Raw genomic sequence first — 60,948 nt, 5'->3', positions numbered from 1 at the left:
AAATATCATAAGAAAATCTTAATTTATGTTTCTTTTATTTAGATAATATTTTTATTTTATTTTAAAATAATTAAATATTTTAACGTAAATGTTTAACATTATATTATATTCTACTTATAAAATAATATTATGATATAATTGTTTAATTTTAATATTGTTGTCATGACCATAGAAAAAGGTATTAAAATTTGAGTTTTGTGAGAACAAATTAAACTACTCAAGGTATCAAATCTTTAAATAACCTACGCCACTGGTTTAATTAAATTATAGTAACAAGTAAAACTAATTTGTGAAATTTTAAAATGTGAAAAAAGTCGAGTGTATTATGTGGACACTAAACCAAAAATAAAAAAGAAGGAAATTAAAGATCAATGGATAAATGTCTATAAAAAAATTAATTATTTAAATAATAATATATAATTCAAAATTTTCGGTAGGTATGTATAATTTGAATGACAAGTCATTGGGAGAATTTAGGAAGAGTATGTAATACAATTTTGAAATATTATATAATGATAATTTTTGATTTTGACATTATTTTTAATTATAATAAAAAGTAGGTATAATGTAATAATAGATACTTAATCAGTAAATATAAAATAATGAAAATCTTTCTTTGTAATTTTTGTCTCTAATCTGTATTCAATAGAAAACTGAAAAAATATCGGCTCTTAATCGTTTCCATATTAAACAAGTTTTACTGTAATTATTTAAGTTAAAAAAATTAATAATTTTGAAGTGTTTTATTTTTAACTAATATTAACATATATTAAACGAGAAAGGAGTTTAATATTAATGTAATATAATAATAAAATAATGATGTCAGTGCACTGATTTTTAAATATGGAGAATATTCTGTTGTGAAAATGTAATATCTTTATCCTGTTAATTATTAGTAGATAATTAGGATAATAAAAAATGTATAATGTGAAGAATTAAATGAAATGTAAAAATAGTATTATGGGATTGAGTATATTATTATGTAATGCTTGTACGCTAATGAATCAAGTATAATTTGTAAATGCAGAATTTGGATAATATGCTTTTAAATAGTGCGATTTTTTATTAGTTTAATTTAAATTTCTTTCATAATTTTGGAATATTACTTTCATTAGTTTATGATATTATTATTATTATATATTCTAAAGCTTTTATAATAATAACGTCTAACATGTATCTATGATTCTGATAAAGAAAAGCGAGGTATTGTTGGTGTTCTACAAGAGCACATAAACAAATAACGACGTACACTAAGACGTTAAAATACCAAAATATGATGCAGTTGTTGATTAAATTATAGATTACTTACCTTTACGATGTTGTTTTTATCATTATGTAAAAATGTCAAATCTGCATGTTTCATTCTATTTAATAGGTTGAATACACATACCTACACTACAGGGATTGGCGCTAATCATTCACGAGGATTTTCATAAATTTGTTAAGTTCATTAAAAATACATACGAGTATACCTTGTGTTTTTAGTTCGTCCATATTTAAGATATATTCAAAGCTATAGTACCGTCAAAGTATAATAAATAGGATTTAGGTGATGTGATATTTTTGGTAAATAGGGTTAAACAAACTCGGGTAGAACAGGCACATGCAATGTCTGGGTAAATAAATACAAAATATGATAATAATAGACGCAGAAGTGTTGAAAGGTTAGTTTTTTTTTTCTCATAAAAAGTCGTGTATAATTTTAATAAACTGTCAAGTATAATTTTAATAAAAATGAATATTTTGTATCTTTTTTAAAAAAAACTCGTCTTAGTGTATTATTATCTAAAAAAGGCTGTGGGAACAATAAAAACACATGCGGAAGCATAGGTTGAACAATAAAATTTAGTAATAAATATAATAGAATTAATATTATAATAAAAATAGTAGTAATAATAATAATAATAATAATAATAATAATAATAGTAGTAGTAATAATAATATTTACAGATTCTATTATTCACGATTTAAATTAACACACAATAATTTATTGCGATCTCATTCACAGATCTGATTGATCAGTGACCACAGATAGAGTTAAAAAAAAAAATCAATAAATTAATATACAACCCGTACGAAAATATATCAACATGACACATGCTTGGTAACAACAACTATTGTAGGAACTCGGTAGTATTAAATGAAATTATAATGTTATGAGCACTTAAAAGAGGAAAACGTGGTTAATAAAATTTAATAGACTTTTGAAATGTTTACCGGTGTAACATCAGTAGTAGTAGTACCTACGCCAAAAAGCGTTTTATATTCCAGGCCTCCATTTTATCTTGTAAATTATTTTTGTCGTTTGTTTGCACGCGAATTATTGAAAAAATTTTATGAGTAACTTCAATAAGTTTCTGGGGAAAAAAATATTTTTCAATCAAACCTATAGAAGAAAAGTTATTTTGTCGAATGAAATTATTGTTTCTGATTAAAATTGTCGTAGCTATTTTATCAAGATATTATTTTAAATTAAATTTTGGATTAGCGTCCTCTTGCCCATCGTAGAAGAGCGTCTGCTAGTATGTCCAGATGAGCTTTAGTCTGAAAAAATGTTAATTTTAAAAAGTTTAAAATATTTTATACTAATAATATTTTATGTAGTTATAATTTTTTCGATTCAATATCCTTGATTAATTTTCAATGTAGGCAATAGAAATAGTTTTTCAGAAAATAAAAGTTTGTGAAAATAGTATGGGTATGAAATATTTAATATATTATTTAATTTACAAACTTTACCTTACTTTGAAACTTAATTCTTAATATTTTTTTAACGAATATTTTCAATGTATGTTTTGTACTGTATTTTTCTTTAAATAACCAATTATTTAATTTATTTATAAAAAAATAAAATGAAATGTATAGGTACAAATTACCATTTTTATTTGTAATTCTATATTTAAATGAAGTTGGCAACCTGTAAAATCTTAAATAAAAATATACTTAATTTATTTTTTGTGTGTTAAAATTTAAAGGCTTTATCAAAAACTCTTTTATTTAAGCAATTCTTTGTATTTTTTTCTTGTAGTATCTTTAAAATGTATAACTCAAGTAATGGGGTAGGAAATCAAATTATTTTAGCATTAAAATGGAATTTTCTTAAATTGATTAATGTGATAGTGTTTTTCCTTTCCTTTCCAAAACGAATTGCATTCGATTAAGCTTGTAATTATTATTTTTGTTCTTACTGTTTTGAAAAAGAAACAATTTTTTCTATCTTCATCGTCACCGTTTGGACAGTCAATGTATCCGTCACACAAAACGTGATCATCTATGCACCTGAATCGTCCTTCCTTGTCTGGAGAGGGACAAGCGAACCGTTCAAATCCATCTTCGGTGGGTGGACACTCTGTAATAATGAAATATTTTCATTTTTGTTATTACATTCCAATATTAGAATTGTTAAAAACTATTTCATACTAGTACATTATTAGAATTTTTAAACGGCGAGAACTTCTATAATAACTATTAAAACGTAATATAATAATAATTATCGACATTTATTTTAAATTAAATTTGTTAAACTCTAAAGTATGTTTATTAAATTACTATATAATGTAGTAATATACGCGATACATATCAAAATATCTTACACATAATAATATTTCTAAACTATAAATTGTTCAGTGTTAAAAGGTCAATTTATATTCATTTTAGTTTGGTCTTATGTTTTAATTTAGTCTCTAGGGTAATGTTGTTTGTGGATAATTTTTTACTCTTTAAGGTCAAATCCTGGTTGTCACAGAAGTGTTAAATTGTGCATTGTAGGTACATATATATAAATATGGTTAATTTCAAGATATTTTCATAATTTAAAATAACAAAATATTTCTATTTAGGAAATTATATTATTATAAGACACGAATAATAATTTTTTAACTCAATATTTTTTTTTGTTATGTGCAAAATATCAATTATAGATTAAGTATTTTTAATTTTTAATAATTTTGAAAGATTTATTTTATGTAAATCACATCAAATAAAAATAGGTGATGGATTTAAATTTATATTTTAAATTTCATTGAATTAAGCTTTTGAAGTTGTTAGATGACGTATTCATGTAGATCGATGGTAGTTATAGGTAGGTACCTAACTACCTACGTATTAGTATAAGTTCATCATAGTTGTTTAGTAAATACAACTGTTTTCGGGATATATTCGGATTCTATTCAAATGACGCACGTATTCAACCACAATGTTTTAGTCAAGAACACTTTTTTGTTTTAAAGTAAAGCTGTCGTATGCATAATAATTAGGAAAATGTTTTAAAATTTGCAACACAAACAAGTCAAACCAACAATAAATAATGTATATATTATAGGTTAGGTATAAAAATGTACTAGCAATTAGCATATAAAGACAATAATATAATCAATAATTAGTTACTATTTCGAAGATAGAAGATACTCATCATAGCAAGAGAAATAATTTTAATTGGTTTCGTATATATAAATGATATATGTATTTTGCAGTTTACGCGTACCTACAATATCCGATCGATTACGGAAAAGAAAGCAAACAATGGATTCCTATTTAGAGCGGAATGCGAACGCTGCGAGGCGATTTCGATCACGATTGGATGGGCAAAATTCGCTAACATCTGCATCATCTTGTGACGGCGATAACAGTGTTGGTGGGGCGTCAACATCGAGAGAAGCGAAGATCAACTAATACCTGCCAAAAAGGTTCGAGTGGGCTGGCAATGATTTATGTCCGAAGTCTTGTAAAATAAACTATCATCCATTAACGCTTGATTCACACCAGACGTTTAGTAACGGTTTAGTGGCAATTTTATTAATATAATGTAATTACAGATTTACGGTTATTTACGCATTGTGTTCACTTAAACGTTTAGCTGTAATATGGTGTAATGAGAAGTTTTGTTTGTTTTTTATGCAACACTTATTATATTTGATTCAATTTAAGGGTATTAAAAAAAAACACAAAAACAATTATTTTATTTATTATCTCATTGACAGTCGTAATTAAAAAAATATACTGGAACAAGTTATTTTTTTGTACTGTGATCTTGAATTTTGCATAATATACTGATGTATTTTTATTATATAGTTAGTTACATACGTAAAAAAATTAAATAGTAGGTACCCTGAATGGTGGCCACCTTTGTTACAACGAATAGTCAATTAAACGCTATACGATATTTTATATTTTTTTCCTGGTTTGTTATTTTTATCATACCAATTTGAAGTTATAATAAGATAGGTTATCCTGAAATCCACTCACACAAGTCGAATCATTATACATAATATAATTTAAAATATAATTAAATTAATGATTAATGTAAAATATAAAAAACTTTCAAACTATAATTGGATATTTTTGCTTACAGTACTTATTACTTGATAGTCAATGACCCATGTGCAAAAAAATATTGAAGATTTTTGTTTCTTTAAGGAGTTATTATTTATAAATAATATTAACTTAACGATTTATTATCAAAAATGAAACAAACCACACTAACAGTTTGGAAAAAAAAGAAAAATCTCTGCGTAATACGTATAGTAATTTTTGATAGTAGTACAAATGTATACATATATAATTATTTAGGGTAGAAAATAAATACATATATGGTATACAACTTAGAGGCTAGGATGATTATACTACAGAGCTAGAAATCAGGAAACATGCAGATATTTTAAATTAAGTACTCATTTTAATGAATACATTTTCATAATTTTAGTGAATTAAATGCATATTAATTTATGTTTCTAAAATTACAATTAAATTATACTACATGGCTATTATACTGTATCATATAATAATAAGTTGTATAATTTATTAAATTGAATTGGAATATCTCATTCTATATAATTTCAGAAAATGAGAATTATACTAAAATTATGTATTTTGTTAGGATAATGTTTTGTAAAAAAAAACAACATACTCTCGATCTGAGCATAGAATATATTAGAATAAGAAAATACACTGTTCTGATAACATTCAATGTTTGTATTAGTATAATATTAAAAATAATGTGTGACTAAATTAAAATAATTAATTTTGATCGATATTATTTTTGTTTAATCTTAAGATAATAAATTATAATGTATCATTTTCTTTTTGTATTTAATGAAGTTTAATTTTTTTAAATTAATTTTTATATTTGAAGCTTTATTAAAGTAGTTTTTATTTCTATCAGATAAACACAATTATAATCAAGATTCTGTTTTTATATAGTTTTATTTTTAAACGTAGAGATCAATCCTAAATATATTATGTAAGAGAAGTATTAACGCAATGGATTTGAGTACATTATAATTCTAAGGATTGTCTTTCATTTTAAAAAGAGTATAATATGTTGAGACTCGAGTGCGCTAAGGCCCTTTATACTTTTCATACTAAAGGTAGGATAATACGTACATTTCTTCAAAGCTTAAAGTCCCATGAAATGTGGTGGATTTTCTCTTGGGATTTATCTTACTATAATACCAGGGATTCGGTATTTTTTTATTTTTTTCTTTTCCAAATAATAAATACCATTATGTTAATCGTAAGCAAATGTGTTTATCCCATACTCTATAACTTTTACCTGTAAGAATATAATTCATGTGGTGGACGATAAACACTCGAAAATTGCGCTTACATTGAACAGGTAGTAAAAATAGTATAGTTATATAGTGTTGCACCCATAGTATCTAAGTGACATTGAATTCATTGATATTATTTATTTTAAATACTGTTGTTTATTAGTTTATTTATTGGTGGAAAAGCCGAAAGTATATCGCTATTATCGTTATTATATTAGCGATATTAATGACTATATATCTACAACGAATTTACGAAGGTAACATTTTAGTAAGTCATTTGCGTGCATTAGTTCCTTAAACATACAATATATGTACTGAATTTAGCTATAAATAAAATATAGTTATAATCTATGAAAATTATAAATTTTAAAAATTAAAATTTGAATTATTTTCAAGTGAAACAAAGTCACTGATACAGTATAAAACAGTATAGAGTATTTTTGAATACGATGGGAGAAAACAATAATATTACTGAAAAAAATGTAAATCATAATATTATGACATAGATTTTTAAAAATTACAACGAAAAACTGTGTTTGCTAATGAAAAGCAGAAAGCAACCCAAAATATCTGTGAAAAACCAGCAAAAACACTTAATAGGATAACAACCATTCGAGATACGAGTTTAATTAAGGTTATTGATGTCAAATGTATCAAAAAAAAAAAAAAATAAAAATAATATGTTTAATGCAAACCTCAATTACCAAGTACAACTCAATCTATTCAGAAGGCTTTAAACTTAATGCAGTATAAAAGCTTGAAAGAAGAGAATATGCTTCTCTATATTAACTTAAATAGTGAACTCGTAATCATAAAAAGTAGATAACATTTAGAAATATTATTTGTAGATAATACATTGAAATGTTTTGCTAAGTACTTCCTTCAACTATTTAATGTTTATGGATATTTTAACGAACGCTATATACCATTGGTGTTTGGTTTATTAAAAAATAAATTTACTAAAATATATATACATTTTTTCGAATATTGAAAGAAATATGTACTGAAAACCGGTATAATATGATGAAACCTAAATCAATGGTTATTGACTTTGAAAAATCTGTTAATTTTGCTTGGTTAAATTTTTGGCCAACAATATCCTGGCGGAGACGAATTAAAAAAGTTAGTAAGGTTTAGAGTATAAATCAAACTAATATTTTATTAAATATTGATTATTACTTGTGTTTGAAATAGTATTTTTATAGCCAGAAAATGTTTGCTATTATTTTAACTGTGAATTAATGCCTACAATGACTGAAGATCGATGCAAACAATTTTCTTGTTATGTTTTGAACAAAAATTTTTTTGTTAACTTTCTTTCGAATATTTGGGTATCAGCTTTTGCGACAAAAACTCTGACAACTAAATTTTTTTATGGACATTTTAATAAAAGCTTTTGTACTCTTCGTCCTCATATTTATAATTTTACGTATAAAATAATAGAGTTACAATCTGAAACTTATATAAAAATTAATATATTAAAAGAGATTTATAAATTTCAAAATATGAAATCAACAAAATAAATTGAAAAAATTGTTTAGTAATATAATAAAAATAACATCACGAGGACTGAATATGTAAAAATGATACCTCGCCATAATTATGCTGATGTAATAAAATAACTTATAATATTATTATTTACTCTATGTATAATAAACGAATTAAATATTTTTAACAACTTTATAAACTTAATATACCCACCCATATTATTTAATTAAAAAAATATAATAAATATCTACTGGTGCAGTTCACTACATAGAAATGGATACCTGAAATATATCAAGCGCAATTAATAATTTTGTCCCTTCTTCGAGCGTAATATTTACGTTTGTCCAAACACACATCACACAACACATCAATATATAATTACAGAGTGATTTACTAAGCGTAATCATCCTTATTTTTCCTTTTTTTTTTTTTTAATTAATTTATTCAAATTCTTGTTTTTTATTTTTAAATACACACACTTAAATAAAGACCATAATTTCATTAAGATTTTTTTTATTACTTAAGTGATGTTCTGTGCTAATAAAAATTTCTATTATTCAAAATAGAATTTCTTTTTTAATATAAGTTGTTTGGTGAATAATTGTTATGCATTAAAATACAGATTTTAAACGAGTAATTTTTTGATTATTACAATATTTATATTGATCATAATAGTCTTTAAAAATATTTTTTTATAAAATTAAAGTTGAGCTATTATTTTAAATTATTGATATTATAGATTAATATTAATCAATAAAATTTTAAAATCATCATAGCTACCATATCTTTCATGCCTATTATCACAGATCTATAATCTTCAATACACAAAATTATATAAATCAAAAACTACTGGTTTAATTTTTAATTTTGAAATGTTTTAATTTACAGTAAAAAAGGACTGTTCTTATTCAATAAAATATAAAAGTTTGTACTTTTACAAAATACGTTTAAGTAGCTGAAAAAATCTCAAACATTTAAAAATATGCTATTTTAGTATATTCAAAAATTTCAAAAATTAGATTTTAAATGGCTGCTTCATTGCTTTCTTTTATGAAAAAAGATTATGATAATTGCCGCTTTATGAATCACACTATACATAATATATTACATGATATTTCTAAGCAATAACGTAAGTGAATGATTAAATTATGAATAAAGTATTACAATTTTGAAAATCCTCTTTTTCACGATGAAAAAAAAAAAATAATGAAAAAATATTACATTATACGCAGAAAAAAAATAATGAAAAAAATAACAATCAATTGTTTATAAAAAATACCTGTTGCGGCAATGTTGCTTACCTGCATACACATGTTTATTTGATTTCAATTCCAATCATAAAATTTATAATCTTTCAGCAGTCAGCACGTGACTATGAAGAATAACGATGGATGTATTAGTTGTTAAATGAATATACTCACTACCTACCAATCAGTAAATAATAATAAAAAAAAAAACTATTTATTTTCTGTGAAGTATATTGTACGTGCACACGTGTTCATACTAAAAATATATTATTAATGTACTCGTTGTTATCGATGCTCTCATATCAACATAATAATATATTATTATAGTTTCTGGTTCGTCATTCCTACCAAATAGCATGATCACAATATAATAATTAATTTTTGTTTTGTTTAAATTACTAGTATTATTAACATTACAGGTAAACACATTACATGTAACCTAACCTTAAATACACATACATATAATTATTATTATAATAACTAGATACTTTATGTTTGGAGACGACCCTTTAGGCTATAATAAGTATCCATAGATACTATCGACTAACCTTTAGTGTTTATTGATCACACGTCGATGTTGTCATTTTTCAACAAATCGCAATTAATTATTAACTATTATGCAAATGAATTATTTATTTGAACGTACGTGCGTAAGCTAAAAGCTTACATTATTTTACTAATTTTCTTTTCTTTTGTTTACAATACAATTTATTGTAATGAAACAATTAAAATATACATAGTATCTATATTTAGTATAAATTGCATTATATTTCATCTAATATTTCGTATATATGAAAGTTACTAATTAACGTAGAGATTTTAATTAAATTTATTTTTACTTATAACATGTAAAAAACCCATCCGAATTAAGGTAGATTTACCACTATAGTAATCGTGTTAATTTTTTAAATTTAAATGTGTGGGTGGGAGTTGACTTGAAACATATACGTAAATATTTTCATAAGGAATCTATTTTTGTGTATCAATATTAAAGAAATCCATTAATCGATTTTATCACAAATATCGTAAAAAAATAAAATGAATATTAGTTTTAGATATTAAAAGTAAAATATCCATTGAGTTTAAAGTGTTTATAGTAATAAAATGTTTTTTTCAAGTGCTTCGTGCAATATAACAACAATGTTGGTCATTGTAAAAAATATAAATATCTAATGTTTACGTGTGTTCTTAACAGTTATTTTACTGTTTAGTTTTTAATATTAGTAAGAGGTACCTATTATAATTATTTATAATCATTTATTTATCTCAACAGCAACAGTAAGTAAAATATCTGCAGTGGTACTGTAGATAATATAAGAATCGACATGACATTTATCACAAGAAAATTTAGTGATAACTTTTTAAGGTTATATCACAGAATAAATTTGTTCTGTGATTATATAAGGCCAATATTAATATAATAAATGATAAAAAATAATAATACTATATTATTATGTTAAATAATAGGCAATAATGATAATTAGGTAGGTATGTATATTTGATGGATTAAAATATAAAATACAACGATAGACCATGATTTCATGTTATACTGAGTACAAATTATAATTAATTAGGTACCTTAAGTTAAGTGTAACTTGAGTGTTCCAATTTCCAGACAAAAATTAAAAATTATAAACATTGTAAATTTGTAATGTAGCATTTTAGTATTCACTAATTTGATAATTAATCAATAACTATAATGTTATTGTTAATATTTAATAAAACAGTTTTTGTTCGCTACCTTAAAAAAAGGCTTCATGTCATCTTTCTATCTTTACATTCTATCTACCCCTAAAAGTACTCATTTATTTAGGCGTGTCCTATTTATTCATGTATTATCTATGAATAGTACTCCAAGGAAATGCGCCTAACCGGCTATATCATGATACAACAATTTAATGTTATGTCAGAAATATCCGCGTTAATGCATTTATTCTTTGTTATTATTTACAATTATACATTTTAAAATTTTATATGAAAATGTTACAGTAACTATCAATACCACAAAACTAATGCGCAAAATAAAACGTTTGTTGTTCAGCAAAACTCCAGTGGGCTTTTGAAAGTGTTTTACAAACCCTGCGAAGAAAACTCGGGACATTCATGGATTTCATGCAGTCTCATTGTTGTATAATAATATTATATACGCGTGAGTGCCACAGGTGTTGTTGCGTATGATGGTTTAATGTGAGGGAAGAGGAAATATAGATCCCGTTAGTGTTGGATAATATAATAATATAATAATATAACAATACGAGAAACGTGAATGGGTTCGGCGGAAGATAGATGCTACATGTCACGACTACTATACTATATAATAAAATACCAGCTAGGTACTATTATTATATTAAATATTATATATATATATATATATGTGTGTGTGTGTGTGTGTGTGTGTATATAGTAGTAGGATATATTTGGTTGTTCAGGTAAATGTGTTTGTTCATTGGATTCGTCAAAGTATGTAAAATATCCGTGCCCATTTACCGATATACCCACTTATACGTCGTGTCTTCTACCTTTTACTTTTTGTCAACACGTTCACGTGATGCTTACATCACGTGAACGTGTTGCAGCATGTGTTACGATTGTTGTAAAATGTATACATATTATTTATCGTTATTCATTATACCTATACGTTGTACTCATATATGTTAAAATCGCACTACTCATTATTATTACTCGTCGCGGTTTAGGTACTATTATTCCATGTTTCTTGAATGACTTTTTTGCTGATCGTATAAAGTGCACAAAATTGTTATAATACACATGGCAATAGTGCTCACGATCGTTGAAAAAGTGTATTGCGAGGGGTGAGGGTAATTTTATATATAGAACAGATTGATGTGTGTTTGCGTCGGTTAGTTTATATGCGTTATACTTGCGTGTGGGGTGTGCGTGGCAGAGGGTTACGTGCAAAAGTATTGTTTTACAAGTAATCATTATAAAATATGTATTATGTGTTATTGATGAATGATGACTGTCGGTTTTTAGATTTTTAGTTTTACTGTTTTACAGTTTCTTTTGTGTAAATTAATAAAGTATATGAGTTGTCCAGGAGTTTTAAAAATATAACCATAAACTGGAGCAATGTAATAATTTTTTTATTCTCAAATAATATTTTGCGGCAGTTGAGGATAAATTATGGAAAATATGACGAAACTATTTTAATTAAATATGCCGTATTTAATTTGATTTAGTAGTATAGAATTATTACGCGTTAATGAAATCGCTTTACATTGTATGTGTGTATTTAACTTCATCATTATTAAATCATTATAGATTTACAGTTATATTGTAAATTTTGAATGGAAACAAAACAAACAAAAATTAAATAATAATTATGAGCCAACAAAATTTAGCACTTCATAGAATTATATAATATTTTAAAATATAGTAAATTGTTAAACAAAATAAAAGATGTAATAATGTGGATGTATTTTAATATATTTTGTAAAAGTCCGATTTTTGGATAAACTCTGTTATATTGTGTATCGTGTTTATGCATACAGTGTACATTTTTTATAATGTATAATGTATATTATTATATACGATAGCTGGCGCGATGTAATGGCAATTTTGGTTCATCAACATGTCAAAATGTATCTCACTATATTATCGGGTCAAATTGGTGAACGTGAAAGTATGGCTAAGCTATCGTTTAATAGTGAAGCCAAGTTTGCAATAGCATGATAAGATGATACAACAGAGTGATTTTTTTAGTTTTATTACAGTTAATTTTTCATAATTAATATATTTTAGAGTTATAGTTATTATAGATCTATTTCAAAATTAAATCAATTCTAATAAAAACTTTAGACTTATTAATGAGAATGTAATTAAATGTTTATTTTATTGGTTTGATATGTCGATAAAAAACAAAATAAAATATTTTGTTTGTTTTGAATGATTAATTTTTTTTACGAGAGAGAGTTAATCAAAGTACAAGTAATCCATAAAACAATATCAACAGAACTGTTATTAGATTTTTCTTTACTATAACTACGTATTTATATAGTTGCCATGAATGAAAAATAAAAATAAAAAAACAAATTTAATATGTTAGATATAATTACGTATGATTTAAAATATTTTTGAATTACAATTTTTGTTTTACAAATTTAGTTAATAAGAATATAATTATGTACTTATTATGTGTAAGTATCATATATATAAAATATAAGATAACACATTTTTCTAGTTACGACACACAATGAGTAGTTTTAACTATGTTAATTAAAATTTCAAAATTTTATAAAAAATTTAGTAATTTTAGAGACATAAAAAAGATACCACATGATATCTTAAACACTGCAAATAAAGTACAAAAATAAAAAAGTTATATTTTTTACTATTGTTTAGGGTTAAAACCTAAATTATTTAATATAAAAAAACAGGCTAGGTTTTCTATACTCCTGTGCTAAATACATACTCACGATTGTTCTATAAGTTAACTTATATTTAAAATGAAATTGATAAGTATAGAATTCAAAAAGTAAAAACACGTGACAACTTGATTGTTTGATATTTAAGTAAATAGATATACTAATGATGATATTATGATTGTTATGATTATTGTAGTATATATATTTATAAAAATTATAAATACAAGATTTAAAATAATTAAAATATTTGTAATGAATTAACATTAAAGAATTTATAGGCATGATATTCTTTATATAGCGTCGTATATTGTATTATTTCACTATATATTATGTATATTTTTTAAAATTAATTTAATATTTATATTCATGCAACTAAAGATATAATTTAAAATGTATTAAAAATCAAAAGAGCAATCTTTTTAATGTGTTTGTTTTATTATCCTTTCATTTCATTTTTATGTCTATTTAAAAATATTTTAAATTTGAAAAGTGAAAAATCTAAAAAGGTCAAATCACTACAGTTTTTTATTGTGTGTGTATATGTGTGTATATATATATATATATGTGTGTGTGTGTGTGTATATGAATAAAAAATAATAAAATCTAAATATTTTTTTAAGTACAATAGTAATTAAATAAACGGTTGATAGGTACACAAAATATTGTTTTATTAAAAAAATATTTTAATTTATAAGACATGAAGATTAAAATGTAAAGTTTTTGATCATTGTGAATAATAAAAATAATTTTGTTGTTGTACCTATGTATTATTTTAAATATACATTTATAACTAATAAACGCTAGATGTATGTAAATTAACTTTAAAAAAATGAGAAACGTTGCTCTAAATTGGAAGTGAATTTCATCATTGAATAAATCACTGAAATGGATGTGTTAAATTTTAATTTTATGATGACCATTGTATTTGTAAGTATTAAAAACAATACAGAGCAGAGATAGAATGTATATATCTATTTCTATAATGTAGAATATTTTTTATAATTAATTTAAATTACTATTAATTATATGGGTGGATACACTAATTTTTGATGAAAACCTTGCAAAATTATTGTTACATAAAATATTTACGTAACCTAATAATACAATAATTGTGATGATATTACATTGTGTGATTAATTTTTAAATTAATATTGACGTAACGTAGAATGGTGTGAATAATTAAATGGTATAAATAACTTAAAGTTAGGTATTAAAATTAAAAATATTAAGAATTTCAAGTAAAAAATAATTTGCACATTTTCATGACTTTGAAGAAATAGTATCTTAAATATTTCTTTCCCTGTTTTTCTTAATTATTATTATTACACAAAGAATTATCTAATTTTTACTCCTAAAGTACAGTTTTGTTACTCAGAATTAAAAAAATTAAATAAAATATAATGAAAAAATCATTTAATATTTATTTTATTACAATTCTATTGGTCGAATTTAATTAGGTAATATAAACAAGTATATACAATCCAAAGAGTTAATTTAGTTCAGCTTGTTTTATACCTCAGTATGATGGTCAAAGAAGTACTAATTTTTTGTACTTTTTGTGTACTTCTTATCACTTAACAATGAAAGAAAATAAAGTACGTTGTTAAGACATCTAAGGTATCTTAATAATTCTAAATCTAGCAACATTTGATACGAATTCACTTGTCAGCGTTTTAATGGTATAACCACTACCACTATGTCAACCTTAATGGAATTATATTCACTGCGAGTAAATGTCGTTTTGTTTTAAATTGCCATAGTGAAAAACATCAAGCTATAGAGCATCTCAGAGTAAAAATTCTGTAGGTATCATTGATTTAATGACGCATAATTATGATGAATGAATTTAAACTCTAGATTATATTTTAGAAAATAAATTATTATTTAATTTGATTAAATTAAATAAAGAAAAATTTTATTATTGTAATTGTTGTTGATTAAATTTAGTAGTAATTTTATGATATATAATTTATAGTTTACTATACAACAAACAAAAATACATAGAAAGATACCGACATAATATAGAAAAGCTTCTTTTTTATTATAACATATTTAAAACGATTGTTTGATAAATATGGTAGCAAAGTTTATGTGCAATTATTATTATAAATAAATGATATGTTGGCAAAGTTTTTGCTTGAGTGTCTAGACATTTTCAATTTAGATTTTTTTTGCACTGTTATTTTATTCAAAATGTTCTTAAATCGATCATTTAAAGCCATTAAATATATTTCATTCATAAATTTTTTTTATTTTTTTTTATTATTATCATTTTAAAAACAGTTAATTTAAACTAAAAGTTATGGTACATTTATGTGTAATTTGATATTTGTTTTGTTCTTTCGATAATATTTTTAATTTTCTTCGAATAAAAAAAAAAAAAAATTATAATCGATGGGATAAAAATAATGATAAATATTGAAAAATATAACAGTTTTAAAGAGTAATAATGTTTCATCAAAAACAATTTAACAAGTTAGTTTAAAAATCGAAAAACTTTTACCACATACCTTAAACAGCACAATTTAACTTATATTCTTAATAAAAATAAGGATATTTCATTTATCTGTTTACTCTTTTATATTTGTGTACTTTTTGTTAAACATTTTTAATTAGAAAGGTAAGATAAAAAAATATTTATATAGATTTCTTTTAAATATTATTCATTATAAACAACTTAATTAAATGTTATTATTAAATAATGTTTTTCACTTGAATTATTTAAATTAATTATTCGTAGTATTTTAATACACATTAAATTATTTAAAAATCGTGTGAGTAAAATACGAAAAGTTTATTCAATTCATTATAAATAATATATCCTTTAGGGATTAGTGTAACTAAATATTGGCTGCTTTACATTGTTCTTTGAAAATTGATATGAAACTTGCTATATTTTTTCGTGCGGTATGTCAAAATAATTGAAAAATATTGTGTTTTTTTATAATAGACATCTAGTTTTTCTAATCGAGTCAACACTTCTTCAACAAATCAAGATCATATGGTAATGTATTTAAATTTAATTTTAACAAAATTAATGGTCTATTTTTTACCTTATAAAATAATTGCTATTTATTTACTTAAATAATGTATAACAAATATCGAGAAAATTAAATAATCAACCAGAACTTCTCACATAAATCAATCTGTGAAAACTTTTAAATGACTCCGATACTTTTGACAAAAAGTTTTCTAAGGTCGTTTCTTTTAAAAAACTTTTAAAGATCAAACTCTGGATTATTTCAAAATTCAGAATCACATAAAAATGGTAAACAATTTTATCTATTAAAAATAATAATTTTGAAGGTATACTGATGCTGAAAATATTATTATCGAAAAACAATCCTTTCTAATATGAATTAAATAAAAATTCAAATTTTTCGAATAAAAAAATAATAATAGATTCAATTGATACATTTATCAAAAATCTTCTATTGGTACATTTAAACTAAGTATAATTTTATTTAAACTAGTTTAGATTTATTATCAAATATTTAAATGAATCAAATTTACATAGAAGCTAAAAACGTAGGTAAATAGTTACTGCTTGTTTAACTTTAGGTATCGATTGAGTCATAATTATATTTGTGTTAAATTTAAATTCAATAATAATATATCATTGTAAATGAAAAGTGATTTTAAGCGAAGACGAACTGTCAGCTTTATTAACCTATTATTTATGATAAATATATATTTTAGAACTATTAAAATCATTTATTTTACTTTTAATATTACGATAAGTTGATATAAACTTTTCTAAAAATATTGAATTTATTATATTATTAGTATTATTATAATTAAATTAAATTTTTACTACATTATATCAACTTATAAACATTTTAATAACATCTTTTTATAAATACTATAAAACAGTAAAAATATATTCATAAAGTAAACAGATAATATCTTAAAATAAATTAAAAATGACATTACTAGTAAAATTCATAATAATTAAATACCTAAACGAAAAAGTTTTAAGTTACTGCGAATAATGTATTTAAATTACAATAAAAAATTAACATTGTTATTTATCGTTTAAATTTTTCCCAAATTTAAAGTTAAAATGTCTGTAAAAATTAATTTTCTTTATATATTTTTTAGATTTTTTGGTTTCAGTATTAACTAACCACGAAGAACCTTGTATTAAGTTTTCAACATTTTGGTATAAAATGAAAAGTTCTTATGCACTTTTAATTATAAATTTTTGAGATTTTGACGAATTTTCTCCATCGAAGTTTTAATTTTAAATGCTTATACTTTTCAATACCAGAAAAATACAAGCTTCCCAATCCATCCATCTCTGCCTACTTTCTTTTATGCCTTAGTACATACAAAATAATAACCTTCACAAAGATTTCAAAGTTCAAACTTTGAATAAAATCTCCAAAATGTATTACTTTAGATTTTCAGTAAAGTTCAATCAGACACTAATCCCCTAAACACTAAACTACCAACGATCATATTACAAGATAACGCTCTACGAAGATTAAAAATAAAATTATGTAAAAACGTTTTGCTTTAACATCTCTTAATGTTTAATATGCATATTGGGTAATTTACTAATTTATATTATACTCACCGTTAGTCTAACTTATATATTGTACAAAAATGTTATAAATATTATAGATTTAAAAAAAAAAAAAATTAATTAAAGAAGAATTGCTTATAAAAAATATTGTAACTGTAAATTTTTAATATTTTTAATTGGAAAATAAATCACATTTATAAATTTGTTATTGATATTTATAGAAAAAAAAAAAAATTAAAAGTCTCAATTTTATATAAATAGCTTAAATAAATATTTAAAAATTAAAAATAAAGAGAAAATGAGTATTTAAACGCTTGGTTAAAATTTAAAGTTATTGTGACTATTTATTTTTGAATTATAACAAAATAAAGAAATTAATTAAGATAAAAATTTATTTAACATGAAAATTCTTGTTTTTTTTTAAAATTTTTGTCTATTTTTCACGATTATAAATACAATTTTGACTAAATACAAGCTTGATCTAACCTGCTTTTTAAAATCAAAAGTTGAAAATTGAAGCATTTTATCGACTACTTATGGTGTATACACTATAAAAACAAAAAATAATAATAATAATTAATAAAACACTCATTGTAAAATCAATGCATTCATTGCTCCGTTTAATATCTAAATGCAATTCTATACTTAGTAGTTAACTAAAACTTATATCCTTCAAAATTAATCAAAATTATAAATATGAGCTTAAACTAAGCAAGTTAATAATGACAAATATTATAAATGTACTTCAAAATCAGTGAAAAATACATTTGCCTTTATTTATGTAGGACTTGAACCTTCATTAAACAACAAAGATAATTTTAAACTTAAATGTCTATGTTTTAATGAAAGGAAATTTAAAGTTGTTAGAGAAAGAAAATAAGTATTATGTAGTTTAAATTTTTAAAGCTACAACCAGGATACATCTTATCGTAACAATCATCCCAGATACATAATTGATGTGGCAAAAACCACAGTTTTGTAGCCCATTAGTGTTTTAAAATTAATGAGAATTTTTATTTTGTTAACATCACTTAAAACTATTTATGAAAACAAAAATATATATTTTTTTGAAAATGTTCCAACAAATTATATCTTACAGTTAATAATAAATTATATCCACTAATGAAAATATTTAATTAATCAATTTCTTGTTGTTGTAAAATGAATTAAAATAAACAAGTATTAACTAATTGTATGAAGAAATAATTGTTTATATCAACACCTTGTTTAAAAAAAAAGAATATGCATTATACTCGTATAAATATATATTTAATACAATATTAAATGTTTTGCATGAATAGTGTACTAGATACAAAGAAAATATTTATATTCCTAAATTTAATAAACATTTTGGTGTAAAAAGATTTATCCTTAATTTAATTTAATTTGATTTATACACAGTAAGCTATGTTATCTATGTATAAAACGGAAATTATTTACAACTAAATATATTAATATAATATTGTAGTTAACTGTTAATGATCTAATTTTTATCATTGATGATGTATAATATTGATTAAAATAATATTAGTGAGAGAGCGAAATATATATTTTATTTTCTAACTCTGAGCTACGTGTAATGTAAGTATATAATTTGTATTCAGGAGAATAAATGATGTGTAGTTTGATTTAATATGAGGACGAATATAGACCTTAGACCTATTATCGACCTATTATCAAACTTAAATTAATAACATTATTTGTGTTATACGTTGGATTTTTTAAGATATTTTATTTTTTATAAAAATTACATGTGTGTAAAACATTACGATTTAATATATTTATTATATTGAAGAAACATCAAAATATCATATAATGTTAAAGGTATAAGTACAGATAATGTAGATAATATTTATATCATTAAGCTCTTTAAGTTTTATAATGGTCAATTTACTCTCAGATTAAAGCTAACAATACAAGCTTGATTCAACTAAACGAAAACTTGCTATGTTGCAAGTATGCCAATAAGAAAAAAAAAACAAAATAAAGTGTATTGATATCTTTTTAAAATAATAGTGTCTTAGTTTGTTCTATTAATGGTTATTTAATTTTGATTGAACTGGAATTATCTTTTTCGTTTGTTATTTGAAATTATAATTTGTTGTGTATAGGTTTCTCCCTTCTCGGTGTTTTTTAGTATACAATTGTTCAGTCTTGTTACCTCAAAGAAAAAAAATAAAATTACGCTTATTATTCAACCAAGCAAATCCCCAAAATAACGTAAAATAAATTTTATACGTCGAAACGATAATTGAATTGTTCAATTTACTTTTTTCTTAAACAAATTAAAAACCTATCATTGAAAATTTTATTTAAAAAAATATAAGCTAGAGTAAATCTATCTTTTATTAATATTATTATAATAAGCTAATTGATTACTCAAACCAAAAATTAATTTTAATGCTTACTAAGCAATCAAAAAAAAAAAAAATAAATAAATAAATATTTTTGCGTTAAATACAGAAATCCCATTCAACATCAAATTTTAAAATACTTAAAATGTATTAAAAATAAAATTAAGGTACTACTAGTGAAAAGTTTTCATACTCAAATGTTCAGTTTTATATTTAAATTTCATTCTTTTTTTATAAAGACTAAATATTTTTGGTAAATTTTTTATTGAATAATAGTATTTAAAATATATTTTCAGTAATTTAATAAATAACTAAAAACTTATTTATTTTTTCTTATGAAGTTAACATATTATAATGAAAATATATAAAAAGCGTGTTTTTGTACTTTATTACTTACTAAAATTATGTTATTTAAAACTGAACATTTTTTAAGTTTTTTTTTTAATTTTTAAAAATAAATATAAAATTTTCTTATTTATTTCAAATTTTAAACTTGTTATTTTATTTGAAAAAAAAAAATAGTATTTTAATGATAATTTTCAAAATATCTTTACTTGAAAATTATAATATTTCATGTTGCCATACCTTAACATTTCATTCCATTATAGCTTACCTATAGTTTTTAACATAAAATAAATAAATGAATAATTAGATATAATTAAATAAAAATTAAGAACCGTATCAATTTAAATATGTCATGTTAGTTTTAATTTAAATTTAATATTTTAATGAAAAATATTAATCAATAAATAATATTTTGTGAAAATGATCACAAATTATTTATAACTTTAGTTTGTCAATACATAATTTAGGAGAAAAACTTAAAATTATGAATCTATTTAATATTGGAAGGTTACACATAATTTTTTGTTAAGAACCAAAATTATATAAATTATAATTTTTTTTATTTTTTTTTTTTAGATCTGAGATAATATTACAATTATTAACATATATTTTGCATGTGATTTATTTATTGTGTTTTATACATATTTTATTTTTATATGATTAATTAAACTTTTGAAAATTTTATAGATACCTTTCTATGAACTAAATATTTTAAGTAGTATTATTTTATAATCTAAATTTTATTTATTAGGTACTTTAATGTCTTTTGGAAAAATCTTTGCTGAAATTAATATACTTTTTAAATAGCTTTTATAATATAATAAACTAATTTTACTTAAAATAGATACTTAATATTTAATTAGATTTAGTTTATCTAAAATTATAATTATTATTGGTGTGAGAAAAGTTGATTATTCTGTTAATTACTTATTCATTCTTATAATTGTACTTGTACGTTACTAAAATAAAATTACCATATATTTAAATATAGTAATGAATAAGATCGAATCTAACCATTCTAATTAAATTACAAACATTCTAATAAAAAATGTATGAGTTTTTTTTGTAACAATTAAATTAGTAGTTAGGCACTAATTTTTACCATTTTTGACTAGCACAACTTATTTCAACGTTAATTAATTTAAAAGAATGAGTCATAATTTAAGGCACGATAAAATTTTTTAAAAATTATAGAATATGATATAATAATGACTATAAAGATTATTATTATGTGAGGGTAGTACCGAGGTTAACAACAATGTAGTAAATGTTATATTATTTTACGTAATGATACAATTCGTATATAAGGTGCGATTTTCCTTACTTACTAAATTTAATGGTTGCTAGAGAATAAATATTCTTGGATTTTAATAATAATTACAATAAATTTATAATTAAAAAATTAATAATAATAAATATTATGAATATTTATGTTTAATGTTCGTCATACTTTATACGTCAACTCTAATCCTAAAATTTTGGTTTTAAAAATTATAAATATTATTTAATGGTTGCATACGAGTTGAATCCGAAAATAATAACAGTTTTTATGTTATGTTGATTGAGTTTAGGTAAATAAAATTATTTATTTTATCTTAGTGATATGAAGTACGAATATAACATAGATTTCGTACATCCCATATCTAAACGATTAAAATACTATTCTGTTTATAAATATGTAATACAATAATATTAGGTATACTTTAAATAAAAAACTATAGAATATCTAAGGAATATTTCTTAACTGTTACGAATTTGTTAAATATGTATCTTTATGTATCTTATAAATTTCAGCCAACTTTTAGCAACTAGACGTTATTAATAATTAAACAAAATATTAAATATCATATTAAATTTATGAAAAATCATACAAAAGAAAACATTATTTTCAACTATATCTGTAACAACTAGATGATAAGTTACATATTGTTTAATAATTTTTTTTTTAGTTGTAGAAAGTAGGTACATTGTAAAATATTTGAGGTTATTTCTATATTTTACAACCAGAGGTTCTATATTTTATTAAATTATAAATTTGACAATATAATTTTTGACTTGAAACACAAATAATAATTTTTACATTATTTTCTTAATTATTCATTATACAATTTCAATTATCAAAGTGTATGGATTGACATAGTTGATAATAAATGTTAAGTTTATAACGGCAATAGTAATTATGTCATTTCAAAAAGGTCGCGTTGTTATATTTTATAAAAAACTAGTTTTAAGGGTTAAAAATATAATAAGAAAAAGAATTAAAAGGCTTCGCATGAATAACTTATGAGTGTTACTACTACCTGTTCAAGGGTTAAATAGCAGGTTATAAATAGTTTGTCGAAAATTAGTTTATATAACATCTATTATAAGGGTATATTATTGGAAATATACTGTTATTGTGCAACATTTTTGGGCCTTTTCCCACCACCTTCATGATATTTTTGTCGTTGAATTTTCGTGATTTATTAGCTTATATTTTGAATTAAAGAAAGATATTATTAGAATAGGTCAATATGAGTAGGATATACAGCTATAAGCTCTCGAGGGAATATAAAAATAATTCCATAAATATTTTGTTTTATGTTGTATTTATAAGCTGTGTACGTAGAAAATTTTAGTTGCTTATATTATTTAATAATGCAACCCATAAGTGGATAACTTTATAGGTTTTACGTAGTAAAAATGACTTTAGTTTTGATTATATTTTCATCATATCATGTGAAACAAAATCCTAATGGATATTCATTCTGTTTCTGTACATAATATAGCTATTATTGACTAACGTACCTATTTTTGTTGACATATTAAATTGGTTAAATCACAAGCAACAATCATAAACATATGATAAACAAAATTATGTTTATATTTGTTTAGAATGGAAGGAAAAACCAAAACATTTTAATTGTTTGTTTGTTTGTTTGTTATTTAACGGTTTGTGAACAAGTAGAAACATAAATATTTGAATGGTCTTTATTTGTTACGGTGAATTTAATGTTTTTTTCGTAATTTTTTCAAATATTATTTTTGGAACTCATTCATCTCTAAAAACTCTTTAAGCTATTAATTGTTATTATTATTATTTTATTGTATGGCGCATTAGCGCTAGTCAAGTTTTTCTCGCATTTTTAATTTCTAATTCTCCAAATAGATTGTCACAGGCGATTGTAAAATTAAGTGCATTACATATAAAAGTCGACATTTATTATTTTGAGAAAAATAAACCAAAAAATCTTACTAGATATAGTTGATTAAAGAAATGGCTATTTAAAAAATAAAATGTAATTGAAATAATTATTATCACTAGGTAGGTATAAATCATTGACACGCTATTAAACATAAATTATAATTATATTACAATGTTTAATATAATAATTATTGATATATTATATACCTTGAAAAGCATTAACTTGTAAGATTGAGAAATATAAAACCCAATAAACATTGTTATATGCATTTTTTGCAAAATAAAAATTTATTTACTATAAATACTTTGTGATCTCATAAAGGAAATATATTAAAGTTCTTCTCTTTGGAGATAATTTTAATTTATTTTGGATATAACTTGGTAAACTTACTTTAAACCATACATTTTAATAGTTAACAAATGAATAAAACCTAAGATAATATTTGCTATGCGTCTACAATTTTAACTTAATATATGTTTAAATTGATATATTAATATTTTAATTATGTTTTGGGGAATTTCATAATATAGTGCAAAAAGATAAAATATACCTAGACATATTTAAATATTGAATAGCTAATATGTAATGAACTATTTAAATGGTTCAAATATTATTATAAAATCAAGACAAAACATGAGTTAAAAATCAATTTTAAATTGTATTAAAGTGAGATTTAAATTAGGTCCAAGTATATTCAACAAGTGTTTGTTTACATAGTTCATTAATAAAATAAAATAATAAGTTTGATGTTATTTGAATAGTATATTAACTTTAAATAAGAACATTTTAATATAGGAAAAATTACTATGACTATTTATAAATATAAAGTTTAAAAAAGACGCTGTTTTAACATTTTAATTACGATAAATTATAAAAACGTATACGTACATATTTAATCCACTATATTTTAGAGTTAAAAATGTTCACTAACTTAAAATTTTTATTTTTATATCTCATAATTTTAACTAAATAATAACCCATAACTAATTTATAATGCTTTATAAGCTTTCTTATATTTTTTTCATAAAATTATTATGAATTATTAGTATTAATACAATCTCATTATGCATTGTAAATATAAATTACTTGTTTTTTAAATAAAAAATTCAATTTCAATAATAAAATTTACTAAAATCAAGTTAATAATTGAATTTTAAAAATTATAAATACTCTTCATTATTTTATAATAAAACTAAAATATAAATTTTCATTTGGTACAATTTTGTCTAAATTTTTTACATTATAATTTTAAATGCAGTGACATTTTTCTCATATTTTACTGAAAACAGTTAACATTTAAAACATATTAAAAGTTTAACATTTATTATCTTAAAAGCATTTTAGTTTATGGAAATATTATTCTAATATTATTTGAAGTCATTATAAAAAAAAAATATATTATTATATATTTATATTAATTTTTTGAACTATACTTATAACTGAAATAAACTATTGTTTCAAAATTTGATAATTATATCTCGTATTTTTGTGAAGATTTAATATTTATTATTAAAAGTATCAAATGTACACATTCGTTTAATGTAGATTTTCAACTTAAGACAATACATTTGGCGTTTTGATTGCAACGATGATTTTTATTTATTTATGTACCTAACCAATCATTATTTAAACATTTAATATTTCCGCCAATATTATTTTGTATCTTAACCTGTAAATATATACTAGAATTAAATCATAAAAATATATTGTAATCATAGACCCTTAATATATATATATATATACATATACATATAAAAACCAAAATACATGTTTCTTTTAAATATGCAAGTTGAAATGTGAAAAATCGGCATGCTGAACTTTGTCATTCTAAAGAGCATAGGTTGCTCTAATAACATAAACAAATCATTTAAAACCAGAACTAAGTTTAAAAACGGTTCTTATCTAGTGTATTTTTACAAGGATTATGTACAAGGTTATATTTTTACATTACTAGTTAGCCTAAACATTCAAACCGATTACCTGGGAGCATATCTTGATTCAATTTTACGTCGACGTTTTGATAACTACCTAGAAACATTATATAGTACAATTAAAATCACTAAATCTTTTAGTATATTTACTAGATTTTTATTTTTAGTTTAAAACCAAATAAATATTTAATTTCATTATTAATTTGATACACACATAAGATAGTCTTATGTTTAACAACATTCTATTAATAAAATATTTTATACTTTATTTTATGTTTTATCTTGTAGGTATGATAGGAGTATGTAATTTCATATTATGAAAATGAGTTTATTTTTTAATTAAAAGTTAGTTTCTATCTAATTAGTCAAGATGCGTTAAAAACTATTTATCAACTTCTTGTTTAAAATATAAATGTTCTCCAAATTTATGTAAGGGGGGATCCACTCAGCTAATTTTAGAGACTGCCAAATTCACAAGGACTTTCAACATTGTCGTTAACCTTAAAACAAAAAACTACCTTCCTAAATATGAATCCCCGGTTACATAAAACTGCTGTAAAATCTATAACCAAGTCCATGACTCATACTCATAAGTTTTTGTTAATAACCATTAACCATTTATCTATACAACATCAATATCGCCATTAAAACTTTTCCAGATCTTAATTTAATTCTAAACAGTAACATAAAAATATCTAAATAAATTATGATGCCATTGATTTCTCTTTTAAATACAGTTATTACACACCTTGTCGAAAAATGTTTTAAAACTACTCACTTCTAATTATATTATTTTTTTGTCCTCTATTGATATTTAATACCATTTATATTAATTAACTGCAATCATATATGAAAAATAAATTCCCGTAAATGTCATCGGCGGTGAGCTGGTTTATTTTAAAATCAATCGAGCTAAAAAATTCTAATATCATATTATATTTTATGCTTTTAATACTTAATTATATTAGGTATATAAAATGTATTTCTTAGTAGATGTTAGACGAAATAAAAGTTTCTATTTATATTAAATGTTATATGTAATTAGAGTGGACTTATTGAATTTACATGAATTTATTGGTGGATATTTTTTGGTAGACGTTGATATTAGCGTGTAAACCACTCATAATAAATTTTGTGTATAATAATTATCATTGAATTTAAATTTAATACTTTAATAATGTAACCTATTCAATAGCGAAGTACATTTGAGTATTCGACACATAATCAACAATAGAATAATTTCCCAAATTTTTATTTTTACATAATATGAACTATATTTTCACATTCTTCGTAAAATTATCATTAATTTTGTATATTTTGTTTTTAAATTGTAAAAATATATTTACAACATGGAAAACGTTTTAAGAAACATATAATTTTATATTATAAATATTTTATAAATATTTTTTTAAGCATTTTGAAATTGTTATGTTTATGATTACAAATTGACATTCACAAGATATATGAATATAACTATCATATTTTTGAAAATATTATTTGTAGTTATATTTTTTTTAAGGATGTCTTATAATTTTAAAAATAGATATCATTTTCGATTAAATTATTATTATTTTTTTTTGTAAAATATAGAAGATTAATAAGCTTTTGATGAATATAAACATGGTAAAAACTTTGTGTCTAAATAAAATAAATGTTTATTTTTAATGTGTTGTGTTATAACTATAACTTACGTATAACTTATTACAACTTAGTAATAACATTTACTGATCTACTTGTATACAGAAAATGAGACATTTCTGTAATAAAAATCAATGAAAGCGTGCGCGGCGTCTCGGTTATGCAATATTGTTACGTTTGTGTTATGGAATTTGTTATGTATTATACATCGTGGTTACCCATAGCACTAATAGATTTTAATTATTTTTTAAATGTTATTCATGGGCATTCATGAATTATACCTACAAAATAGTTTGCAAATATTCATGGTTTTGATGAATTTTTGTCAATATTTGAACTTCAAATGCTAAAAAAAAAAAAAAATTGTGCCTATGTATTCTTAAAAATTTTTGATCACTATAAGAATAATTTATGAGGAACTTTGTATTAAATGTTCAAGTATTTTAACTGGGCTAAAAAAATTTTATCGACACTTCAAAAACAAATTTTCAGAAAAATTGAAAATTTCAATTGTCTATAAATAGTTAAAAAAAAAAGTCAAAATATTTTGAAAATTAAATCATGTAAAGAAAATTCCAATCTAAATAACTGGTAAAATTTTCAAGTATCTACGACTTATACTTTTAGAATATTAACAAATATTTAAAATCTTTTGAGGATAAATCGTTATTGTTACGTTATTTCGTAAAAATTTAAAATTCAAACGCACTTAAAATGTTTCCTATAACGATGCTTTGAATTTTTACTATAGCTACTTGAAGGAAAACTTAGGGAAAACATAGTGTAGTATTTTTAATCCTTAGTTATAAGCACAAAACATTTTATGATTTTTCAACTTCAAAATTACTTACAAATTTTCGCGTTTTTGATAGATTTCGTAAATATTTGAACTATAAACGTTTATAAAAAAAAATTGTGACTAACGATTTTTAATTTTTTTTTGGCTATAATAAGAACACATCATAAGGAACCTTGTATTACATTTTCATAATTTTTTAGTCATCCAAAATTTTTTTATCGACACTTCAAAAAAAAATTCTCATAAAAATTGATAATTTTAGTGATCTATAAATAACTTAAAAAAGTCAAAATTTTTTGAAAATTTAACTGTATATAGATAACACTAATATAAACATTTGGTGAAAATTTCAAATATTTACAGTGGTCAGTGATTAGTTTTTGAATTACAACCATATAAAAATATCGATTTTGTCAAAAACTGGTTTTGCGTAAAAATTCCCGTTTTTCCATCATTTTTTTTTTTTTTGTTGGAAAATATTTACTTTTTACCTCTATAATACACCAAGGATATTTACTTTGCCATCGAAAACCACCCCCGAAGAGTGAAATTGAAGTATTATTTCGACTACTTATGCTGTACACAGACACATACAAAAAAAAAAACAAACATCATTGTAAAATCAATACATTCATCACTCCGTTCAGAATCTAAAATGTTGAATACATACAAATTTATATTACCGTGAATAAAAATATGTCTTATAATTTTTAACTTAATTAAGTACTTAAATAATATTATATGAACTGCTAAATTTAATATTATGGTAAATTTTGTTTCATTTAATCTTCAAAAAGGATTATTTAAAAGTGTTATAAGAAAGCCGAGTAAGAAAGGATTATAAGAAAAAAGTTTTTTGTAGGAATTATTTTAAAGTATTTACATTAATATTTTTTCAAGTTTCTTTAGTATCAGGCTTAAGAGTAGAGTAATATTTTCTGTGTGGTATCATGGTTTACTGATCTGTGGATTAATGATGACAAGAAGTTAAATTATATCCAATTTTAACACACTGGTTTGATATAAAAGATATTAAAATATTTCAATTTCTTATAAACTATCTTAATTCCACTTAAAACTTTTTTTGGGTATGCATATAATATTTTTCTTTGTAAATATCTAGAAAATTGTGATAGTATAGGTTGTTATGAAATATTTATTCTTAATTATATTTGAATTCTTCGACAAATGTGTAAAAATCCATACATAATTATGCACGTGATAGAATTAACAAAACAAGCATGCCAAGCTGAATAATATAACGTGACGTATGTATAGAAACGCATGTGGAACACACGTGTATCTGTAATATTTAGGTTTTACGAAATATAGGTCAAAATAATGTAACGACTCAGTGTGAAAAATAATATTTTGAAAGATGAACACCAAAAGTATATTATCCGAATTTATGAACGATTTTAATATATTTATTTTAATTAAAAAATTTGTATTATATACTTATATAAGCTGATAGATTACGAAAATATTATAACTATCGTATGGCGAGGTTTTATATTTATTCCATCTAATTTAAAATTCACGTGAATATACGCAAAAATCTTATATAATAATATATACATGTATGTGTAATATACGTATAAGGTGTTATCGTTGTTTCTATGAGATTTGGTTGTCCAACATCGCATTTGTATTTGAAACGCATTACATTTTACGTGTTTGATAACGTTATATATTTGCCGGAAAATCATAAAACAACAAAAAAATAATAACATTCCAAACGGAATCAAAAGGAACAATAGAAAAAAATTATTTCCGCGCCGTGAACAACGGGTTTTTCGTATTTTTTTTTTTATTGCATTTATGTCATCGTGTTTTGAAATATGTTTATGTATTATATTATACATATACACAACACCATGTAGTATTCCTCTATCTACGATTGGCTGTCGTCGTATTCGATCGTTTTATTATTATATCAATTGCTGAGTCTCCACAACCGTTCATTTGAAAACCGACGGCAACGGCGATGACGACGCATAGCAGAACTGTGTGTGGCGTCGCAAGAGTACTCTAGCTAACCGCCACCGACGCCGCCGTCGTACTTGCTGGGAACGAACTGAAAGCAAAGTCTTTTCCGCACGCCCAAGACCAAAGTCTGCTCACTCCTCCCCGCGACTATCGATCCACCGCTCTGACTCAAAGTCGTTTTATATTACAAACTACCGCCACCATTTGGAAATATGCGTATAAGTATTTGTGTTTATGAATATAATAATAAACATGTTATGTGTATGTCTGTATAGTATAAATGCATTATATTTTATTGCTACGTATTCATTTCATAAATAAAATGACGGCGGTGGATTACGAGCCGTGATGACGAGAGGTTAGGTCTAGTGTTCTTTTTTTCCACACGCGTTTGTGTGACATTTATTATTTAGTGATTTAAAAATAAAAAAAATTAAAAATATTAAATAAATCTTTAAGCGTTGTTGTCTTATATAAAATTAATAATATTACATACCTATACAGCTTACAATTTCATTTAATATATATATATATATATATATATATATATATATATATATATATATCATAGGTGTTTCATAAAATAAAAATTTAATAAAATATCATTGAGACATCCTCGTTGTTATGATATAGTAGGGAGAGTTGATTAAATTCTCTTCTTGAGCTCGTTAGGTTCGTATTTTTTATATTAGGTTAAGGTTTATATTATTTTAGGTTTTATATCATCTTAACTGTGATCGTTAAATCATCATCATTATTATTGTTATTATTAATATTGTTCTACATCGATGCCAAGTATATAGTCATCCCGGGCTATTGATATTACATTTTTCTAAATAAATTAAATTTTATTTTAATGTTATAGAAAAATTAAACACGGTTGGTGGTAGTGTTAAGTATTTGAATGAAGTTCGACGCGATGTTACGGCCTGCGTAATATCTATGTGATTGTGTGAGCGTCACCCGGATCAAAGCAACAAGTGAGATAAAACCGTTACATACAGTTGAAAAATTAAACTTGTGACTCATAAGTTATGAGGAGAGATAAACATTTTTAAAAACCTGTAAAAAAATTAAATATAATATTTGATTTTTGTTTCACAATTAAACTGGTGCTAATAATATTTTACTCTATGATGAATATTGTCAATGATAAAATTTATCTATTCAGTCCATTACAATATATCGATTAAAAGATTAATATAATTTATTGATACATTTTAAACTAATATAGTATATTATACAATGTATAACACACGTTAATATCAATATAATTTCATATAAATTTTACAATATGTAACTACACGATAATAATTTATTAAATTGTATTTTAATAAAATATTATTTTATTGTAATAAAGTATGCACATACTATAGAATAATAAAATATTTTAGCTTTTAAAAATAATTTAAAATCATATTTAATTTTTAGAAACTATTTTTAAGATTTTTGATCGCATACTATTTAATTACCAAATATTTTATTAAATAACCATGGAATAATTATAATATGTTTGTTTATAAAATCCATGACAACAATTAATTAATTATTATTTTTTAATTAAATATATTACAATTATTAAATAAATGTTTAGTTTATTTTATTAATGCTTATAGGCAATTAATTGTAAATTATTATATTTTTTATTTTTATTTTTAAGATAAATAATAACGAATTTAGTTAAAAGGAAGTAAAATCCATATTATACGATGTTATCATGCATTTTATATGCTTACTTAGGACTGGAAAATGTATTTAAAATATAAATATAATTTCAATGTAATTATTAATGCGAAAATGTATTTATTTGAACATTTTATGATTTAATTATTAATTTATATACAGTTAAAATAGCGTAATATGTAACGAATTCATACGTAATATTTTATGTTATATATATCTAACTAATATTAGGTCTATTTATAATAGAAGTTAAAATTAAATTTTTTTTTAGCATGTTCAAAAATGAATACGTGTGTGCATTGATGATAATTTAATCTAAATTTTTTAAAATAAAGTACCTACTTGTACACCATAATCTGTGAATGTGCTGATTTATTAGAAAAAATAACTTTAATTTTGAAAAATTATGATTTTATTGCTTTAATAACGATCAAATTATTCTGATAAAATGTGTAAAAATTACTTTTAATTATTAATTTCATTCAAACCGACACTCTGTGATTATAAATACATAGGAAAGTAACTTAAGGTAACACATTTTATATCAATCACGGTGATTATTATACTTAATCAAATATAGGTCGAAATTTTGTAACTTACTTTATTAAAATGTTCGTTAAACATTACAGTTACAAACTAAGCACTATAATATTGATTACTTTGAAAACCGTTAATAGGTATATTTTATGTATATTTATAAAATGTTCAATTGTAAATGTTATATTGCATTATTAGTATACATAATATAATTATATTATAAATTATTAAAAAATTTAATAAAATTAATTTAATAATATAAGTATAATTGTGTAAACCTATTATAATTAGTGCCGCGCAAAACAAAATAATTTATAAATTAAGTAGTTGCAAATAATTATACTTTTTACTCAGTGACAACAATATTTTTAACAGTCATTATTATTAAATAAATATGTAATTAGGTTTTTTAAATACAGTGTATCTTTTATTAATATCAGTGAAGATTCTAACCTCAAAGTTATATTATAGTTATGTATAACATCTTTTATTGAAAAATGTGATGATATATATTTTATTATTACTTATTAATGATGTTCAATATATTATGCAGTAAATTAAAATTTAATCAATTAAATTTGATTTATAAAAGAAATTAACATCACTTTACTTTGTCCCAGTTAAAAAAAATATAATATATTATCTACCTATATTTTCAATAAATGTAATATTCTGTTAAAATAATGAATGTTTAAATTGTCTGTATACAAATAAACACACAGTATTTTCTTATGAAATAAATGTTAAAATTAAGAAATGGAGAAATATAAAAATATATTTAACACAACACAAATTAATAATTACTGTTTTCTACGTGTCGAGTAGTATTATACACGTTTGCATTTATTAATTAATTCATTTTTTTTTTTTTTTTTTTGATGACGTCTGCCATATTTTTTTGTTTCCTTAGGTATTGAATAAAGAAAGAGAAAAAATTTCATTATACTAGTTTCATTAGTTGATATACTTATATAAAATAAGCTTTTTAAATCAAATTTAGAATAAATAATATAAAATATTTGATATAAAAAAATATTTAAATGTTTTAATTTAAAAAAAGAATCTAGATGGACAATTTTATATTAATTATGTAATTATTTAAAGAAAATGTTCAAATAGGTACCGAAAATACGTTTGCGTGAACTTTATTGTTATTTTTGATGATATCTAAATATGTGTTTGAGTTTAATAGAAATAGAGAATGAATAAATAAGTTTAGAATTTATATAAGTTCAATTGTAAAAAGTCATTTTGATAAAATATCATATTTTTATTATAAATATTTAAAAAATCATTATATCTAATCGAAAATTGTGTGTTAATATCTAATTATTACTAATTTAAATACAAATTTAATTATAAGGGATGGAATAATCTTTAAAAATAAATTAGTCTAATAATAATTTATTTTATGTGTACGAGTAAAAAACTCAAAAATAATAAAAGTTGGTACTTTAAGTACTATTCTGCGCTAAGGTGGCCTTTTAATATATATTTAATTGTTGTGTTCAATAAATAAACTGTACATACATATTTTATATATTATTGCAGTTATGCAGTTAAAAAATGAATAATAAATGTTTTCAATAAATTCATATCAAATAATTACCTACTTCACTCTTCTTGCTTCTTTTCATGTATTTTTATAAATTATTTATACACGTAATTTTATAAATTGTACAAAATTTTATGGTTTTAGAAAATAAAACTTTTGGAAAAATAAAACTTAAGTTTTTAATGAATGAAATATGTTTATTTATTGTTTACTATTCAGTTATTAATGGTTTACTATATAAGAAAATCTTCATGTCAGTAGAGCATTATAAAACATTAACTTGCTAAAATTATAAACTTTTTAAAAGTTATTTAGATATATTAATATATTATTGAGCTTTTAAGTACTTAAAAAATATCAAGTTTAAGCGGAATGTCTTATATAGGAAAACTTGAACTCAAAACCAAGTAAAAATTTAATATTTAATACATTTTTATGAAATAAAATATATTTTCAAATTATATTGTAAGTTTTATTAATAGGCTTAGTAATATATTGAATTACAATAATATATTGTATTTTGAAATAAATTAAAATAATAAAATGGGGAAAAAATAATTTGCAATATTTACTTTTGATTTTAATTATAAGAAAGTGTATAATTTTTATCATAATAGATTTCCTTATGTAGAATACAACTTATTGAATATTATTCTAAAATTTAGTTAGTGATATTATTGGAATTTGTATATAATATAAAATAAAAATTTAAACCAAATTGTTATAATGAATAAATAATAATGCCATAGTCGATTTGTTCATCTTGTAAATTGAAGATAAAAAAAAAAAAAATTAGCCAGATATAACATAGATCCTAGGGATTATTAATTGGAATTTTTATTTTTTACTTACAATTCACATCGACACTGCTGAACAATAAAACATAATGTAATATAATGATAAATAACTTTTGTTTAAAAATTAATTCTGATCAAAGCACTGTTAAGACTACAATTTTAAATATTAGAAATCCTTTGTATTTTTACTTTTCAATATAATAGTTTTTCTCATTCGTAAAAATACTATTTAAATAGTCTATAAATGATCTGTTCATTGTACTATTAAGATACAATTTTCAAAAGATAATAAAAAATAAATAAATATACTATTTTATAAATATGTTTGACCTTTTAGGGTAAAATATGACAGGTGTTTATCGATGTTATCTTTTACATATCACGGTCAAGCGCAGATTCAATGATGGGCGGAATAGCAACCGCCTCTCTACTCTTTTGACTTAGTTTTACTTATAAAAAATTCCCAGTAAAAAAAATAACATCTCTATTGTATTTAAAACGTATTCTAACTTCGATTAAAATATGATACAACAAATATAAAATTCATAAAAATATTTTGATGTATTTATCTTTAAATGGTTAAATATATTCTATGAAAAATATTTATTTTAAATTGAACGACTGGTTTTTTTGTGATGACTTTAACTAATCATATTATTATGCTCAATACATAACTGTTTTCTATATTTTACTGAAAATTAAATTATCATAAAATTATTTTAATAATGATGTTAATTATAGTATTGTTAGGGGCATCTTCAGAAACTAGATTGGAAAGGAAGGATAAATCGTGATATCTATAATAATATTATACCATACTATACTTCATATTATACATTTTTTTTTTTAAATACGAGCTTAGGTAGTCCTTAAGTATTGTGAAATTGATTAATGAGTTAAATTAATTCAGTTTAATTCATCAAGAGGTTTTTTTTTTTTAGTTGACAACAAAAATTTAATTCTATGATGTTATTGTATAATTATCAATTATATTAGTATTATATATATTATTCTTGTAGTTTTTAATTATATCATTGACAACATTGAAGCCTACTTATTATCTATTTAATAAACATTCATGTCATATTTAAGAAGTTTATTTTTTATATGACAAATATATGCAATTGAGTAGTAAATTGTACGCAATTGGATTCTATTCATAAGTGCAACTAGGGTTAGAATTATGGATAATTCTTGTCTTTAAAAATTTTAAATTATACTTCCACTCTAACACGCTATTGGACGTTTTAGATTTTGAATAAAGCGAATAAAGTATTCGTTCTACTATGACGTGTGTATGACGTATGTATGTGTTTTTATTTTTTTGAAATTATTGCGGTGAATCAAGTGAACTAATCATAGTAATTGTCTACCCAAAACTACATTACGCTCGCTACTATATATTACCTTAATGATATTTTTTTCCACATTAATTACTTAAATATATTGATTTACATGTTACGTGTAAATAACAACAAAGAAACAAAATATTTTATAGTCTACTACTTTTTTTTATGAGGTGTAAGGGATAAATATTATTCAAAGGATAAAAATATGTACATAAATTCAAATATCATTCAATGATTCCGCTTAAGCATCCTAGTACACCACTGGTTCTAATCTTTTTTTACTATCCAAAAAAGTAGCCTTAGAAAAATAATATTATACTAAAATCAATTTATTTCTTTAATAATCCATCAAAATTTAGATTTTTGAAATATGTGTTAAGTCTTCAATTTTTATTTTAAAATTTTTTTTTCTGGTAATTCTCACTAATTTATTACATTTAAGAAAGATAACTTTTAAAATTTATCACTATTAGATTCTTAGATTTTCGATTTAATAATGGTGTGTGTGTGTGCATGAGACATTCGCAATTTTTTTTTTATTAAAAATTATTCACTTTGTAAAAATGCTTAAAATTTTGATACAAAGCTTTTCATAAGTTGCAAATATTTCAATTAAAAAATATCATATATTTATAGTCACAATATTTTTTTATAAGCATTTTAAGTTAACATTTTGATAAAATTTGTAAAACCACAAATATTAGCAAATTATTTTGTAGTAAAAAAATTTTCAATACTTTTATTTTTATGTCTAAGTTTTGAAAATATAATATAATATTTATCTTAATTAATACATACTTAAACCATAAAAATCTAAAAATTTATAAAGACATTATAATATACATTTATTAAAATTTCAAGTTTAAATTTATACGAAATTTTTTATTTAAATGATAAATAACAATGTTAATTATTTAGTTATAATTAAAAAATATTATTGGCGAGAACTTGAAACTTTTGCATAATATGTTATAATATTACCATGCACTGTATTATACGCAATATCATTTTTGATTTATTTCAAGATATTATCTATTTATTCTATGAATCTATTTTTATTATTTTACGGTATTTATAGAAACATGTTATTTAATTCTTTATAATTTGACATAATATACAAGTATATCATTGAATACAAAATTAACTCTCCCATTAAATTTTCCCGATCAAAACCTAATGAAGAGCTGTTCATCATTTTTTGAATAAAATTTACAGAAACATTAATTTCATCAAACTCTGTTTTTTAATTGTAATTTATAAATTTCTAAAGGAAGATATTTAAAATGAGTTTATTTCAACAATTTATTAAATTTTAAATCCAAACATTTTCTTTTTTTTAGTTTTTGTTAATTTCTTAAAATAAGTGCTAAGATTTTTGAATACAGTTAAATTGATATTATTAAGTGAAAAAGCAAAAAATAATTTTGAGATTTGTTTTTCTACAAGGTAAGTGATTATTTACATTCAATTTAACTAGAAAAAACTAATTTTAAGCGATTGATTGAGCATATTTTGAATAAATATTTTAATATGATTCATCTATTTCAGCTTTAAAATTTTTAACAATTCAATCTCTATTTTTGAGTTCAGTAGATATAGTTATATAAATTATTAACTTGGATATATTTTTTTTCACTAACATACGATTGTATGTTTTCATTTATTTTTCCAAGTATTGTATATATCTTAAGGAAAACTTAATACCATACTTAATTTATTTATTTAAGTCAATGGTATTTTTATAACAACATTACATTGAGATATAATTTCAAATGTATGTAATCAAAATATTTAGAAATATCACCTTTTATATCACAACAGGGTTTTCTTGTTAAACTATTTGATGCTGTTATTGATGTTTGAAAGATTGTATAAATTTGTATTTTTATTTTAGTAAGTACACTATTAGACAGTATAAGCAGAATTAAATATCAAGAATTTGTTTTTATTGGTAATTATAAAATATATTGAATTAAAATCAATATGATTATAACGATTATATATTATATTATATGTTTATTAAATATTCCCGTGGTTGGATTTTGATATAATGCGTGCAACAGGTATTAGAAAAACGTATCTTTTCTTTATTTTTATTTCTTAAGAAAACAAAATACCTTAACATTTTATCAATTTAAAATTATAATTTATGTCTGCCGCTTAACTTTAAATTTTATATATTTTTATTTTAATCTCGGTATATTTGTTTTAAATGAATAAATTTAAACGAATAATAACACGACGTTTTATAGATTACTTAAAAATATTATATCATTCCTATTTATTGGAAATAAATAAATTTTCAGTTGTTGGTGTTAAATCGTTAGCGTGCCATTTTATTATCATTATTTTGGTACTCAAAGTGTTATATAAAACACATATATTATATGTATAGCGGTATACTCCTATCTAGGATAATTTAATTTATACAGTTTTTTTTATATTTTTGGCAGGCCATAAAAAGCTTTTTTATCACAAAAAAATAAAAAATAGTGGCAAAATCACCCACTTCCCTTCAAAAAAAAAAAAAAAAGAGATTTAAAAACGCCTCTGGACATACGGACAAGCCATACATTTGCACTGTTTACGCGGTATCCACGTATATTTGGCGCCAAAATCCGTCCTATAGTGAACATAGATTACCAAACTCAGCAAAAAAAAAAAAAAAAAAAACCCTGAGCAGCGCACTTCAAACGGAACCGGAAGTGCATGCAAGCTGCAGTACACACTCACCAATGATGATAGGCATCTCGAACGGGCCGATCGGGGCGACGCCTTGGTCGTCGTACCTGTTGTACGACTGCTGCTGTTGCTGCGGCTGTTGCGGCTGATGGCGTGGCGGCGCGTACATGGGCCTAGGGCTGTAGATGACGGGCAGCATCCGGTCCCTCGGGTCAGTGATCAGCGGTGGTTCGTAAAACGTCTGTCGGGTATCGGCATCGTCGCCGCCGTCACCGTCACCGCCGCCGTCATCGTCGTAATTGTAATCAAAGTTATTATTGTTCTGATCCAAATCGTTGTCGTTGTCACCGCCGCCGCGTTGACGTTTATCTGGCCGACGTTTCGTCGTCACGACCGTTCGCCTGACGCCACCGCCGCCGCCGCCACCGCAATCCAACGTCCTGGCCGTCAGCTGTAACAGACACTTCCTGGAGTCCTTGTACTGGTGGCTCTCCAGGTTGTGCGAGCTACCACCCCTGACCGGCGGCGGGTGTGCCGCGAACAGAGCCACAAAGCCCAGCGCCAACAGGCCGCCGCCCAGCCGCAGTCTTTGGTTTAGCAGCATGTCGCGATCCCTGTGATGATCGCGGACGGTGATCCGAAGATCGCGGGGGCGGCGGCTGCAACCGGTCGGCGTTTACGTACGATTTTATTGAAGTTGACTAGTCGCGGAGCACGACGGTTACGCGGCCCGCGGTATAAACGACTGACTGACTGACTGGCTTACTGCCGGTCGCCACCGCCACTGCCGCCGCCGCCGTCGCCGAGTGGCCGCGCTAAGTGGTGTATTAATGCCACGATAGTCGCAGTGGCGTAGATTTGACTATAACTCTGGGGCGGCAGCGGTGGCTGTGGAATACCCGAGTGCTGGAGCAACAGAAAGTGTTGTTTTTTAATATCTATTTGGGATCGTAAAAATTACTGAAGTTTAGGAACCTACACGGCGACGGGATTTTGTCTCGCGATGGCGAGAGGGTAACTCGCGCAGAAAGCGCGAGAAAAATAAATAATTCTAATAACGATTGTGGAAATATAAAAAAAAAAAAAAAATCCGATGAGCGATACAGTGAGCCAGAGACAACGAGAATGAAAGACAGGGAATCTGCGGAGAGAAAAAAAAGTCGTGTTCGTAAAATCGCGCGTATACGACGGTTTCAACAGATGTCCTCCGGAGCGCTCGCGGTCGTTGGCATGACGCGTCTGCCGGTTCGTTTGGAATGTGTCGGACTGAAGGGACGACGACTCTGGATGTGCGTTGCCCCATGTTGCCGGCAGGCCGCTGGCCCACACACCCACACACCCTATTCGCATGCGACATCCCTTAAAATTGCCAGGCTTCAATGTGCGCGCGCAGCGCACGGGGTGAGGAAATGGGTCATCCGTGTGGGAGATATGTATATATATACATTTTTTTTCTTTTCACCGTTCTCGTTCGCTCGCTTTCTCTCTCACACGCACATACATGCACGCACACTCATCCATATCTCTCACTTTCTCTCTTTCGCGCTCTGTTTCTATTTTCCCAACCGCTTTTTCTTCAACCCGTGGATGATACGGCGAAGGTTGGGCGACGAACTATCTACAATAGGCCCGACGAGAAAACCTGTGGGTGTATCGTGACAACACTGTTAATCACTGGGGTTAATTAAAGTTAATTAACAAGTTATAGTTAATTGGATTTATATCGAATGACTGTCTCAAAATATTTATAATACACTGTATAATATACAAACACGCCGTGTGTAATAAAACCTGGCAATCAATTTCACGCCAAATAACAGTATAGAATTATATAAATGTAATTTATATTATTAATTATCTGCCTATTAGATTGTTGTCATTCATTTTTATAGCTATAAGTACCTACTATTTATTTTTGATGATATCTGCACTCAGCGAATGTGATTGATGTAAAGTGATGAGCTTTACGCGAACGCATTCCCTATGTAGTTAAGAATACACACTAATTTTTGGTCAACAAAAATTATTTTTAAAACACGCAAGTAAAATTTTTAAAATCGTTTTAATTTTCCAATATTTTTATTTATTTAAAAATTTATATAAATCCACAAATATAATAATAGATTTTTTTCAACGTCCAATAGCGAAAAACATACCGGTAAAAATGGGCACTTGCCAACAAAATAATAAAATAATTTATTGAATTGTGTTACCAAGGTAAATCAACAAAAATTATTATTATTTTTATTTTTTTTTTTTTACCACAAACTTGCTTTGAGAAGGTGCTAAAAAGAATATCAATGGCTAAAATTGATATAAATACCTTTGGAGGATAGTCAGAAATCATTATAAAAAAGTTCAGAAATATCGGTTCATTAGTTATTCCAATTAACGTTAACAAACTAAAAACTGCTTAATTTTATATTAAATAGTATTGATAAATTTATTTTTTACTGATTTAATATAACCCTAGTTTTATAAAATATTATAAAAATCAGAAATCATGTATATTTTTATTGGGTTAGCAAATTAAAAAAAAAAGAAAAAGAATTGATTTGATGGCTTAAAAATTGAGAATTAACTAAACGATTCTTAGATACTAGGTTTGTGTTTTAAGACTAACAACATTATTTATTAACGATCTTAAACAAAATAAAAAACGTTAATTAATATTATTATTAATAAGGGTGAAAAGAAAAATAAACATCAAAGTAATAAAAATAAATTATGAACAAGTTTACAAAAGTAATCAATGAATAATCAATAATTAATATATTATTAATAATCATAATAAATTTTTTATGTATGATAATTTATTCCTAATTAAAAGTACCAAAAGTAATGTATTAATTTTAAATAAAATTTGAAATATTTGCATACCTACGTTACTTACGTTATGAAAATTAACAATGTAGTAACTAACAATTCAAAACATGAGATTGATTAGTATAACAAAAATAAATAAAATATTGTTGATATCAAATTTAAAATAATTTAACTAATTATTTATATTGGTTACACATTTGAACCTAGCGGGGGGACTTAATCAACATTTTTGAAAACATATTATGATAATATTATCTAATATTTTTCTTTAATATTTTGATGTTCAGAAATTTTCATTCAAATCATTTAAGAGCTGCACAGTTTATTTTCAGAGCCTTTGTAAGTTTATGCGTATTTTTGGTTCATCCGTAAGTATACTATAAGTATACTATAAATTCAAAATGGGTGGGGTTGGGGACATGTACGTCTATAAGTCTTATAATGTATAAACAGTGGCAGGTTTGCCAAAATTATAATATTATCTGTACCGTATATTGTGAATCAAAGATTGTAAGTTAAAGGGCTTTATCGGATCGAAATACTTAGATGGTTTAGAATGTTTGAATACCTATTTAAGAATTTGGTTTTGCTCCATCTTTAAATTAAATTATAATTAGGAAATAAAGAAAAAATAATTTCACGATTCAAATTATAACAGGAAAATTTTTACTTTGATTGAAATTTATGTCAACTATAGCAATTCAACATGGTTATAAATATATTTAATGGATTATATTCTAAATTGTTAGTAGGTAATTAAAATTATCTAATTAAATAATATAAGAATAGAGTTATGTATTTAAAATGATATAATTAACTTGCTGTATAGTTACAATGTTTAAATTATAGATTTCTATCTCAAATTCAGTAATAGCTTTATATTTATAACATAATTTTCTTTAATTCCAATTTTCAAGTTATAAAGAAAATATTATTAAAACATTTTCAGTGAGAAAAAATGTTATTTAAATTTAAAAAAATAACAGTTTACATTAAATTGAAAAAATATCTCATAAAAATACTAACAAATAACAAGACTATTAATTTTAATAATTTAATTTAATTCACATTTTTTAAACACTTACCTTAAAATATGGGTATATACTAAATAGAATTTAAAAGATTTTATCTTTTTAAAATTAATACCATAATCGGTATCTACCGGTTTCATTATAAAAGGAATTCCCAATATTTTTTTCAAATAACTTACTAACTTAGTAAATCTACGTATATTAAATTTTTTTTTTTACTTGATAATTAAATATTATTATCGATAAGCTAAAATAAGTGGGATTTAGATCATAAAATAAAGTAAAAAATAATCCATGTTATTAATTACTGACTATTTTTTTTATTATTCAGTACTATTTATTTATACATTTTTGCAGAGTAATTTTAAATTTTAATAATATATTTTTTTTTAAGATGTGAAATATGTTAACAAATTATCAATAGTCAAAATATTAGATGAGATTTCATTAATACCGATTTATAATTGAAAAACGATGTATAAATAACATAAATATAAATATATTACATTTGTCTAAAAAATATTTGTTTGGTTAGATTATAGACTAAAGTTAGATTAAAATATTTAAAACATTTGGTTGTAGGTATACAATTGATTTAAAATTTAAAAAAATTTCATTTTTTCAAATTTATTGTACCTTAGTTCATTTTCACATTTATAATAATTGTTAAGATTTAATATTTTTAGAGTAGCAATTTAAATGATATGCACGATAAAAGTTACATAATAAAAAAAAAATGTAATGTATACGGTATAATAAATATTTGTATAGCGAGTTAACAAAGTGTGGAAACCTTAAAAATAAAACTTCTAAAAACATTAAAATAACAGCTTAGTTATGTTTTATCATTTTAATAATATTAATATTTTCCATAATTTAAAGTAATTAAAGTTTGTAGTGTTAATACTGATTATTTAATTTATATTTCTTGTACAATAATATATTGCTTTACAGAGTATTATATTTTTGTAATTTTAATATTATTATTAATAGTAGGTATAACATTTTAAAAATCTACATTGATTTAAAATAAGTGCTAACATTATAAATAAAATTTGTAAATATTTTAACTTAAAAAATGAATATGAAGAAACGAATATTACTACTTTATAGTCAACATTTATTGTACTAAAATTATCACAGCATTTTATATTATCTTTAATTGACAGAATATTGGTCACATGTTTTTAAGTTGATTACATTATAACAATAATACTATGTCCATTCAATTAATGGTGTCTATTCATATAAAATATGATAGCAATTATTTTTCTATCACATAAGAGATATATAAGGTTTAATATTATGGTCATTTATTATTTATTAGACTTACCTTTGGTCTATTAAAAAAAAAAAAAATGATTGAAGATCATATAATAATAATTATAAAGAAACAATATCGTGATAAAATATATAAATAGAGATTTCATTCTTAAACATTTTTACACATATTTGAGGGACCTTACCTACAACCCCATCAGCCACACCTATAAATACACCCCTAGTATAAGGACATATGTAAAAAGCAACCTTAAATAATTCATATTAAATTAATTTTTATTTCAAACATAATATTTTTTCATAAATAATATATAAGTACTGAATAAGTTTAAAAAATTGAATTTCTAAAAATATATATATTCAATTAAAATTAATTATTTTTCTACTTAAAAACAGTTAACTTTTGTTTAAAACTATTTTTAAAATATATTTTTATTACAAACAGCATATAAATGAAAGTACAATGTTTTTTTCTTTACTGCTGTTTTCATTTGTATTCAGAGTAGATAAAATAAATATACTATTTTTTGTTTGAGTAGGCACGTTATGGTTGTTTTAATTTTAAATTAAAAATATTTAAATTTTGTGCTTACCTATGTTTAAAAACTTTTGACAGTGGTATTCACGTTTTTTATTTATAAATTTAAATTATTCAACAAATAATAATAAAGTTAATACTACACATACTAAACAGTGTAATATCATAATCCACATTATTTGAGTAACATAACTTTATCAAAATTTTTCCATATTCGTAATTCAGTACTTTGTTTTAATTTTTGTTTCAAATAATTATTTATTTATCTATATAATTTAACTATTTATTAATAGTACTAAAATTTAATATTAAAATAAAAACATGTTTTTTTATTAAGTTGTTCAATTAGTAATACTCTTTGTATACTAATGGCATGTTATACGTTTTTCTAAATATATTAATAGGACTTTTTTTATTAATGATAAAATCCCGTCATTTTTTTTTTTTTGTTTTTCTGATGATTTTAATTTATAACAAACCAGTGGATGCTGCAGGTAAAAAATGCAGTGCATTAATCCAAACGAGGTGATCAATGTAGATTAATAGCTATACATAGGATAATGTATTATCATTTATCACTATTGATTTGACCTTTAACATAATAATTTATGTTCATATAATACACAAATATCATAAGCATGTATAGAAACATGTTTAGTATTAGATAATAACAATAATAATAACGTGATGTGTTTATAGTTCTAAGTGATATATATATAAATATTACATACAAGCGTGTTTACTTTACACGATTTATACGTGTATATACTATTTATTATTGTTATATAATCTATGATGTCGTGGTTTAACTATTATGTATCAATACATAGTTGTGTTGAAACTTGTTCAAAAGAAAATGACTCTCTAGACTTTAGATCAAATAATATTATATGTAAATTAGATTATTATAATCAAACTCGTGAGCATAATAATTATAATACAGAGTAACCCTATCAAATAGCAAACGTTATTTTGTAAACGGGTAATTTTTTACTACTTTTCATTAAAAAACCTCTCAGTAGTGGACTTTCCGAATAACGGACACCTATTTTAATCTCAATTAAAATAAAATGACAAAATGATGACTGATGAAGACGCTTATAGTAGTATAACAATAATGAACAGGTTCAAAAACCGTTATTTTACACCAAATTGAATTATGTACACATTTTTTTTTATACTATTATTTAAATTGGTACCTATGTATTGTTAAAACATTAAAACTATCATATAATTTAAGCACCAAATAATAAAATTATAATTTAATTTATCCTAATGCGTACATTTTTTGCTTTTAATGTATTTCAAAAGTTTGAAGTTGTAAGCCATTTGAATAGCGGACATTTTAAATAATTGACAACGTTTTAGTGATCAAAAATGTCCGCGTTTCAGAGGTTTTAATGTTTTTTTGTTTTTTTTTTTTTTTAATAGTAGTGGAAAACATCTTATTAATTTGACTTCATTTATAATTTTTTGAAAAATTTTAATTAGATATTACAAGTAATGATCACATACCCATAGTATGTCTAATTTATATACCTATTTTATAGTATTAAGCTATAACAATTTTTAATACGATAAATTTTAATCATTAAGCACACACATACATATGCACATATACATACACATACACATATACATACACTCTAGTAGTATACTGGTGTATGGAACCAAATCAAAAAAATTATTTAACCAACATTTTCCCAGGATTTTTAAAGCATAGCATTAAACGTCATTAAGCCGGAGGTGATCAAGTTCGTTTTTCTGTAGGTCCAATATTACGGTTAAGTTCTAAAAAATTTAAATTTATGAATTGCGGTGCAAAAACTATTGATTAAAAATCAAGATTTACGGCAGAAATTTTATACTCAATACTATTCAATGCTTTAGGTTCATATACATATTATACATTCACAGTCGTGAGATCCGTAAAATTAAATCCGCTTGGATGATGATAAGGTGGAATTAAAAAAACACCAGGAAGACGATAACTATTTCTTAAGACAGCCAGTTTTATCAAAAAATATCACAGTTGCTTACTTTCAGCATGTATAACGTTAAATATATGGTCAATTGGTTGATAATAATCTTGATCGTGTTAGCCGTTTTCAATGTCATTGTATCTAATAATTAATTATATTGGCTTTTTAATAAAATTTAATAATACAAGTAACCAGAGTAAATAATACAATTTAATAATGCTATTTTATATTTACAATCTGCCATATAAATGACAAATCTTCTATTCATAATATCAAACCATAAACACAGTACCAAGTGAGATATTTAATTTGACAACTAGGAGTTATGGTCATAATAAATGAATTAAAAGAGTTAATTTGAGTTTATCATAAAAGAGAGAAAAACGATAGTACTCCGTGCACAGTCTGTTATAGTGATATCTGATTTTCGGCTTTAAACTCGTATATTATGTACATGTGTTATTATTCCGAATGTTTAGTCTAAATGATAGACTGATAGATAATATTTCTAAGATTATAACAAAAAATAAACTGAAAAGTGTCAAGATTTAATGGTATTTTTCAGTAAAATAACTGTACTATTTCAATATGTATTTTAATAAGCCCTTAGAAGGAAATTCTGAACTATAAATTAAAAAGCTAAAATGTGTCATCCTACAATTTTCAAGATATAAGTTATTATGAAAGTACTAGCTAACCTATTAGCATATATGTATATATGTTTTTGGGCTGATCAAAACTTTTTTAAATAAGATCACTATTGTTATTTTTATTTTTAATCGAAATTTGCGTAAGGTCACCCCTACAAAAACAGTGATGATAAATAAAATTACGTTAACATATTAACCTTGTTGATATATATCTTTTAATTATGTATGTGTGTGTATTTTTCATGCAGTAGAGGAATATCAATTAGCATAATTTTACTTAAAATAAGCTATAAGTAATATAATATTAATTACTATAGTATAATGATTATATAGTTATTACAAATAACATAAACCATTTGATTGCATCATTTTAAATTATTTATATTGATTTTTTGATGAAATTAGTGTATTAAGATTTTTAAACTTTAACTTTTCGTTAGTAAATTAAACTATTTCACAGGACAACAAAAATGTTGATTTTTTTCACTGAGATAATATTTAGTGTTGGCTATTAAAATTATCACAAAACTTACTTAAATAAAATATTCATGAACTTTTTATATAATCTGTAGACTATTTTAAATTTTAGAAGTTATTTTCTATCATCATCCTATATCAGTCATTGATTATTCCTGTGTATTTATGTAAAATTTAAAAACAGTAGCTATTAATATACTCCGACAATATTTTAACTAACAAATTTAAATTAACTAAATACTAAAAAAAAAAAAAATAGGAAAATTTAAATTTCTTTAATATGGGAAAATCATTTAAAAAAAATTATAACATTAACAACAATAATATACAAAATAAAATTATTAAATTTTATTTTCATTTGTTTTATTATTCATGTTTATGTATCACATAAATTATTGCTTCATGATTTTTATCAAGTCTTTACAAATTCTTTTTTTTTAAATAATTTCAATTATTAAAAATTAGTTAATTAATAAGTCTTTGAATAACATACCTTTGTATACATTAAAATAATTAAAATAAAATGAATTTAAGTACCTATATTACACATTTGTGATGATAATACATAGGTGGTTGTCCAATGACAATGTGAATTTAACTAATATTTAACTTAATTGATAATATACTGTTTTACAATATTATAAATAAGTACACAAAACTATTACATTCGTTGTATACTTTTATTATATTATAATTATAATAGTGATACCATTCGCATTATTTTTGCAAAAACTCAATTTAATTTGAGTAAGTTATTAAATATTAATTATTCATAACAAATTAGTTAATCATTAATTGCTTGTAAGAGCACGTGAATAATAGTTTTTATTTTATTTCATGAAACTTTGTTTCACTCATTATATTACGCAACATTGTATTGAAAATTAATTACAAAAATACAGAAATTTCATCATTTCATTTTAATTATAATATTAAAATAACAAAACGTTTGAATATATATATGATGCATATATTTACTAATTTAAAGTAAGGATTGAGAATTTAATAGAATAATTGGAACAAATTTAAATTAAGAGGGATATTATAATAAACCTGAATTTTAGAAATAAAAACAAGGTAAATGACAGAGAGAGATAATAAATGCAGTTAAAGGTATGAACACCTGTGAAAAGGGTGCACTTGGCTGGAATACTTTTATCTTTAGTGCAAATGTCTAAACAATGATGTCCTCGCATTTAACATAACGTAAATGATGATGATAACAGTTAGCACTATGGGTTTCACAGTTTCTTCACTAAAATGGTTCACTCTTGATCTTATAAGTTACATCAACTTTAATTTTGGTGAACAGTATTGATGACAGATTTAGAATGTCATTATTATTAATTATTGATTGCAAGATTCACAAAAAATTATAAAATGAATGTATATTTTTGATAATGTTAACGACTTGTCTAGCAAAATAAGCTAATTCCAAGTGGGTATCAAATATATCTGATATGATAGTTAAGTGGTGAAAATTCCTTATAATAACCTTGTAAAAGTCAATATATTAGTCGTATGAAAGTGTGAAAAAAAGGTATAATAATGGCTATTAAATATGGCGTGATTGCATTAAAATTTGGACTTTATGAGGGTGAAAAAACAAAAGTGAAGACAAAAACTTATAATATATGAACTTGTTAGTATCGAAGAGTTACTAATTTGCTTAGGCCACTAAGGTAGTGAATTGAATGATTTGGGGCATTGAATTATGAAAAAATAAATAATTTAAGATAACCATTCGAGTTTGGTGGATAGCAAAGTGGATTTATTATCCATATTTAAAGTGAATAAGCATTTGATAAAATTAATTCCATGAACTAATTACAAAATAATTAAAAACTACGATAATTAAAGGGGAATTTTTCATAATCCACATACGTGTTGGTTCCGTGACATTTGCGGACAGCCCTTTTTTATGCCGGTTGTGGTTAACTTATTTTTTATCTACTTTAGTATCAAATTTACGGCGTCATATATTATATTAAATTATTTAGTGCATGCATGCTATAATATATATTAAGATATATTTAAACTTTATATCACACTATTCCGAGCTTAGGACTGAAGGATTTTTACTGGCGTGTTTAAAAGTTTATTATTATATATATCTAATTTTTTTTAATAATAATATATTTCTCAATGTACACAATAAGTTGTTAATTTTTTTCTTATTAATGATTAAATTGATTAATTACTTATTCTAGCTTTTGAATATTGACTATGGTGTTCAAGCATTTTTTTAAATCGTTGTCTAATTCATACACTATTAATGTTTATCTAATTATTTGGTCTAATTGTATACACTTTTTTTCTTCTTTTGCCTTCCATATTTAAATAAATGCATTCATAAAAAAGATAAGAATCCTCTTTTTCTAAAATAGTGATACAAATCAATAAAAGTCGGTTAGATTGGCATTTTCTTTACATGATTTAATTTTCAAAATATTTTGACTTTTTTTGAGCTATTTATAAACAATTTAAATTTTTAATTTTTCTGAAAATTTTTTTTTGAAGTGTCGATAAAAATTTTTTGGCCCAATCAAAATACTTAAACATTTAATACAAAGTCCCTCACAAGTTATTCTTATAGTGATCAAAATATTTTAAGTATACATAGGCACAATTTTTTTTTATTAGCATTTGAAGTTCAAATATTGACAAAAATTCGTCAAAACCATGAATATTTGCAAACTATTTTGTAGGTATAATTCATAAAAATTAATAAATAATTGATCAACCATGACTTTTGCAAATGCGTCTTAATTGAAAAATTAAATATTTGTTTCAAAATATAATGTATGACAATATTTAAATATAATATATCCTAGACTAATAAATTATCTCCGTTCAGAATCGTTTTTCATATATAATGATACCTATCATTGCATTCAAATTTAATATACCCTAGTCCGAGGTTCACCCCCTAATGTACAGCAGAGCGGTATCCACTTGCCTGCTTTTTTTTTTTTTTTTAATTTTAATTCCATATTTATCTCAAAATAATTGATTTTTCCAACAACTGTTCAATAAAATCATTATAAAATATCTTAAGCTTATCATTATAAAGTAATATATCTAATGAGCAATACGTTCATTATAATAATCCAACCTTCACCTATGTTATCAATTGGAATATGAACTTCGGCATAATACATTTTAATATGTAATCAAATATCTACATGATCTTAATAATTATTACTTATTAAATCTATTCGTTGAACATTTCTACAAAGCGATTAATTAAAATGAAAGTTGCAAGTTTGCAACCATATATTTTAGCATAAGAAAATATTTTTTAATTGATCAATGAATCAAGATTTTCAAGTCCAATGTAAATGGTTCAGCACTTAAAATTTTTCAATCGTCAAAAATACACGTCGTTTATTGACCAAAAATAATAAAATAATAGAATTGATAGAATTTTTTACTACAGCTTTTAAAAGTGCCTTCACAAAACAAGTTTTTCTTTCAGACATTAAATTGAGCATAAACCTATAAATCTATTATTTTCCATCTTCAAATAATATAAGTATGAATTCGGAATTACTAGGTACAATAATCATTTCTCCTAATTCAAGTAATTTAGGATCCAATAAAATTCTAAATAATATCCAACGTATATGATTTAATAATAATCTTATTACCAACGAGTAAATTAGAATTTCAGTCACTAAATCTAATTTCTAATCCATAAATAGCGTAAACTTTTGTTGAAAAATTTGATTGAGTGATCTTGTGACTGAATCACATATACATTATTTTACAATATTTAATATATTTTTTTAACTTCAATATTTATGCTATCATATTTACACTTATAAATAGTAACACTTAAAGTTTTATTACTTGTGGTTTTTTATTTCAATTTATGTTTTTTTTCTTTTCTTCATTGATACCCAAACAATTAGATTTACATTACTAATTCAATAATTTCAGTATTGATAATCGTCGAAAAAATTAAACAGTGTCTCGTCTAAAACATGACCAGATTAACGCAACCCCTACCCATTTGATACACCGACAACATTGTCATCGGTCAACATCAGTCTTGGCTGTCAGTTTACATGTGCGAAACGATTTAATTCTATCATAGACAGAAGTATATCAATTGAATTCAGCTCATTATATTATGACACAAACTGAGAAATTATTTGTTTTACAATCATTATAAAAATCAATAGAAAAAATATCATTAATTACTAATGAGTTATGATAGTTTTATATATATATATGTATATAAATATTTTTTCAAGAAATTAAAAATATTTATAATTTCAATGCAGTATCTATAGAGTGAAACTTAACATACTTTATAAATCTAAAAAATAATATCATAATATTATTATTTAAATTACGTATCTTAATAGTTCATCTAGATTCAAGAAAAAACGGATGATGCTCTGTTTATAATAATTTAATTGATTGCATAAATGACTTTAAACCGTATCTATAATGTTATAGTTTTAGTTAAATATTTTTTAGTGTGGGCTTATATAAATATATGAAATAAAAAATTTAACTTTTAAATTATTATTTTAGTATGATATAAAACATAAGATGTTCGAACATTTTTGAATATTTAGCTGATTTTTAACATAGCCTAAAAAAATTGTATTTTAAAATGCTTATTATAATACCTAATATATGCCTGTTTAAACAATTTATTCTTATTAAACTAAAATTTTATACAATTTTCAAACTTTCTACAAGATGTTTGAAAAAAAATTACTTATATTTAAATCTTAACACAATATTAATATATATTGTTTACTTATCAACATTCTTTTAAAACAGCAAAAATGATTATAATGAAATTTATATATTCCATTAATCAATTGGTTGATTATTTTATTATAAATATTAATTGTGTAAAAATATTTACTGTGATAAAATATTTAAGTATTTAATTGGGAACATTCAAATTGTATGTTACAAAACTTTAAAAAAATGTCGTTTTATATTATAAATTTAAATCCAATGATATTTTTAAATATGTGGGAGGTTGTTTATAGCTAAAAGCTTAAACTTTAAGACTTAAATCAATAGCTCTTTAATTTTTAGGATCAGTCAACATTTGTATAAAGTATCCTACGCGTGGGAAGCACGCCCCATTTTATACTTAAATATTAACTGTAAATAATATTAATTAATGTAAACTTAAAGATAAAAATATTTTATAAATTATTAAAGATTTTATTTATTTCTTTTAAAGTAAGTAGACTAAATTTTGAATAAATATTAATATAACCTGTGTAATAACAGAACTCATTCCTTATACTTTTAAATAATATCTTCTAAAAATAAGTATATTTTTATCTTATTGTTATTTTGATATAAAAACGATATGGATTAATGAGAAAAAATGTACAAATAATCATTTAAATCTGTCATATTACATTTGATCTGAAAATATTTAGACAATAAAACATTTTAATTTAAATTCTATAAAAATAATAAAAGCTATTGATAATGACTAAATTATTAGTAATAACTTATGAATAATCTGAAATTAAATTCCGTGGTCATACAGATTCAATAATACGATATTACTATTACTAATTCAATTTTTCTTTTCTTAGGAACATTATAATATAGTAATGAGATTCCAGAAATAATAAAAACCCACGACAGTTGTGTACCCGATTTGCCTATCTATATCGCCGTGTAATCAAAATTATATTATCAAACATTTCACATATTAAGTAGGCGTGTTTGAACATACCGTGTTTTACAAAGATATAGGTCTTTAAACAATATATACTTTGTTATTGAGTTGGTCGTCAGCAAAAAAAATTAAAAAATAGATTAAAATAAAGATATTATTTTCTTGTTTTGATTACCATCCTCTTTAATTGTTGGAGAAAAAATTATGATATTATTTACACTATAGGCATTAGTGGATCATGCACTATTTTCAGTATTTTTACTTTTTGAAGAAAATAAAAGTGTAATCTAAAAACAGAATTTAATAAAAGCTTAAAATTATTTTTTTGGGAAATCTTAAAAAAATAATCAAAGCCAATGAACATTTGTATATTTCTAAGTAGTAAATATTATTTTTAAATTGATCATTTTTAATATTAAATTAAACTTTATAATAATTAGATTAAATTCATTTTAAAATTAAAGTATGTTCGAAATTTTTTTAATAATAATAATAACAAGAAACATACATTTTATTTAATAAACACTTATGAAAGGTATAGCGAAAAAGTTAAACGAAATTAACCTATAAGTGATTGTTTCCGAGAAATGATGATAGTTTTATGGTAGAAATTTTTTTTTGTAGTTTTAATATTGTTATATGTGAATATGAGAACAATAACAAAAAAAGAAGAACTGAATGGTGAAAATACTGTAAGAGTAAATATAATATAATGAAATTTTAATATTTAGTTAGAAATAATATTCAATTATTTAAAAGAGTCTTTTTCTATAGATTAAATTTTATTGATTTTATTATTTGTTATAAACAGCTAAAACCCTCGAAAAGATAACTTCTCTTTGCATTTTAACTTTCACAAAAACCATTATATTCTACACACTATCGACTTACTTATTTTAATAGAGATGTAAGCTTACAGTATTTATTAAAACATATATATATTTTTTTTAATCAAAACTTTGATAATAACAAACAGCGATCTAAAAGTTTATTATTTTAGATTTAAAATAAATATTTAATTATATATAGTATATTTACTTATAGTATGACCAAGAATAAACATACAACTAAAATAAACAATATTTAACCACGAGTAAATTTTTATTATAACTAATAAAATATATTTGTTAACATACTTCATGAGACATATATAATATATATATATATATATATATATTATAAAATTATAAAACTACATTTAAAAAAATTAATTTGCATCTAAATACCTAGAATGAATTTAGAAAAAAATACCATTATATTGTTTTATTTTTAATATTGTATTCTTTATACATTAATATTTATATTTCTTGTAAATAAAATAAATAATCAAATAGCTATAATAGTACAAAAAGTTAAAAGATCAATAAAAAAACCAAACAAAAATAAAATAATCAAGAAGCATTTTTTAATATATGAGTATTTAACTAAAACTGACCAGTGAGATTTTTAAAAACTTAAGAAATTGTCAATTGACTTACTATTTATTAAAATTCAAGCAATAAAAATTATTAATATTATTATTTTTTTTTTTTTATGTATGTTTATAAAATTTACTTTTTTTTTTTACATGAAAATCGGTTGATGTCGGTTTCAAATTAAATATAATTAATTGATTAAATAGCAAGTGGTTTTAAATTTAATAGTTGGTATCTTAAGTTTTCTCACACAGAAGACAGAGTCTCTTGTGAGTTGAGCTTACCCACAGTACTAAAATTTTTGATACGAAAGAACTTAATATTACAATATTACATATTTAAGTTAAACATATATTTTACAAATAGTTTAAAAAATCAATACCAATAATTTATGTGTATCTCTAAAAGACGACTAACGTTATTACACATTCACGTTGCATAATCATATCATAATATTATAATTTTATTATTTCTACAGTCGTGTAATTAAAATAACTAAATATGACTCACTTCTCACGTACAAGTTACAAACGTACAACATGTTTATTTTCCATAACAAAACGTATAACGTGTGCGACGTGTCGTTGTCTTGCGATTTTCAGCTTTGACCACGTGGCCGCCCATCTTCGATGTAGCTCCCGTGATAATGGCCACCGATGAATTGTCAAAGGTTCAGAACTTTTGGATCTAATCCTCAAAGATCGTTGGCACACCAATATCACTGCAGCCAATGGGCCGCGGTCATCGAGCCCTATCCAGCCGCAGTGAACACTGGGGCCAGAAATCACCACGGTTGTACGACTATAGTCACCGAAACTAAGTACGATTTTTGTCAAAACCGTCATCGTCACCCTCGACAGACACCGAACAGTACGCATTCACTGATGGATGACACTGCTACAACATTAATTTATACTGGACCACAGTACAAAAGTGAGTAATATTGTAATATTATATTATATAGTAATATTGTGCGTGAGTAATGATCTATTTAAATGCAATATTGGTCGTCAAAAATTTTAGTAATCAAAATTATTTTATTTTATTAAAAAAAAAAGAAAAAAAGATGTTTATGGGTATAAGGTTGAATTATTTTGAAATATTTAATCGAGATATTCATCATGGCTAGCCATTTTAATGCAATTAAAACGTATATAGAAAAAATAAATTTTCTATAAAAAACTGAAAAAGTTCATACAATAAAAATTACAAAGGTGGCACAAATCTTGTAAAAGTTATATTACAAATACCTACAAGTAATATATTCAAAACTAAGTGCAGATCTGGAACTTGTAACTATAGAAATGAGTATAAATTAGTTAAGTTTTCGTCAATTTCTTTATTATTAATTTTATTGTGTCCTTGACATTTTAAAATGATTTGTTTTTAAAGTGGTTATTAAAAAATATATATTAATTATAGAACAAAAAGCGCATTGTTTTAAATTCATTGCAGAAATATAATAAATAAAATGTTATAATTATATACTTTTTTTTTTTCATAATAATTTCAACTTTGACGAAGCTGCTAGATAAGACATTAATAATTACAACACTCTAGTTTACAGTTTATCACCGATTATTTTGTTGAAATATCCTACCCTTTATTTTTCTAGTAATGTAAGAAAGTAAAATTATACGTTTTTTCTTCAAATAAACAACTGCTGATTCACCACAAAATATAGTTGCTGTTTTGAATAATCACAATTCAAAAAGCGTTTAGGATATCGGAAATATGAAAACAATTTTCCAAAGCCAACAAAAAATCTATCATACTTTTTCCGAGAAATAAAATTCTCTGGTATCAATGCTGGTTACATAAAAGGGCAGCCTAAAACTTTATCATGATAAATTCATACCAAATTGTTTTCATATTCCTCAAGTCCTAATAGCTTTTAGAATCGCGATTATTCAAAACGCAAGTATACTTTGTTGTATTTACGTTATACACTACATAGATAGATATTCGTTTGCCTACGGAATGTGTCGTTTTGCTTTCTTACATAACTAGAAAAATAAAGGCTGTGATACACAAATAAAAACATCTCTAGAAAAATAATCGGTATGAAACTGTAAAAAGTAGTTTTTGTCACCGCATAAACGCCAACACAAAAACAAAATGTCAAGTTCATACCAAATTTATTGTTTTAATATTTCTGAAGTTCATATTATTATGTCTGATATTATAAAAATATATTTATTTATTAAATTAGATTGTAAAAAATAAAAATTGTTTTTGTATATATTTCTAAAAATATTTAATTATATTATATTATTATATCATATTTTATATTGTTGTAATAATACCGGTGATAGATTGGACTTATTTAAATCAAAAACTAATTGCATAATATATTATTAAATAATATTTATTATAACAATATTTTATATAATATTAGTATTACTATATAACTGTTTTTACAATGTTTATTAGCAATTAATATACTACCAATAGGTTCAGACGAAATGTACAAGGTACGGAACAATGTCATCGATGACTGTTTCATATAGCATTGTACCAAAGTAAATTCTCAAAAAAGGAAATACCATTAACATTAACTTTACAAATAGAACTGTAGAAACAAAACTAAAACACATCTATTGTAAGCTTTAACAATCATAGAAAAAATAAATTGAATAGAAAAATTCAAACAAACTTAAAACATTATTCATAATTGATTATCACTTACATCAAACAATTGTCTAATTATCTTATGTTGCTGAAAAGTTAAAATAATTTATTAAATATATATTCAAACGAATTATTATAATACTTGATTATATTACTGTGAATAAATTTTGAATTAATAACACATTACTGTAAATACCGTAAAACATTGTTAATAGGTCCATAGTAAAAATAGATGTTATCTTAAGATTAATTAATGTTTTAAAAATAAAATAATATTTTTGATTCATAAAAAAAATAATTAAAATATTATTATACGTAGTTAAAATACGCAATTTTATCATAGTTCAAACTTCTACAAATATCTGTAAAAAATAATTATGTTTGTTGTTACATTACATTATGAACTACTAATGAAGAACATTGTATTAAATTTTAAAATTTTAACCATTAAGTTGGAAATTATACCTATACATATTTTACTACGAAATAATCGTAGTTATTTTTGTTATTTTAACAAATTTTTTAAGAAATTGAACTTCAAATAGCCGTAAAATATGAATTAATCTTTTCAGTATTTTTTTTTTTTTAATAAAAATTGCAAAATGTAATATAAAGAAAATTATATAGAATTTATAAAAGTATAAAACATCAAAATTACAATAATTACAATTATCCATAAAAAGATTAAAAGAGTTATAATTAATAAATACCAAATATATAGAAAATTATAATATGTAAAAACTTAATAAAAATTTCAAGATTCTGTGGTTATTCATATTTGAATTATTATTATACAAAGAATAGTAAATTCCTGCCAAAAACTTATTTTAAATTAAAATGTATTCAAAAATATGGTTCCGAGTATAAAACTTAAAAATTTCAAAAAATAGAATTTGAATAGATTAATTACTAAAAGAAATTCGATGTAACATTGTTTGGTGAATCATCCAGTATATAAATAATTTTAGTAATATTTTACTATGTATATGTAACTAAACAGTTAAAGTATATGAATATTAAATTTATTTACGGTATTAAAGTTAAAAAGTATATATTTACATGACAATATCTTAATACATTATTCCATAACTAATATACTAATATTAAATATCTACGTATATCTTTAATTGTCTACCCAAGAAAAATAAAATATAACAACAGAGATATAGGTATTATGACACTCCTTTTTAAATAAATAAATACAAAATAATCCTGGTATGAATCTAAATAAAAACATTTCTAATTCATTAGCTTGTCATAAAAATTACATTCATCTAATTTATATTAATATTTATTTTTTTTATTCTAAGTTATGCCTGATATTTTACTAAAATATATTTTAAATAGTTCTTTAAGCAACTTATTTTATCTAATTTAAATTCATTCGATGTTAACAATTTATAATATAATATATACTAATGTTATAATATATTATCAAAATATTTACAATTTATTTTATTATATTAGATAAATGTATACGTACAAATTTTTTATATTGAATAATATTTAAATGAATTTCAAAATTACTTTCTGCATTTTAGCAATATAAAACCAATACTTTTTATTGTATTTATCGATTATTAATAATTGCAAAAATAAAAATTGGTTGTTGAACAAAACATTCACTGTATTATATCGCGTGCTATGAGTCCCAACTTTGTATTAAATCAATAAAAACAAAATATTGTCTTTATTTTTTTTTTAATATTAATTTGGAGGTCAAAGAAAAAACAGTTTTAAAAACTTAATGATTTATACATGGTTTTATAAATAAATGTACTTATTTCTAACATTAATAAACTTTATTAACATTTAAAAAAAATCTATTTTTAAATATAACATTTGATTTATTTTAATACGATACTAGAAATATTACAGTTATTTTTTTTAGAATTTTTATAATTATGATTATGAATAAATATATTTTGTGAGCTAATATTTTTATTTTTTTAAGTATTAAAATAAATTCTTCCAATTTTTTATTGTTTATATAAAAATAGATAGTGACTCTCTAAAGGATTCTTTAGAAATTCGTTGGTAAATTAATTTTAATTATGCTTTAATAAATATATATTTATTTATTTTTTTTTTTTTTGTTAAAATCATAATATAAATATAACACGAATTTGAAATAAATTTGTTTTAAACAATTTGTTATTTTTATTAATTAAACAAATAATATAGAATATTAAAATATTAGTAGTTAACTTTAAAATTTTATTAATTTTACATTTTTTTAGGCATATTTTCATTATTTTATAATTATTGTTTTTTATTTAATAATATATCAATTGCTTAAAAGAAAATGTTGTAATAAAAATATAATTGTAATATTGTAGTAATTTATTATATATAATAAATTATTATTATTTTTTTTACTTATTTTATATTATTACATTATATAATTGTAATATTAGTTGTGTATTATTTTAAACGGTTACCTATTTATAACTATTTTTTCTTATAAACACAAAAACCATTAAAAAAAATAAATAATTAATGCTTATTAATGAAACGATGACAATTTTTAAAAATTAGAGAACTTATAATTATATCTTTATATTACACTAAGATAAAATAATGTACTCTAATTTAAACGAAAAATTACAATATTCTTATTTAAATTAATATTAATTTTTTCAAATGACAGTATTGTGTTGATTTTATATGACATCATTTTAGCACAAGGTAAGCTTTTAATGCATTTATGTCATCAATAACAATAAAACAAAGGCTTTGTAAATTATTAAATCGTTAACGGCCACATGAATAGTAAATACAGCTTTTACTAGGCTATGAAAATATTTATATTTGGCCATAAACGAATTTATGAAAACTAAAAAATTCAAGGAAACAAACAAATCCAAGTTTTCTTTAATAGTTTGCTATTTTCAATCAGTACTCACCTGTAGCATTTTTGCTACCTGTGGTCTTACATATTAAAATGATAATGAACTCAAAATAGTATTTCTATTTTAGCTACATTAACTGACATCTTAAAATCATGAAATTGTCAATTGAAATTTTCTATGTTGTAGCTAAGTATCTTCTTGACAATACATAACATGTAAATTTAATATAATTTTATCCATACATTATATATTAACTTACATTTATGTCTTTATTAGTACCTACATTTCACCTAAAAATCTTACCTGGCGTTTACACGATCAATATACTTCACTGCCAAATATGACGTCAGCAAAACAACCATAAACGAGCAAGCTAATGTTAGTATATAATATAAAAACAAATTTCAAAAGATATAAAATAGCTTTCGTGTAACAAACCGACATAGTATATGTCAATTATCTTATTATAAACTTGACGAATTGTATTACCTAAAAGTAAAAAAAATATTAATATTATCTAAACATAATATCCTTAGTCTGACAATTTCAAAATG

At 23.0% G+C, this 60,948-nt stretch overlaps 1 protein-coding gene across 2 annotated transcripts; it reads right to left on the bottom strand.

Moving 5' to 3' along the window:
- Positions 1–1,943: 1,943 nt before the first annotated feature.
- Positions 1,944–40,286, bottom strand: LOC112599101. Of its 2 annotated transcripts, XM_025345844.1 has the most exons (4): positions 39,092–40,286; positions 26,061–26,108; positions 3,189–3,349; positions 1,944–2,544 (listed from the first exon to the last, which is right to left on the bottom strand). In XM_025345844.1, exons 1-4 carry the CDS (start codon positions 39,642–39,644, stop codon positions 2,485–2,487), a joined length of 822 nt encoding a protein of 273 aa, XP_025201629.1. In that variant the 5' UTR covers positions 39,645–40,286; the 3' UTR covers positions 1,944–2,484. The 2 variants fall into 2 exon arrangements, with proteins under 2 accessions (XP_025201629.1, XP_025201630.1); XM_025345845.1 differs by lacking the exon at positions 26,061–26,108.
- Positions 40,287–60,948: the final 20,662 nt, after the last annotated feature.

Source organism: Melanaphis sacchari, unplaced genomic scaffold (assembly GCF_002803265.2).
Source record: "Melanaphis sacchari strain LSU unplaced genomic scaffold, SCAv2.0 Contig4_pilon_pilon, whole genome shotgun sequence".
NCBI classification, from domain to species: Eukaryota; Metazoa; Arthropoda; class Insecta; order Hemiptera; family Aphididae; genus Melanaphis; species Melanaphis sacchari.
The sequence above is the reverse complement of the archived record's forward strand: the minus strand, read 5'-3'. Positions and strand labels throughout refer to the sequence as shown.

Bases quoted from the DNA above. Each gene is read 5' to 3' on its own strand.
- LOC112599101 (XM_025345844.1), bottom strand. From the start codon at position 39,644: ATGCTGCTAAACCAAAGACTGCGGCTGGGCGGCGGCCTGTTGGCGCTG. The intron at 3,350-26,060 runs GTAATCGGTTTG...TCATTATTACAG, and splicing joins GAATCAAGATATGCTCCCAG to AGTGTCCACCCACCGAAGAT. The intron at 2,545-3,188 runs GTAAGAACAAAA...ACATTTTTTCAG, and splicing joins ATTGTTTCTTTTTCAAAACA to ACTAAAGCTCATCTGGACAT.